Source organism: Pseudonaja textilis, chromosome 1, assembly GCF_049901715.1.
Source record: "Pseudonaja textilis isolate UNSWEBS1 chromosome 1, rPseTex1.2, whole genome shotgun sequence".
In the NCBI taxonomy this organism is placed as follows: Eukaryota; Metazoa; Chordata; class Lepidosauria; order Squamata; family Elapidae; genus Pseudonaja; species Pseudonaja textilis.
In genome coordinates, this window is record NC_141990.1 from 226,911,974 (window position 1) to 226,984,062 (window position 72,089).

At 37.9% G+C, this 72,089-nt stretch overlaps 1 protein-coding gene across 2 annotated transcripts; it reads left to right on the plus strand.

The window, feature by feature from the left end:
* Window positions 1-3,677: 3,677 nt before the first annotated feature.
* Window positions 3,678-50,512, plus strand: CD6 (CD6 molecule). 2 transcript variants are annotated; one of them, XM_087920813.1, is made up of 10 exons: window positions 3,678-3,793; window positions 21,032-21,100; window positions 25,485-25,793; window positions 34,596-34,673; window positions 37,906-38,040; window positions 39,181-39,288; window positions 44,796-44,891; window positions 46,271-46,378; window positions 48,929-49,068; window positions 49,645-50,512. In XM_087920813.1, the coding sequence occupies exons 1-9, from the start codon at window positions 3,739-3,741 to the stop codon at window positions 49,060-49,062; spliced, it is 1,092 nt and encodes a 363-aa protein (XP_087776939.1). In that variant the 5' UTR covers window positions 3,678-3,738; the 3' UTR covers window positions 49,063-49,068; window positions 49,645-50,512. The 2 variants fall into 2 exon arrangements, with proteins under 2 accessions (XP_087776939.1, XP_087776938.1); XM_087920812.1 differs by having other exon boundaries at window positions 48,929-49,042.
* The last annotated feature ends 21,577 nt before the right edge of the window (window positions 50,513-72,089 follow it).

The window sequence follows — 72,089 nt, forward strand, 5'->3', positions numbered from 1 at the left end:
TACGAAATCTATACACCTGCATAGCCTAGAACCAAATTAATGATAGCTGCACCAGTAATGGATAATTTGGCAATGAAACCATCCTATGCTACTTTAGAGCCAACCATGTGCCAATATTGTACCTACATCTGTTTCATGAGGACAGAAGTCAAGCATGTTTACAAAACAGTATGGATTGGACAATAGCAATTAACTGCTGCAGTGTGATTCAAGATACACTGGACATGCACCAGTGTTAGGCTATGTTAGTCTGAATTCTGTATTCTCCAGACTGTAACTTCCAAAACTCCCAGTCAACAAACCCATTGGTCACACTGGGAGGACAATTTCCGAGTGTAATGTATATAGAATTCCGAGATCAATGTATATAGAGGTCAACAGAATGGGAAAGATTGGGAAATGCCAAAGAAAAAGTTGATCCATTTCTTTGCATTCCACAGTAGTTTATTAAATACTTCGAAAAGGTTTTTTTCCTCTCTAAATGAAACTTTTTCCACACACAGTATGAAGACAGGATAACTAAGGCAACAGATCTTTGAGTTCAAAAATGGGCAACCAGCAGGAAGGAATGCAGACAAACAGGTAGACAAAATATTAAATCAGTTGTGTAAATGCCTAATAGACAATTGCCCTGACTGAGCTAATAAACCACAATTAGAAGCTTCATAGAAGATGGGTGGAGTTAAAGAATTCACTAGCCAGTGTACTGACTGGGGAATTCTGGAGTTGAAATCCAAATACCTTAAAGTTGCCAAGTTTGAAAAACACTTCTTTACAGGTTCAGATTTTGGAGCCATTTCTCACCAGCCAAACTTAGCAAAACTCAATTACTGCTGGCCTACTTATCTGTTGTTTGAAATCTTGTTTCTACTTTATGTCATCTGGGACAGGCTAAATCAAATGTGTGCTGTCCGCCAAGGCAGTACAGATCTTTGAAAAATATATTTTGTTTCTTGTAAGGCTTGAGCAAAAGTGCCTTTTTGAAGCAAAACTAAAAAGCAAAGTCCCACTTCTAAACTGCAAAAGGGAGTGGGTGGGGTGCTCTGCTAAATATTCATTTAGTACACGTCTAGCACATGAACCAAAAACACAAGCTCCTGAGATTGAAACAAACCACTCTTCAAAACAGACCACCTTTGGTCTTGTTAAATGGGTGCGGGTGAGGAAGGAGCAGGACTCAGGAGTGCAAAGAAACTCTTTATTTTTAAGCCGGAATCAAAAAGCAAACAAACGTGGTAGGCGCCAGCTTTTTATAGCCAGTGCTGTCCAATACTTCAGCCATTGATGGGATTCAAATCTTCCCACCAGCGGCTGAACCACTGAGTTGAGTCTGACATCAGACTCCACTTTGCATATCACATAACACATGTAAATACAGCGTCATGCATATTTAACAGCTCTGCCTTGAACTTTGTCAAGGCTAATCACTGCCTGTCCACAAGGATTTTACCATACTGTGTGGTTGAATTGTTGAGCAAGTCAAAATTCTTCACTGAAATAAGTTCTGGCCAACACAATCTGGGAGGGGTGGATATATTGAAGGCAGGGATTGGCTGAAGCACAACCAGTGTCACATACTTCTCACCTTTCTTCATATGTAAGATGTAGCCTTTGTGTCAAAATTACTTGGGCATGAGAATCTACCAATTAAAATCTGCTCTGGTACCATGAATTTAACTCCCTCAACAGATTGCAAAGAGGCAGAATTACCATGTTTATTTTTTTCCATCATGGTTCTATGATGAATAGGAAGAAAAAAGTGTCTATTTGTAGTACATAAACCAATGGAATTACACAATTTAAATCATATTTAAAAATTATTTATTATTAAATTTATATGCACCCATTTACTATCCCATACAACTGTGGGCAGTCTAGAATGAGAGAAAATTGGTGTCAAGAAACCAGAAGGTAATACTGGGGGTTTCAGGCCATTTTGATGATGTAAATCTGTTTTTAAGAAAGCTTTTAGACATATCTGGGGGAAGTAATTCTTTTTTTTTAAATAATAGCTGTGGGGATATATATGAAAATGGTATAGGATTTATTTGTTTGTTTATTTATTTTTCCAGTGTATAATATGACTACCTGTCTCATTTAGTAAGCTCAGGTAGAATTAAATAAAGACAATAAAAACACTATAAAAAATAAAATACAGGCAGGTGAGAAACAACAATCCAAATCACTAGCACAACAGAAAAGTGGGATGTAGGCAATATATATGACTTGCATATTTTGCCATATGAGTTTCCCTTTGGATATGACAATAGCAATCAAAAAAGTAGAACTGCATAAGAACAACAGATCCAATTATCAGCATCTGTCCTGAGATTAAAGCCCATCTGTTATCATCCAATAATGATAAATTAAGTGCAATCAGAAATTCCTGAGGTCCATTCATTGCAACTCAGCGATGCATTTTTCATATTGAGCTCTGCTACAACCTTCCCTGTTTCAATCAAGCCCATTGTGTTTTCTCTCCATTGCCCTTATCGTTCCTGCACTGCAAACATATGGAGGTTTTGCAGAGGGAACACTTTCAGCCAGCAGAGCCAGATACTATAATGGCATTCCATGCGCTTCTGAAAACAAGCTGGGAGGAAGGAAGGCTGTTCCTCCCACATATGGGTGCATGAGTGATAATCTGGCACTGGGGCACCCTAGAGAGAAAACATTGAACGGCACGGAGACAACATAATTTTTCATAATTTACCACTGCTTTCTTCTGGCCATTCTCCAACGAACAGGTGTGTTAAGGAACAAGTGGATAGAACATGTAGAGGATTCAACCTGTCAACATGACATCTGAGTCTTTCCCCATCTTTTTCTGTAGTACTGACAAAAGTCCATTGGAGGGCAGCATTTCAAAACTTCCTGGGATTCAAAGCTTCCTGGGGCTAGAGGCCAATGTTAAAATTAAAACTATATGGTGACATCTTTTACCCGCACCTTGTGTTTTCTCATTTCTTTGGCTTAGAAACAGTAAATTAAAAGCTAGTGCATGGACAGTCCAGTAGAAATGATATTACAGAAAAAGGAAATCATTAAGGAGGTAGGATTGAGCTGAATTGAAGGATCTTAAGAAATTGCCCAAAGACATTTCACCTTGGCTTCAAGTGCCCATCTTTTTCAATTAGCGACTGAATGGTTTCTCATTGAGTTTTATGGCAGGAAATGAGGGGATATCAAACCAAAGAGACTATGAACCCAAAGATTAAAAAGATAGAAACAATGGCTGGTTCAAAAACAATGCATGGAATTGTATAATTTCACAATTGACATCAACAATCTTCATTAAAATTCAACCCATCAAAAGGAAAGGGAATAAGTTTATTGCAGAGGAAAAGCAACAGCTAAATGGCGTGTTTCTGAGAAAAAGAAGCAAGATAAAACTATCAAGCCTCTGTATCTCATCGCTTCTCCTGGAGGAAGTCCTAATGCTTGCTTTGTAGCATCTTGATCACCGGTATCATTTGATAAGAGTTTCATTTTGTTCCCCCCTCCACTCCTCTGAATACTCTTTCCTCATTCTGCTGTATTTTTCAGCTTCCTTGAGCTGCCACTCAGTTTAGGACCATATTGACAGTTTCTCGATGAGTGAAACCACAAGTGAGTGAGGGATGTTGCTATATGGAAATTAGTTACAACGTCAGGAGAATGAAACACAAAGCTTGCTGGGGGAATTTTTTTTTTTGCCCAACTCTGAAGATCTTTGTTTTTAATATACACTCAAGAGAAATGGATCTGGTGGAGGTGCTCGTTATGGCCCTTTTCCTAATGGCGGTCAGAAAAGGTACCTCTTCATACTTGCTTATTTCTGCATCTTCATTCCTCTCCAACTTTCTGTTTTTTTTTTCCTTCAGCTTTTTCTAAATAGCTTGCCTTTAGAAGTTGTGGGCTCATCATCACTGGAGACTCTCAAAAAGGAGACTGGACAACCATTTGCCTGAAATGGTATATGGTCTCCTACCCGACCAGCGGGGGCTGGACTAGGAAACTTCCAAGCTTCCTTCCAATTCAATTATCTGTTTTATGTTCTCAAGGACCTTTAGATGAGGCCTCAGCTCAAAGTCAGTATGTCTTTTTATTAATTATTGAAACCTTCTCCTTCCTTTTGGCCTTGCCTTTTGCGATGAAGTTGTAATTGTTGATATGAAGCCTAGGGCTGCTGCTTCTCCATTCTCTTTGTTCTGCTCAAGACAGAAGAAATCAGATGTGACCCCTGCATAGATTGCACGGAAGGGTTCGCGATTAACCCCACACCAAAAGGGATAGGAAGAGAAATGATCTTCATTCATTTCTTCTGCAGTTCTTCAATGGCCCTCAAATTGCTACAGAAGTGAAACGGAAAATGCAATGGAGTAACCGTTAGATGGAAGTCTCCTACCCAGCCCCTAATCATCAATATTATTTCACTGCTCAGATTCCAAACATCACAAGACAAATGTTCTCACTAAGAAGAAAAGGTCCCTGTTAGGGAAAGTGGAAGAAGGAGCAGGCTACATTCTTTGAAAAGTTAATATGTAAAGAGGAGTCACGTAGAGCCCATTTATCACAAATGCAGATTGCAGGGAATTCTGAAGAAGCTGCTTAACAATATAAAATAAGCTAAACGGTTTTGGCAAGAATGTATCTAATCCAGTGCCACAGCCAACAAACCACCGCTGGAAAGTGCACAAGCAGAGGATTCCAGCAAAGATTCTTTTCCTCCTCTCCTATCACTATGCTCTCAATTTCCTCCTGGCTAGGAATCAATAATCCCTGCCAGTTTAGCTTTAGCAGCTTCTCTGTTAATATCTGCTGTTAGGTTTATTCACTACTATGTGTTTGCTTAATCCTCCTTTACGAATTATTTAATTATTTCAGAGATAGTAAATTCCTTAAGGGGCTATTTACTTTTGTCCTGAATCTACTGCCAGCTAATTTTGACAGGTGATTCTTAAATGATAATGGTAAAATCAAACATTCAGTTAATTTTATAATCTTCCACCATCTCTCCTCCACTCCCATAGCCATCATTTTTTCAAAACACTAAAAATATTGTATAATCAAAAAAAGTTGCTCTAAGCACTGAATCTCAATTATTTCATTATCATCCTTTTCTGAATACAAAGAAACATATTCGTTCTTTTGCACCGGCCTGTTCCAGATTTTACTTTCCTGATAGTTCAGGATAAAGAGGGAGAGGGAGAGGGGGAGGTGGGAGAGAGATGGGGGGAGATCTGACAGGAATGAAATTAGGAATATCATTTTGGGGGCATTTTGCTTCCCTTCACTGTTGTCATTTTAATCTTTGCAGCTGGGAAGGATCCTTGTAGATAGGTTCATCTGATATAATTTTCAGAATTTCAATGTATTAGCTATTTTCTACAATGCGTGCTTACCCCTTACTGGTAAAATAGCATTGGTCCAAATAAGATCATTGGAGGACTTCAAAATTTGTGTTCATTGTAAGAATTCTATTTTGTCTCTCCTCTTTGCTTTTTGTACTTTAATAGATACCAATTCATAATGCAAAAAGTTACTTTATCCGTATGTTGCTGAATCACAACTCCCAACAGCTCCAGTTCCCATGGATAATGAAAGTGGGATGTTGGGAGTTACAGTTTGGTGGGAGCTTGAAGGCCTCAGATTTCCTATATTATGCTGTAATTGCACATCCCTTTTGCATTCCTTTTTTTATTATTTGATTCACAAGGTAGAAGAAGAAACTATTTGACTGAGTTTAGGCTGTCAGTGTAGCATGAATTTAAGAATACTGTCCATCTCTAACATGTGCACCAAATGATAAGTAGCAATAGGGACATTTCACTACGTGCAACCTTTTTAAGAAGCTACTTCCCCTGTACTATATACACAACACTTAAGGACAATAATTGCTAAATGAAATAATAAATTAAGTAAATTAAATAATAACTTATGGACAATAAGAGGGGAAATAAACAGAATTCTTACAAAGATTCTGAGGTCCTTCAAGAATCTGTTTTGGAACTAGTGCTAGTATCTGGAATAGCATTTGATAACTGGTACAAGGTCAGTCTTAAAGTGTTGAATGAAGTTCTCTTTGACCATAGGTTTACATGATCATATTCTTCTTAAACTGATCTTTGGCCTAAGTGTTAATCATTTATTTGGGTGGGGTTTTTTTGCTTCCTTTGGAGGTAGAACTGCATTTTATTAGATTGAGCTATTAAAGTTTCTTGTTAGTCTCTTTGGAGGCCTAATGAAACATTACAAATATACATTCAGAGCAACTAAGTCATGCTTTCCCACTTTCTTTGTAGCTGCCTATAGGAAACAGAGATTTTAAAGATCTAAATCCAGATGTCCATCATGCTGGTAAAATAAAGGAAGCAGTCCAGAACAAAAGGTGTGATTTTGGCAGCTTTGTGTTACACCTTTCAACTGCTCTTTAAAAACTAAAGTTGTGTATCTCGCACAAGAATGAGATTTTATTACCTCCTTCTGAGCACATAACTTGAAAACATATTTTTGAGGAGGATATAATTCTGTAATGAGGAAAACTGCGATCCGTCTTTAATTCGCTGAGGGCGATAAGTAAGGTCTTTGCATTTTACAAATTGCTGCTACTTTCATTACTGACCAAATTAGATATTGTCACATTTTATTACCCTTTTTTGGCCTTTTAGTGTACAGCTGATATCTTTTAAAAGTGAACCAACCAGCAAATGAAGAATCTTGATAATTGATGTATTTGGGGATGAAATGGCATTTTTTATCTTTTGCACTCTCCTGCTCCTCAAGCAAAAGGAAGCCTGTCTTTCTTTTCCCATTTATAAAATGGAGGAAATTGCCCACTGGTTCCAGCCCCTCCAAATAATGGGTGAAGGTGGGATAATTCCATCAGAGACTTGTAGTGCACGCACAAAGTTTCAGACTGATGTAACCTCTTTCCCCATGTTAACTTTTATTTCTGTAACTAGCTATGCAGGTACAAAACTAAGTATCACTTATAGTTTGGTCCTGTTGAACTTTGTTTTACGGTACCAGATTTGTTTTTCTTAGTTAATTGTTATTAGAAGACAGTACACCTGATCACCTTATCCCACCAGCCATGTATGCTTCACAACTGCTCTGTAATCCACCAAATCCTACTAAGCTTCCATAATAATTTTTTGATAATAATCCAACCAACATTCTGAAACATTATAATCAATATTTTTCAATTTTAGCAAAGTGAATGTTACTTATAGATTGTGTTCAGGATCCATTCTGAATAGCAAGATTTCATGGTACCGGTTCCTGCTACCCTTAATATTAGTGCCTCTCTTTTCTGAACATCTGAACAAATCAATCCTCTCTTTGAACCATCTTCTGTTTCTTTCAGATAAGACTAAAGAGATATCGGGAAGGATTTTAATGATTATTTGTGGGTTTGAATCTTGATCATGGAGCTACAGTGAAAGTAATTTACCTTTCAGGCCATCAAAATATTGTTTTGCATAACAATAGATATGTATTCCTTTCAGGTTTTCTATCTTATATTTATAAGTCATTTGATTGGTAAAGCTCTGCATTATGAGCTCAAGATTAGACCAGAAGTTTTGCAATTCTAGTATGTTCTGTGGAAATCTCACTCTTCTAAACCAGTGTTTGTCAACCTTGGCAGCTTTAAGATGGGTGAACTTCAGTTCCCAGAATACCCCAACCAGCTATACTCTGGCTGGGGAATTCTGCGAGTTGACATCCACTTATTTTAAAATAGCCAAGGTTGTAAAATGCCATTCTAAACTTGAATAAAATATTCCAGCTAGGAGGGGCTGTGAGAAAATATTGATGTTCCCAGAAATGGTGCCATCTGGTTAATCTGATCTGGCTGATCCAATAAAAGAGATTATCAGAGCAGTGGAATACTCTAATTAATGCTAAGAATTTATCATGACAGAAGCAGCTCGCAAACAATTATAGTCACGGTTAAGGCCATATTGAGTCAAGTGTTACTTTCTGATTGCAACTGTTTTTTGGAGCACAAGATAGGTAAATGTTACGATTTAATCTAAATGTGACTATGTATTTGCCCTAGTTGAGGCATGCAGGCATTATCTATTGGAATAAGCTTTTGAACTGAGAGCTGAAGTAATTAATTCAGACCATATGTTGCAGGATAACAATTGCCATCAGCATGGAATTTTAAAAAATTAAATTAATTTTTAATTAATGCTTAAGAACCGTGGAGATTCAGTATTATGCTAAGTCTGCACACTGACCAAAAATCTAGTTTTATATAAGAAATAAAATTCATATTAGCAAGTTGTGAATGAAAAAAATCAACTGAGCTAAACTTAGTAGAGACAGAAAAACAAGAGACAGAGATATTTACTCAAAGAATACTTAAAATTTATATCACTGTGATCTGTTAAAAATGTTTGTTTATGGAATTTTTATGCCACCCATCTTCCATACAAAGTGATTCTGAGCGGAGGGATTTATGTAACAATCCGCCAAAGTAATGAGCTTTATTTGCTTTAGGGTATGGCAAGAAATAAATATACATTCATTTTTAATAATTAAATTATTAAATACTGCTTTACTAAGATGCACACCAGAGGTGGTATTCAGCAGGTTCTGACCAGTTCTGGAGAACCGGTAGCAGAAATTTTGAGTAGTTCAGAGAACCAACAAATACCATCTCTGACTGGAGATTTTCAGTATCCTTCCCCTGCCATGCCCACCAAGCCATGCCCACAGAACCGATAGTAAAAAAAATTGAATCCCACCACTGATGCACACTTCTGTAGACATTCCAAAGGACGTGGATGAGGCACTCAGTGCCATAGAGTTGCCAAAGATCTTAACAAATACAAAAATATTTCCAAGTTAAGATAAACTTGGCGGTTACGATCAATGGATCATTAATAGTTTGTCGTGTCTGTTGGCATACTCAATGGAAATAGGAGATTTGTCCATTTCAATTGCCTAAAAAATCCAATTAATTAATTAATCAATAAGCTGCCTGACTCTCAATGATTTGGGCTTTTTTCAAATGGTTAAAAACATTTAAAAGCAAGGAACAATAATAAAAAAAACCCATGAAAGGATCACCAAGCAAAGGAACAGAAATGGCAAAAAAACGGCCACATGGTTTGAGGCCCAGCAAAGTTAAGTGCTGCCTCAAGAATTCTGTCAATATGCCAATGCCTTGTGGCAGCAACAACTGTATGTATTACGGCAGGCAACACCAAAAACTTCAAGCCAAGTCTTCATGCCCTTGTCTAATGGCCTATTTACTTTAGAGCTAAAAAAAAAAGCACATTTCACTGGAAAAAGCAAATTCTTTGTTGCCTGTTATGGAATCTAATGAAATCCAATACTGGCATGTGTAAATCTCCTGCTAACTTAACTCATTTAAACTAGAGAGTGATTGTGTGCAAATAATTATATTGTCATCCCCTAGGTTTCTGTTTGAAGAATGAATGGCCTGTAAGAATACAAACATCAGTCGTCCATGCTCATAAAATCCTTGACATTTATACAATTGGAACAAATATAAAGGATGATTTAAACATTGTAAAGATTCAATTTCCTATGCAGTTTTGCAAGTGCCCTGGTACAGATCAGTAGCAGCAGGCTTTAACAATCTCATAGAAACTTCCTCTAACCAAATAAGTCAATGACATTTATCTTCTTTGCAACTTCTTCCGTCTTAGCTTTACAATGGCTTTTACATACTTAATTCATAAGAGAAGCAATGAAAACAAGCAAGTCAGGGATTTTTTTCTATCTGATTTAAAAATATATATTTTGATTATGCGCCATGTCAAATTTTGGACTGATGTCAAGGCACCATTATACCCAAAGAAATAAAAGCAAACTGATTGATTCAGTTGTCCTATTGCTAAAAAAACCCTTACTTAGAATGGGATATAAGGTTCAAAAGGTCATTCAAACATATTTAATCACAATAATAATACTAATATAAAGAGTTGGGTTGGGTGCACACATGATTCTGCCAGATACCAGGATATTTTAAATCCTAAAACAAACCTGTTCATTTGAGAATTGTGATTTAATTGAATTTCATGTCTGCCCAATGAAATTTCCTTCAAGAAATAGGCCCCTTGACAGGAAAAAAAATAGGAGTTTTAATTTGCTTGGAGTTTTTTTATATAAATATAAAACAAAATTAGAGATTGGGTGGATGGGTGGGATTCTGATAATAGGAAAAAAATGTTTGATGCTGATAACAATTTAAATCTTATACTGCTGTTATACATTTAGAATTAAAGCGCTTAAAAGAAATTTGCTCTCATTTCAGTCCATAAAGTTTTCCACAGAATTTATTTACCATTACTTGATATTAATCTATTCTAAGTCAACATTCATGCGAGGGCTTGAAGCAATATAGTTTTCCAGTCTCATGCTTTGGATGCTCTGATTGTGTGCCATTTTCTTTCTTTCACTAAAACTCATGCAAATTTTTCCCCACCAGCAATCTATTCTGGAACCAATTTAGGAGATGCGATTAATAATTCATTGCATTTCTGAGGAATAAATTTTGATGTAATATAGCGGTAACTGAGAAAATAGACTTCAGAACAACATTAATTTGAATTACAGTAGTGATTTCAACCCAGGAATTAAACATAGTTTCCTTCTTTACAAGCTCTTTACAATTATCAAGAAGGGTCAAATTATTCACAGAAAATAAAACTGCACACCAATAGTGCCTACTGTCCCTGTCCTATTGTTTCTTTTTATTTTTCTTATAAGTATCTATCTCATGTATTCAAAACTATGTTTATTCTTATACCTGTATCTTGTAAGCGACTGACAAATCAAATAAATACTAAAAATACTAAATATTCTTATTCATGAGTATTTCAGTAGAATGGCTTTCAATAGAAATTAAAGTATCACTTAATTAGATTTGTGTGCTGAGATGAAAGGTCAAATGTCAATAATGTAAGATTTTTGCTACAGTAATCTGCTTTCTATCTTGGTTGATTATGACTGTCGGGAAAATTTCTGGTTATTGTGAAAAATATTGAGATGGACTCTGCAACACATATAAAAGCAGATGAAGTTCAATTGTACCATTGTCACTATCATCATGTTTTTTACAATATCCCGATGATACTCCTGAGCTGTGTAAATTTACGTACAAGAGTATTCCTGGCAAATCTGTGAGAATTTTTAGTAACTTTTTATTGGATCAGGTCACACAGCAAATACCAAGATAACTTCTGCAAGATATTTCACTGAATCAGTGGAACATGTTTTGTATGAACATAAAATAAATGACGTTTTACTTTGTAGTAATGGAAAATCTAGTTTATAGGATGCCACTATAGGGCATTGCATGCCAAACATCTAGACACAGAGACAGTTTTTCCCCCATGCCATTGCCCTGCTAAACACCTAACTGCACCAGCACTGTCTTATGCCTAAAGATATCGAACCATGTAATAGTGCTGTATTACTATTCTTCTTCTCATAACTCCTATTATTTGCTCCTATTGGTATCTGATCACTTTGTTGGTTGTATCTTCTGGTTTATGATTGTATTTTATGATTTATGATTCATTACTTTCTTGCTTGTATGTATATTGGAGAATTTATACACTGGAGATAAATTCCTTGCATGTCCACACTTGACCACACTCTATTCTATTCTATTCTATTCTATTCTATTCTATTCTATTCTATTCTATTCTATTCTATTCTATTCCATTCCATTCCATTCCATTCCATTCCATTCCATTCCATTTTCTATTCTATTTAAGGGCACTCAACTTAGATAGAAAGGTGATAAATTAAGTATTTTGGAATTAGTGTGCAATTCTAATTGTTTGCTTGTTTGCGAGATTTGAGATTTCTTTTCTCCCCTTCCCGCCTGATGTTCACGAGAAATAGCAAAGCATAAGCTGCAGCGAAATGTATTTTGGCTTTTGATAGTTGCTGAAGTCTGGAACTAAAAGTTGGTCAGGGTGGGACATGAAAGTTGACTAAACAAAAAAAATAGTAGCAATTAACCGTCCTAAAACTATTAATGAATTTCAGTCACATTTGTTACATGGCATTAAGTATATAATGAATATATTTTATAATTTCCTTCTATGATATGGCAAATTGTCTTTCCATACTCATTTTTAGAGGGACTCTACTTGTTTTGAAAGTCATTCTATAGCTTTGTGTCTATATATGTTATATAATAGTCTGGATGCTAAATAGTGGGAAACTGGCCTTCCAATTGATGCTGCACATTCCTATATTTATACCCATCTTTATAAATAATATTGCTGTGTTATATAGTTATATATTATATGTATTATGCTGTAAAATTGTATATAATTCTATAGACTATAATTCCTGGCCATGCTGGATGCAGTGAGTGGGTATTGCAGCCTAGAAAGCCACAGATTTTCCAAATCTGTGATTACATTTTTGCTGGGATCAGAACCAAGGCTTTATCTCAACATTAGACAACCTGTGACCCATGGGGTCATTTTTTCAGAGGTATTTCCTTACAGAGAAACAAAATGATTATGGGCGAGGAAAAAAGCAGTGGAAGCAGGAGTGACTTCCAACTTCCTGCTGGCTCCCCCATCAATTTTTCTTCTATTAAGCTGGCAAGGAGTGTTGGAAATGTCATTCACATGACCGCAGTTGATCACGGCAGCATGGTAACATGGCAACATGGAAACACCAAAGTGCCCAAACTTTGACAAATTTCAATTGAACCGGAGTCAGAGGGCCCAGATTTTGGTTGCATGATTTAAGTTAGCCCATTTGAGGTTTGTTCAAAACTTGTTGCCCTGTGATGCAGCATTTTGCCCAATTGAAGGTTACAAACAAACAGACATAACAGTTTTAGAAGTATGTAGATATGTTCAGCAACTTAACAGGCATCAGCTACAGTGTCAACTTCAGTGGTTTATTCCAATAGTAGATGAGTTCCATTGACTAATTTTTATCTATTTATTTTTACATCACAGAATTTTTTTTAAAAAAATGCTCTATAAATGATTTTTTAAAAAGATTTTGAGGCAATTCAAAGATTCTTCAATATTTTCTGCATGTACAACTGTTTTTTCCCCAAAATTCATTTGGCAATCTGTGCAGTTTAGATTTAGAAATCAGACCACTTTATTAAATTGCAAATTGAGAGCAAATTATTTACAAAATTTGAAATTGATTAGATCATTTCCCATATCCTTATTAACGATTTCTATCATGTTATAGTTGCATTATATGAGCCTTATACAGTCACATCCCAATGCCTAGATGAAAACAGTGTTACAGGCCTAGGAAATCATAAATTTGCTACTACAGAAATTGGACTGGATTTGATCAAAGTTTGAATATCAAATAAACTCAATCGCAGGACAAGGGAAAATAGGGCAGCTGAGGCTCAGAACCAAGGTTCCAGAATGCATTAATATTGTTCCCATTTCTCCATGAAAAGCATGGACAGAAAGAGGATTGGACTGAAATGGCTATGTTAGCTTTATTGAGTCTGCAAATTTATTAGTGCTCTCCACTGACATAGCTTGGAGAATATCTTGGTTTACGGCAGGTTTCCCAAACTGATGTGTACCTCTCTTGGGGAGATTCAGGCAGATGAAGGATGAAGTATTTTTTAATTGTACATTGTTACAATAAATCCAGTTTTCCCAAAAATCCCTAAATCCAGTTTTCATTTCCTTGATTTGTGACTTCAATTGAGCCCAAACTTTCTACTGCTAAGTAAGACATTTGTTAAGTGAATTTTGCCCTATTTTACAATTTTGTTGCCACAGTTGTTCAGTGAATCACACAGTTGTTAAGTGAATCTGGCTTTCCCATTGACTTTGCTTGTCAGAAGGTTGCAAACCGTCAAAAATATGAGTCAGCTGTCAAGTGTCCAAATTTTCATCACATGACCACGGGGATGATGCGACAGTCTAAATGTTAAAAAATGGTCATAGGATGCTTTTATAATTGCCATTATAATTTTGAACAATCCCTAAATGAACTGTTGTAAGTTGAGGACTACCTGTATTAATTTCAAGTGAGTATTATGGTGACAGAGAAAACAAATGCTTTGCTTTTTATTTTTTATGACTTATTAAAAAATAAAGCTTCACAGTATTGTTTTCATTGTTCATATTGGTTTTTCAATTTTTAGGCAAGGTACGTACATTAAGATTACACTAAAGAGTGGTGTGATGGTAAAAAGTTTAGGAACCTCTCTGCTCTGTTCCAGAAGTAGTTCTAGTTTCACACTGTTTCTTAGCAATGACATTTATCTGTACTTAGCAATGGAGCTAATGAATTTGGCCTGAGCCATGGATTTGTAGGGCCCACAACTATTTTGGGGCCAGTGGTTAATTTAGACCAAGCCTTTTGTGGTACAACACCTAAAATAATGGGCCTGAAGGTATATGGAGAACAAACCACTAGAAAAATGGATTTGATGCCACCTGCATTTCCATTTAATTAAAATTAAATATTGTTCTGATAAAGAAAGCCAGTTTGGTCTAGTGGTAAAAGTACCAGCTGCAAACCAAGGCATTGGGAGTTCTAATCCCACCTTAGGTCATTCTCTCTCTCAGCCTACAACATCAGGTTTGGGTGGCAAGCTCTTTGGTCAATCCATGTTGCAACTAATGAATCAACAGTTGATCAAAAAAAAAAAGAAGGAAAAACGCTGTCATTTTCATTTGCAGAAAAATATTAGGAAGAAAAAAAACTTTTAAAAAGAATTACTTTCCTGCTATATATTTGTAGCCTTATGGGTATCTGGGGGGCAGAGAGAGGACAAATGGGCATTACAACATTGAGATATAAATTCTGCCCTCTTTGTACTTGCATTGAGATCTAACAAGCAGCTATTTATCTATCTATCTATCTATCTATCTGTCTGTCTGTCTATCTATCTATCTATCTATCTATCTATCTATCTATCTATCTATCTATCTATCAAATTATTGGCCTGCCCATTTCATAATAAGTGAGTCTGAATGGCATGCAACCATCTGGTAAAACAGTAAATACACAAGACAATCATTAGATAAAACCATTGTCTAATAATTATGAAAAGGAATTAAAAATTATAAAACCAAAACCATGTAGCCAGCCAGAGCCACTTGGGCGGCTATATAAATGTAACAAACAAATAAATAAAAATAAAACAAGAAAAGAGAATAATAGATGACGGCATGTCAATAATAAGGGAGTCACCTCGCAAATTCATCCCTCCCTTGGGCTTCCCAGCCCTGCTGGCATCACCAGGTCTTAAGGGACCTTTGGAAGTTCAGGAGTGATGAAGCCAAGTTTTATTTCTGGTGAAAGAAGATGCCACAATAGGGGGACCACCACAACAGAAACGGCCTGCCAAGTTGGGATGGAGCTAGCATTGGGCACAACGCATATTTTATTGTTTGGAAAAAAAACCCTCTGATTTTAATAGACTCATTATTTTCCATTTCTACTATATCACGTTGTAAAGAGTACTATGGGAACAATCTTTGGAAAATTTAAGAGCTGTAAGAGTTTTAATAGCTGGAGTCTTTAGCAGAGCTTGGAGGACAATTACAGTTCTGTCACTTCAAGATGGAAAACGTTTGTCTATTTGTCTCTGTGAAATTTTAGCACTAAGAAAATCTGAGTTATGCCGTTGATAGAACATTTTATTATTATTATTTTAAAGAGTTTCATTTTTTTCTTTCATGCGCATTATTTTACAATACGTTGTTCATGCTGTTTCCTGAACAATTGCTAAATCCTATGATATGCATCATAAACATTTTGCCGATTACTTATAGTTCTTTTCTGCTTTTCTCAACTCCATTGACCAGTGGCCCTCAGACTGTAGTCCATGGACCTTGGGGGGTTGGATTGTGATATCATCACAGGGGGATCCACGATGGCTTGAAGGAAAGCTATGATTTAAATCTTGAGCTAAGGCTTGGTGGTCCATGGCCATGGTTCATGGCCACAAAGGTTATTTAAAGTGGTGGGGGTGTCTGTGGTGAAGAAAAGGTAGAGAACCACTGGCATAGACCAATACATCCTCCTCCAAGTTGTCCTTGCAAACTGACTCCAGTCATTCTGGATTGTTGGTGATGGTCCAGCAACATTTCAAGGGCCACAGATTTCCTTCTGGAAGTGTAAATCCAAAGAAGGCTGCAGTATTACTTGGCCCCAGAAAGCTATGTGTGCATTACTTGCCACATCTCTCTGGAAGCTAAGATGACATGGAGCTGCTGTGGGAGGAGAACCATGTCCATTGCTGGTGGCAAAAATCAGGAGAGTCTGGTAGTACTTTCTCTGAATTTTTATTTTAGTACTTTTAATAAATTTTTTTAGCAATTTTTATTAAAAAGCATAAGCTTTTGTGAGCTGCAGCTTATGCCTTTTAATGAAATTTATTTGTTGGGAAATTTATTAGTTGCTGCTAGACTACTACTGACTGAGCCCTGCTGCACTTCCAGAGAAAATATTCTGTTTTAAGTTTTTTTCAAAGAGAAACATGTATTGCCATCAATCTAAGTTAAAAGAAATATCAGAGGAGAAGATGCCCATTTTCAAGAATCTGTGGTAGTATTGACCAAAAAAGGGGGGGAACGTCATTTGCTTTCTCCTTTCCAGGAGAACTTGTGACTCACTTGATTTTCCAGTCAAAGAAATGTGGGATGGTGTTACTTTCAACACGAAGATGATGAGGTTTAGTAGACTGTCTTAAGTTGATGGGGTCCCCCACTATTTGATTTTTTTACAAGCTTTCAGCTGCCTTTTAAAGCAGAGGTCCCCAACCCCTGGTCCATGGCCGGGTGTCGGGCCACAGCCCATTCAGAACCAGGCCACAGAAGTAGTGGGCGAGTGTGTATGCAGACAAAACTGCATTTGTGAAAGCAGTGTGCATGCACAAAACCATACCCTCTTCCCCACCCCTCTGCTGCCACCACCTCCACTGGTCTACCCAGCCGGAAAGATTGGGGGATGCTGTTTTAAAGGATGGAAGCCAACCAGGTGAAAAAATAAACACAAACACTTTTTCATTTACCAGTTTAATTAGTTGTCTTCTAAGTAACTGTTAATATAAAGTAAGTCACTGTAAACTTATTAAATGAAATATGTAGTGTTTCTTTAGTCCAGAGGAAAGATTACAGAGAAACTGTTTAATGTACTAAGGTGGTAATGTGCTTTAGATCAGTAAATGTTTAATTAGTTTTTAAATAATTGTTAATATAAGCTTTTATAATTGTAAGATTAAATACAACATATGTGTTGTTAGATCTAAAATGTAAAAGAAATGAAAGATTACAAAGAAACTGTACTTAGCATACTAACATGGTGATTTGCTTCAGATCAATAAATTCAAAAAATTTCCTTCTGTATTATAGATGCTGTACTAACATGAAATGTTTTTTCTAATTCTGAGAGCAAAATTAACCTTAGGTTTATATCACACCTTTACAAAAAAGGACATTTGTAATGTTCCTGCTTTCTATTCTTCCTACAACAATACTCCTGTGAGGTGAGCTGGTGTCAAAGAGAGACTCTCTGGCACGAGAAAGCAGGACGCAGGATAGAGTTCAAAAATAGCTACAAGTTTATTCCCATGCAGCCTATACAAAAATCTGATCTACTAATGGTCAAGGCAAATTGGTGGCAGATAAGCGTCAATGGACTTCAAGGGGGGCTGGACTTAGGTACCTTTAGGGGACGTAGGGACTGCAGACTGATGATGCATTTGATCTTGTCCTCAGGCCCATGTCTTACAGAGCCTGTTCCAGACAGGAGGAAAGATCAAGCAGGGATCAGTCTGGAATTGCTATTTGCAAGAAGGCAAGAACTGCCCTCTCTTGAATGTTTTTGAACTTTATCTAGTTTTTCTCAGAGGCAAATTGCCAGCGTGAAAAGATTGCAGTGAAATAGACATTGAACAATAAAGTAGTTAATTTATACTCTATATGTGTGGATCTGGTTATTTGTATGTGATGGTTGGGCTGGGAGAGAGTGACTGGACCAAAGTCACCCAGCTGGCTTTCATGCCTAAGGCAGAACTAGAATTCACAGTCTTCTGATTTCTAGGCCAGCACCTTCAACACTACACCAAACTGGTTTTAGTTCTCTCCCAATCACACTGGACTGGAATCATGCAGGGAAGGTGACAAAAAAAATTCTAAAAGAACCATGGATAAGTATTACTTATTTTTTTAAAAAATGGAAAGCCACCACTCTATGAATTTCAGTTGTCCAACTTAATTATAGTAAGAATGTTGAAACCTTCTTGAGTTTCATTTTATCCCTGCTCTAAATAGCGGACGACTTGGCCTCCTCTTTTGAGTGAGCTGACCTATTTCAATCTGATTTTGCAATGGTCAGATTTGCTCTCACTTTCCCTGACAACCTCAGAACTAATTTTCATAAAACCTACTTTCCACAATGCATGCATATTTGCATACTCTGTAGAAATGCCATTCAAGTCATATCAGTCATTTAAATTAATTTCAGATCATGCATATACTTAGTTTGAGTTCAGATGCTAACTGCAAAAAATTCTGAATGATCTCCCACTGGGACCTGCTTTGTTGTTAATAAAGAGCGATAGCATCTGAATAGTAAAGAGGGTGGGGGGGATTGGTACAGGAAAATAGAAGCTAAAACCTGCCATGATTTACCTGAAATAAGAAGAGAAAAAACTCCAATTGTTCCTCAAGGGCAGACTCCCCTTTAGCACTAATAATATTAAACAGCCTACCTTGGATGATTTTTTTCCTGGGCCTTCTCTTGGAATTTAATGGAAGTGTGGGAAGCCAGGGAGGATGTAAAATCACTAGGGAAAATATATAAATTTCCATCAACTTTATGGCCAGCATTTAAATGCAGAATTACAAGCATATTCCACCTCTGGTTTTGCCGTAAAAGCAAAAAAAAAAAAAAATGGGCAAAGATACATAGGTGGCTAGAAAAGATGATAGGGAAACATAGATTTTAAACCTGAGTTGTTTTTATTAGGTATAATATCAGGAAAAAATTGATAAGAAAAGAATGTATGTAATATTACATGTCTTAACAGCAGCGAGGATTATTCACACAATATTGGAAACATAAAGATATACTGCGAGATGAAGAGATAGTCAGGAAGATACTAGATTGCACAGAATGGATAGATTGACATTGAAAACTAAACAGAAAGAAGATATAGAATATTATCAAACATGGAATCTATTTTACCAATGGTTGGAAAAACAGGTGGAGATTAAGAATGTAGATTTGTATTGTTAAGCACATTAAATACCCAGACATTAAGCACTAAGAAATGTATTTAACAGAAATCAATTTAAAAAAGAATATTCCACCTCTGGGAAAGTCCTCCTCTCCTTTGAAAGAGATGTCTATCTAAAGCAAATTCTCTTTCTTTGCTGATAGAAAAAAATAGAGAATAATTGCTTTGCCAAGCACCCAGTTGGATGGTGCATTTTCTACCCATCCATCTTTCATTAGCTGATTTATCCATGTTGTCTGGAGATTATAAGTATCTGCCTGCCTGCCTGCCTGCCTGCCTGTCTGTCTGTCTGTCCGTCCGTCCGTCCGTCCGTCCGTGTATCTAATCTAATCTAATCTATCATCTATCCAGCCATCTCAAAAATGCATCTCTGAATGATGTACACCTAGTCAACATAAACAGATACAGTATTCTATTTGCAGAGTGCCATTGATAATGGACTGAATGGAACAGGGGTATCAAATGGCAGAGAATAGCCAATATACTCTAAAAATAATTTCATTAAGCTCTGCTTGGTAGAGCTCTGATAATTTAATAGGTCTTATTGGGGCACTGCTTGGAGTCACAAGGTCAGTTGATGTGGTCATTTTTAAAGAGGTTCCACTCTGAACCATTTGCAGGAAAAAACGACCTAATGATGAATACATTTATTCTGGAGTAAGGTTGCAGGAATTATTGACTAAATCAAATGCAGTATTTAATTATTTAGTACTCTCTCATAATAGATTAGCACTTCATTTTCAAAATATCTCTGGTTCTGAGCAGCAGGCAAACTAGAATAAAAATCAGAAATAGAAAATATTTAAAATAAATATGAACTTCTACTGCAGTTTCATTTTTAAAATGAGCACTATTTCATGTAAATAGATGATGATGATGATGATGATGATGATGATGATGATGATGATGATGATGATATTCATGTCTAACTCTTGGCAATTCTCTGGGCCAAGTCTCTCCACATCTTCCGATCTTTATTATTTCTTTGAGTTGTTCTGTGCTCTGGTTGGTGTCTGCTTTGATGGTGTTCAGCCCCCATGTTCTTTGACGGCCTGGTTTTCTTTTACTGCTAACTCTTCCAAACATAATTGCTTTCTCCAGTGAATTCCCCTGCTTTGCATGGACCAAAGAAAATGAGACACAGTTTCCTGATTTTCCTTCTCGTGACATGATGAACCAGAATTTAATTTGAAACAGGTTAAAATATTTCTTGGGGAAAAAAGCGACAAGAATTGTTACCATTTTAATTGCTACCTTTTATACATTATTATGTTGTTTTGTAGTTTTTATTATTTATTTGTTAAATTAATATGCCATCCACCTCACTCTAGAAAGTATCTCTATTAAATGCTTAATATTTGTGCTTTATTTAGTTATTTCTTAATTAAATAATTACTATATTTATATTTAATATGTTTATTATGCCACCCATTTCCCTGTTCAGAAACATAATTGCTAGCTTCTCAAATGTTTGGATCCCGATTGAATGCTAGAGGAATTGAAAGCTTTTATGCATATAAGACCAATTTGATCCCTATTGAACAAATAGTACTGGCTACTAGGAAAAGCCTTCAAAATATTCCAACTGTAAGATTAGGGTTCTTTTTAAAAAGGAGTTTATTACTCAAAATGTACTAAATACTATTTCTCAAATTTGAACAAGTCCTAAATTAGATACAGCAGCTTTCTTACAGATTATTGATGGTTGTTCTATCATTTTAGGTTAAGGATGGAAGTGGTTTACTGTGGTGACATATTGGTGATATTTCATTTTAAATTCTGTTTTAATTTCAGCCCAGCCTAAGCCAAGTGAACCTCCTGCTCTTAGTAATACCAGCAGCAGCAGCACAACTGTAGAACCAGGTAAAAACATGGGAGGGAAAACTTTATTTGGAAAGAACCTTTTTAAACCTATGGTGTGTTTTGCTATAAAGATGATAGGACCTGTCAGGCTCTGGTTCAGAATATTTTTCTTCTTGTTTTCCTCCTCTAAACCTAGATGCGTCTTATGGAGCAAAAAATACAGCAAGTTGTTACTAAGTTAACAACTGCAGTGGTTCAGTTAACAACTATGGAAAGAAAAATCATAAAATGGGACAAAACTCACATAACAACATCTCGCTTAGCAACAGAATTTGGGGGCTCAGTTGTAGTCATAAGTCGAGGGTTACCTGTAACATCATTCTCCAGGTTGATAGGCATATATGCAAGCTTTGTGCAATACTACTACCAGTAGTTGCTCAGCCATTCCATAAGCAAATCATTTATGAATTATAATATATTTCAAATTACACTACTCTATATCTGCATATTTACCATTTTTCAACTTCTCCACAGCATTTATGACCTACATTTCCTTAATTTATTGTTATGGCTTTTCTGTACTAAAACCTTAAAGCTGTTCTGTTTCTATTCATAAGATGACGGGAAATGAAGCAGGCTTAAGAAACACCTTTCTGAATTTTTTCTGTTTTGGCCAAGATGATAGCCTGATACACTTTCCCTGGATTTACCATGAGCCCTGATTGATGGACCTCCCTGTATTTTTTCCATCTTTGTCAGGGAAACAAGTTTGAATCACTTTCATTTCTGTAGGGGATTCCTTGAAAATACATCATTTCTTTTAAGTGAACCTTCTCCATTGATTCTCCCTTATAGCTGACTTTTTTCCATCAGTATCTCTCCAATGGGAAAAGAGGAAAACTCTACAGTTCTATTATTTTTTCTTATCACTAGAGTCAGAAGGGAAAAGTAGCAGAACATTTTCCAGTTGGAGGAGGAGGAGGAGGAGGAGGAGGAAGAGGAAGAGAAGGAAAAACTTCTCTTTCACTGTTCCATTACTGAACTTATCAAAGACAAAGCAACCCATTTCACTTTCTCATTGGTGAACTTGTAAAAATAATATGGCCATGGATGGCAGTGATTGGAAATTGCTCCTGTCACTATACTCAACAACCAAACGGAATGGAGATGTTTGTCTCCGCTAATAGAAAAATGTGTGGACTGACACAAGTTTAAAACACTACTTAGGTGGTGTAGCAGGAAATGGTGTGCAGAGGTTGCCTTTCTGGTGGACCTGGCGTTGGAGAAAGGAAACAACATCACACAGTCCTTTCCTTGAGGAATGGCCAGTGGACTAGGCTCATGCCAAGGCAAGCTAGTAGTGTAGACTAATGTGTCTATAATTCACATTCAAATCTTTAAAAGACTCCTTCTGGCATTGTTTTAGTTCAGCTTCATCCCAAATCCTTTATCACTTCATTTTCAATTCTATTCTCTCTACTGGCTGTTCCTTGCTTATTCTTCTCCACTTCCAAAAGAACTTCTTATTCACTCTGCATTTTCTCTGCTTCTTTTTCTCTTAAATTCCAAGTTTTAATGTCCCATGCGCCACTGTCATTCCTAGAGGAATAAATTTCTTCAGGGGCACAGAATGAGCTGTATGGTTCTCCCAGGCATCTCCTTCGTCTGACTGCTTTATTCTGATCGTTGATGGAAGATAGACTCTTCAGAACAATAGCATTCCAAAATATGATGATGTATCATTGATTTAGAAGTTTGCCTGGCCCTGTCATTGCTTTCCAAAACCCATGTCATAGAGATCAGATGGGGACGGGCTGACCAATTTTTGCTACATCCGTCCCATCTCTTCCTGATTGCCAAGGAATCTAATCTGTTTTCCTGTTTGAAAAATGAACTGCCGAATGAGAAATTATGCTGGTGTTTTCCAGGAATGCAACCCCTATTTTCAGTTGTGCAGTAGCAATCAGTGTGTACCTGGGAATCTGCTGGACAAAAATAGTTAAGTGCCCCACTGGGATTCTTCCCAGGCAGAGGCGTCTACCTCAGCAGTGGTATTTGAGGTCACCTGTGCTCCATGCACACTCACCTCAGTGACATTTTTTATCAAAGAGGCAGGAAGCTGTGTGGGTGGTAGTTTGTGTTTACCCAACCTCACCGATAAGAGGACTGGGGCGGGGAGGGAGGGAGGGAGAGTGGTTTTTATTTCTTTTTTAGTGACCTTTTTGGGGACCCATTGGGTGGTGCTGGGGATTTCTACCACAACCTAAGCTGGTGTGGTCCTTGGCAGATTCCATTTTGGGATAGAAGTAGTCCTTGACTTATGACCACAATTGAGCCAAAGTTTCCATTGCTAAGGAGACATTTGTTAAGTGAGTTTTGCCCCATTTTATGACCTTTCTTGCCATAGTTGTTAAGTGAATCACTCAGTAGTTAATTTAGTAACACAGTTGTTAACTGATACTGGTTTCCCTATTGGCTTTCATCAGAAGGTCACAAAAGGCGATCACATGAGCCCAGGACATTGCAACCAGTTGCCAAGTGTCTCAATTCTGATTAGGTGGTCATGTGGATGTGGCAATGGTTGTGTGAAAAATGGTCATGTCACTTTTTTTCAATGCCATTATTTACTTTGAACAATCACAACAGAAGTGTTGTAAGTCGAGGACTACCTGTATTGTGGACTCGCTAATAGTTAATCCACCTGAGAGCATTCATTTTATCAACCCAACTGAAGAATGTGTATTTGTGATACAAGGGCGGTGAATCATAATATACAGTTCTCTCATATGCCTCTTCTCCATAGTAGTTTCATACCTGCTTAGCTATTAAAAGCTCTGGTAGAAAGCAAAATTGTTCGTTGCTTGCTGCTTTATGCTCAAGTGCCATCTAAAGTAAGGGAAAGCATTTTTTAAGCATTTAAACAACTTCTTTCGAAATGGAGGAGGTATGCTTCTGTATATTGCTCTTAACTGGAAGAGGGGACAAAAGCCCTCTCAAATCCTCAAGACATTTTGCCATCCTCTGCGCCTCATTATCATGAAAATGTCTCTCAGCTAAAATTCAGGTTGGAGTGATTTCCCGACAATTGGATTCTGATGTTTTCAGAACATATTTCAGATGGATCCCCTAGTGCGGTTAAAACAATTGATTTCTTTGTACTTGAGATGGCTGACACAATCAGCACAGAATGAATTGGATGATGATACCTGAAAGAGAAACAATGGGCTATAGCATTTCACATTCTCCACACCCTCTGATCTTTAAAAAAAAAAGAGAGAGCAGTGTTTTTCCACCTTGGCAACTTTTTAAGATGTGTCACCTATGCTGGCTGTGGAATTCTGGGTCTTAAAGTCCACACTTCTTAAAGTTGCCAAGGTTGGGAAACACTGCAATAGAGTCAACTTTAAATAAGCTTTTTTCTAATGGGTAGGTTTTTTTTTTATCAGCAGGAACTTTGATACATGACAAAGCTATCAAAAAGTCAACTGCTTATCATCTGATACTCACTTTACCATCACTTCATTCTGCTGTTATGTGCAGACACTGATGAATGAATATTAAACTTCTGTTGCTGGGAGGGATAAATGTAGTGCCATACTATTACTGCTGGGATGGCCAGTAAAACTTCATGGCATAAATGGAACTATCGCTATCAAGTAATTGCCTGCAAATAGGAAATTAGAAAAGGAAAATATCTTATGGATAATTCATCGTACATTGAATGGTTATAAGATAGTATGAAGTGGAATACAGATAAACTACTGTCTTCTTTCTATAGTCATTTAGAGCTTTCTTCCACTTGTACATAACTATGGCATAAATATACCCTTGCAACATGTTCTTGTTGCGATAGAGCCTCCAACTTGTCCCCAGCCCATGCGAGGGACATACGTAAACTCTCCTTAGCTGTATTGTTACTAACATTGTGTTTTCCTTCCTTATTCCTACACCATCAAGAATGTATGAAATATGTTAGGCTTTGTGCCCTATTGCCTCAGTGGGAAGGCAAATGACTGACAGTGACATGAAACAAAAGTGGTATAGGCAGAACAGAGATCAATAACGGTGGCAGCAAATGTCATGCCTGTGTTGTTCTCCACTGGCTCAAGAATTATTCGTTTCAAATAGCAGTTGGCAAAAAGTCCATGGACTCTGTTCTTAGGCATTTATCCATTTATTTCAGAAATCCTCAAAGTATTACATGTTTCACACCAGTTTGAAATGGTTCCAGGTGAAACTTTCATCATGCAGTTATCATGTTTCATACACGTATTTCTAACTATCCCACAGCTCTTCCATCCTTCCCCATCTCCAAAAATTTGTCAAAAAAAAAAAATCATAATAGCTACACTATGTTTTTTGATTGACATTGTCAAGACTTACATTGCAATTCAAGATGCACGACTTCTGATTGTCTTTAATATCTCAACTTCTTATCTTGCAGAAATTAAAAAATTACGTCTGATGGATGGAGGAAGCAACTGTTCAGGCAGAGTCGAGTTGGAAGTCATGGGTATCTGGGGCACAGTATGTGGTGACAAATGGGACCTGGATGATGCTGAAGTTGTGTGTCAGCAACTTGGTTGTGGTTCAGCCGCTGAGGCTCTCAGTGGCTCTCATTCCCAAAATGGGACAAGACCCGTCCATATGAATGAAGTGAAATGCTTGGGGAACGAATTGTATCTATGGGACTGTCTATCCAAGAAGAGCCATAATTGTGGACACAAAAAAGATGCCGGTGTGATTTGTTTAGGTTTGTGAATGGAACTTAACTAAATTTCCGTTGTTTGTGTTCATGTTTAATTAATGTTCATTGGGGTTGAGGCCTAGATATGGGACCCAGATAGCACCGATAGCTTATGTTGGTGACCTATGGCAGGACAGGATAGGAGAAGTGTAACCCTCCCCACCCTCTGTGCAACATCCAATGCCAGAGGTCATAGTATCCCTTTGGATTGCCTATGGGGGGGATAAGTGTGGGGGGACTAGGGTTGGGATTCTACCGGTTCAGCCCTGTTCTATAGAATCGGTAGCTCTGAAGAGCAGCTGACACCGAACAGTTCTCTCTGAAGGTCTTTTCTTCGGTTGGGCCCACCCACCCGCCTGGGCTCTAAGGCTGTCCTTTATTTTTACCTTAGTTGCTTTGTGCAGCACAGCTGAGTGCCACGTGTCAGCAGGAGATGGTGATTGCTTGCAGGAGATGTATTTTTGCAAGTACTGCACATGCACATGCAGTGCGCTCTCACTGAATTGGTTGTTAAGCTGGTAGGATCTCACCCCTGGGAGGGACACTGTTATACATGGATTCTTTTCTTCCCTGAGCATACTTGCACTCATGCTGTGGTTCTCAACCATTTCTTCACCACAGACCCCCTTTAAATACCTTTTACAGCCAAGGATCATAATCATGCACCACAAAGACGTAACTCAAAATTTAAATCATAATGTTTCTTGAAGCCTTTGTGGCCCCTAAGGGTCCATAGGCCACAGGCTGAGAACCACTGCACTTGTGGATGGATGAGAGTGAAATGTAGAGGCTCTGTATTGTAGGTTCCTGAGGGCTCTACCTTCATGTCCAAATTATTTAACAACTACATGAAAATGACATGGAAGACCATCCCTTGGCATTGAATGTGGTACCATCAATATATAGGTGACATTCTGGAGGCTTTTAGTATCTGGATGGCATGTAATCAAACTCAGATTTAATCCCCAAGACACTACTGATTTGGAAGCCATCTTATAATGTAAATAACTTTGTCTTTAGTTTGGGGCACAATTGTGCTCCTATGCAGAGTTAGTTCCCAGTCATGGCTCCCCTCTTTAAGGGCAAATGAAGGCCATGTCCAGGTGGGCTTGTACACAGCTGTGCCTTATGCATAAGTTGGGATATTTTCTGAATCAAGAGGCTCTATCGTTAGTGATGTCCTTATCACTTCATGTTTGGATAACTGCAATTAATTGCACATGAAATCGCCCTTGAAGATCATCTAGAAACTTTAGTTGGCCCAAATGCATCAACCCAGGTTGTAAGCAGTTTGACTCATTGCATCTACATAATAGCTTTACAGGAGCTGCCCTAATTATCAACATGCTATTGGCTACAATTTAAGCTGCTAGCTATCTTTTTTTTTAATTTTATTTGAGTTTTCACAAAACAAAAAATACAAATAAAACATCTTTTTTGAAAGTAGCGTAATCCCGGGTTACATTTCTTCGTACAGACACAAATTCAATTTCCTGTTCATTTTTTATGTTCTATTCCATATCTTATTACTGTTTTACATTTTCTGTATATCTTCTCCCCTCTTTTAATTTTCTCAATTTTATTTTAATTATCTCATCTCAATTCAAATCATTATATTTATATTTTTTATCTGTCCTGTTTCAATTATCTATTATTTTTTCTCATTAAACAAAGTTTCTCCTGAAGTTACTGATTGGAGTATGACGCCTTTATATCTTTTAAGTTTATCCATTTAACTCTTATTTAGGCTTCAATATATACCCTAAAGTTATAACATTCAATATAATACATAACTTCCATTCGGATTCTGCTTGGTACATTCTTAAAATACACACTATATTCTTTAAAAAATTTTTTTAATAAATATATGTAATTAAAACAACACATTCCATTTCAATTCAATTCTATCATTAATGTTAATATTAAAATCTTAACTTCTTTAATATTACTTTTCAATTAAATATCATATTTCTATGGGAACAATTATAAGCTTTCCATAATTAATTAATTCCCCCCTTCATTATATTTTATAAAACATTAACCAATTAAAATGTTCCCATCCCTTCAAAATTCAATTTTCTCATTTATTTTATTTCACTTATTTTACTAACAAACACTTCACTAAATTAGACTAACTATTTTATCCCTCATTTTAATCATACATTGTTTCCAATTTTCTAAAGTTATTTCTATTACTAATATAACAATACAATCTTATGTACCTTTACAGAATCCCTTTTTCAGTTAAAATTTCACCCATTATCTCTAAATAGGTCCTGTTTCTCTATACCTTGTTCCGGTCCTTTGTAACTTCTTTTCCTTTCCTTCTTCCCCCTCCTCTTCTCTTTCCCCTTTTTACCCCCTTGTCTTTCTACCTCTATTTCTCTCTTCTGTATTCCCCTCTTCTGTTGCTTTCCAGTATTATACTTATTTTTTGAATTATTTTTCTTTTCTTTGGTTGTTTTTTTAAGTCTTAAATTCTCCATTCTCTTTCCCCCCCTTTCCTTTTTCTTCCCCACATAGAATTACTTGTTCATTAAAGATGGCTTTTTCTTTGTCCCAGCCTTCTTGTTTTACAAACGTTTCTTGTTGTTTCTCATAGTTCCAAATCTCCATTTCTAAGAATTGAAAAAATGAAGCCAAAAGAACCTCTCCCTTCTTGTGCATCTTCTTTATACTTTTTAAGTTCCATTTTCAATTCATCCAGAAGTGGTGCCATTGTATAAATTTTTAAACAACCACCCGATTAATTTTAGTCATTCAAATGCAATAACCAAAAATCCAAAGATCACCAAGTAATCCAAATACACGCAAGCTGTTTCTTTTTGCTTTTTTTTCACTTTCTCTTCCTGGGGTTCTACTGTTTAGTTGCAGAGTTTCAGTTAAAATGTATCTTTTAGAATCTTGTTGAAGTTTTACTGTAGATTCTTTTTAATTCCAGGCAGTCTCCTCCCTCTTTCCAGATCCTGCCCTTATTATTCTTTTTCTCTCCCTTCCTACTTATGAAAAAAAAAAATTAGTGTCCAGAAATCTTTATTATCCCTTTGACATTTTATTTTATTTTCAGCTTAATTGCCTGTTGATGTCAAAGCGGATTTTTCCGATTTCTTATTTAAGTCTCTTAGTTGTCAGTATAGGGAAAGGGAGAGAAGGAAAAAAACCCAAATCTTTCCCTTTTCACTTTCCTTTGCTGCTTCCGACTCTTCTTTGGGAGTGATGTTATTTTTTTGTAAATTTAGATTCCAAGGTACCTTAGTTGTTACTTTTGCAATTTAACCCGGTCAGCCAAAACTTTCACTTCTTATCTTCCTCCTGCACATTCTTTTCTGGTCGAGTTCTTCTTTGTGGTGGCCATTTCTGAGCACCGCTGCAACCGCCTTCAGGAAAGGGAGTAATGGCCAGCTGAGGAGGAGAGATGCGGCTCTCCTCAACCCTGCTGGTGGTCTCCCCCCTCTTCACCATCTCTATGGGGTGGCTTAGCCCCGAAACCAGCCGGCTCGGGGCACTCCAGCGGCAAGCCCAGACTGAAACTGCGCATGATTGCAGATTTCTGTCTGTTGCCAAAGGAACTCAAACCAGAAGCCCCACTGCTAGCTATCATTTTTAAAGCCTTTCATGGATCAGAATCTGTGTATTTGTGAGACTGCATGCATTATACAGAATCTGCCTGTCTCATGAATTCCAAAAGGGAGGATGTAGGTTCCTAAGCCAAGGTAAATCCAGGACTATCTCTGCACTACTTTATCAATAAGCCACCATGTGCTGATGTCATCTTAGGCCATAGCTAAAATCACTTTGTCTGAAGATACAAAGGTCTCACTCTCAATAGAGATGGGTCCTCAAAGGAGCCTCACACTTACTTCTTCAAAGATTCAAATATTATAGAAGGCCTGAAGAGGAATGGTAGTGGTTTTGAATTAAAAGTGAGTGAAGCTCTATGGAGAGTCAAAAGGATGCTTTGCAGGAAACAGAGGAGATTCTTTGCCATGACAACCAGGAGATAAATATTGATATCAATTCTTCACTAAAGCATCTTCAGAAAATAGGAGATAATAATAATAATAATAATAATAATAATAATAATAATAATAATAATAATAATAATAATAATAATAGGAGAAGGTGAGATAATGGTATCATTTAGTGTTACAGCACTCTACATCCATAGACCCAGAACTAGCAAAACAAAAAAAAATCCATGGCAGCAATACTACACAATGTATCCAATCTAACTAAATATACTAAGATTGAAAAACTCAGAATCATGGATCTCATCAACTTTTGACTCACTAGCTATTTTCAATTTGATAGACAACTACAGCAATAAATTAGTGGGTCACCTTTGGGCTTACACCCTCAAGACTCATAGCAGACAGGGTAATGTAGAATTTAGAAACTATAGCATTCCCACACATACAACCCAAAGTATGGATCCAGTATGTAGATGACACCTTTGTTGTAATAAAAAAGGAACAATTAGAGAAGACACCTAAAACAATCAGCGTGGTCTTCAAAGGATTAAATTCACAAGGGAAGAAGAAAACAACACATTCCCTTCCTGGATGTCCTCATCAGCACAGGAAATGGCAGCAAATTAGAAACAGATCTCTATCAAAAATTTACCCACACTAACCAAGTGCTTCACTATCAAAGTAACAATGCAACCTCCTGCAAGGGGAGCTGTGTAAGAACTTTATTCAAATCATTTGAATACAAATGCACTGGAGCAACCCAGACCACCAGCAAAAGGAAACAGACCATCACTACACTTTCCAACAAAATGGATACCCACACAACTTTATCAAAAAATGCCTGGCCACTCAACCCATTTCAACACAGTCAATGCAAGCTATAAAAAGGCTAACATTGTCATATGTCAAAAAAATCTCAGGAGCAAGTAACTAAAGCCTCCAAAATATCTTAAGTAAATCAAAAGTTCCAGTAGCCCAAGAATAAAAAACAGGAGTCATCTATAATAAAGAGTCAAAGGACAAACAGACATTAAATAAGACAGGCAGGCAAAAGACTAGCAGATTGTGTCCATGAACACCAACTAGCAGTCAGAAGATTATTTAAATTAGATTTATAGCTACTTTAATTAAAAATTAGAGGAAGATTTGTGTCAGGTTTAATACGAATTATTACAAAATGGTTTTGTGAATTTGTCTTATTCATTGGGGAAAAATAGTGGATTGTCCAATGAAGAAAAATCCTCATTTTCTGAAGTAGTGCTGAATACATTTTATTATCTGGAAGTTTCCACTAATGCTTAGGCAAAATCTTCAGTTTCCTTTGTAATGCTTTTAATCTTGCTTTCTAAAACAATAGAAGATACATCTGATCTGCCCTCTGCTTAATTTAACACTTCAGATTTCAAATTAGCTTTTGTATTGGGGGTTTTATTTTTATAAGCCACCCAAAGTCCGTAGGAACAAGCTCAGTGGCCATATAAATTTTCTAAATAAACAAATACTTAGACTATCATGTCTAGATCATGTCTTCTTTCAGTATACTCTTCTAAAGACTAAAAATATATTAGTCATTGGGCCATAACTTGTAAAACTCAGTTTCCAGATTCTTCAAATCCTTATTAAAATGTAACATTAAAACTGGACTTGGTGATATGCCTTCAGCCTGACCAGTGTAGAATAGAAGTAAATAATTAGTTCTTAAGACCTTGTACTCTGTGCTTCTTTTAACACAGCCAAATACCACATTACCATTTTAAGCAGCAATATTTCACCACAAATCTTTGTCTAGAGCAAAAGATGGTACCTCCTCCTCTCAGAATAAAATTGCTTCTGAAGCCATAACTGCCTTATTTTATTAACTTTGACTTTAAACCTGTTTCTCTCCATCAAGGCCAAAATAGCCTCCAGACACAGGTCAAGACTTTTATTGCATCACCCACACATTCTGAAGTACAAATGTAACACTGAGTATCATCTGCATAGTGATGATATCTATGAGGTAAATCATGACAGAAAAAAAGACTCCATGAATGACTGGAACTAGACTTTATTGAGATAAGTTATAGCAACAGAATCTTGAAACCCTGACTGAGTTTTTCTCTCCCTCCCTTTTATACTAGTGAATTAGTGAGTAGTCAGTCTCAGTTTCTTTCTCACACTTTCTCTGTTTCTCAGGCAACATGTTGTTGCAACCATCATCTCAGCTTAGTTTCTCCAAGATCATCTCTATGGTCTCTGCAATACCTTACTTTAAATACTTGAACAAATTTTCCAGTGTGTTTATGTTACATAAGATAGGAGAGAGCCTGTGGCATCTCATTACTAGCCCATTACAAGGTAAACCAGGGCATGAAAGTAACACCACAGGAAGACTAGAACTGTGCGTTATCAAGATAGGCTATAGTAACAAAATCTTGAGAGTCTGATTGTGTTTTTTCTCCCCTTCCGCTTATACTCTAGTGAATCAGGGAATTTTAAGCCTCTTCTAAATACTCTCTCCCTTCCCAGAACATAAAGAATGCTTCTGTTTGTTTGTTTTTTTGTTTATTGATGGCTGCTGAATATTTGCTTCAAGGTCATCTCTCCAGGTCTCTACCCCCATATAGAAGAGCTCTACAGCTTATCTAGTCCCCCCCCACCTCAACTGACCATACAGAGGAATACTATAGGGTCACTCTCCCCCTTTTAAAACATCATCATCAGTAACCTACAAGAGTAGCAATGCGGGTTCAGTCCCCAACTTTCCATGCTCGGGTTTTAACCCTGACTGAAAAGGACTGTGTTCAACTTGTGAGCCACAAGGAAAATTAAATTCTTTTTACATTTATTGTATCCTAGCTGGCCTTACAGTTCTGATATTTTACTATTCAAGTTGTTAGAACTTTACATTTCTCTCTTGAATTTCATCTGAATAGCTTTGGGTCCAGGGTTCCATTTGTCAGAATTGTTTTGAATTCTGCCCTTGATTCTGCATTTTGTACTGTTAGTCACTTAGTTCTGTGTCATCTGCAAATTTGATAAATGTTCCCAGGTTGCTTTGTTTAAAGTCCAAATATAACACAAAACCTAAGACAGATCGTTGGCATTCTACTTGTGTTGATACAAGCTGATATTTATTGAGTGATACAAGCTGAGCCATGTATTGAGTTTTTGGGGATAATGGCAATTCAATCAACCGTGTCTCTTGCTAACAATAATATTGTCCATCCTGCACTTAAGATATCTTTTCACACAATACATGCATTGTTCTGTGCATTAGTTTTGTGTCCCTGTGGCATCATTCCTGTTCAGTTGCTGAGCTGATTAGTGCTGAGTATTAGCATTAGTGTCGAGTATTTGAAATCTGAATGTCTTTGAAAGGAGGGTCCCCAGCCAGGAATCTGATTTGCTTTTTTGGCCACATTACAGCTCTGTAGAACTTATATAGACCAACCTTTCCTTGCTTACAGAGCTACATCCACACACCACTACTTGGCACTTAGGCTGCAGCCATGCTAGCAGTTCTTTCAAGAGGAAAGGTGGCTTGACAGTTCTTAAGCCTTCAGGGGAGCTGCCAGGATTTTTTGACAGACAGTCAGACAAATGAAATGTGAAGTAATAGGGATGTAGGAGTATAGGCAAATGATTTTCTTTACCTATAATGTGAAATGGGGTGGGTTGTTTTTTTGGGGGGGGTGGGGTTGGCCACTGCAGGACCAGTGAGTATCCTATCCATGCACATACTTGCTCTTTGTTTCCACACTTCAGGTCAGCAGAATTAAAGACACAGGGAAACAGTGGGTGTGTGGCTGTGCTCTTATAAACCTGAAAAGGAAAGGAAAAGAGAAGAGAAGAACAAAAAAGCAGGGAAGATTAATAGAAGTAGATAGGTAAAATAAAGGCAAACGGCAAGGATTAAATTAAAAGACAGAGGCATCAATGCCATCTCTTCTGTCTGCTTACATATCAGTGCTGCATGATGGTAATTATGATTTTTTTTTTTTGCTACAGCATATAATTCATACAATGAGGCTGTTTGGTTTTTCTGGCAAGGGCACATGAGAGGCCACTTGGCAACTGTCTTGCCATCACCATCTGCAAATGTCCTAATTTGCAAATGTGTGACAGGTTAGCCAAAGTAGCTTGTTTGGAAAGTGAGAAACCTGCTATCATATTAGCTATTGTGGTCTGTAGGAGGTTTCAGCTGGCTTTGATTGGAAAGGTTGTTTTGCTCCAACTCTCTGATGTGTTTCATTCCTTTATTGATTCTGGTCTATTGATCCATACAACAATGCTCATGGTGCAAAACCCATACATGCTCTGTGATTCTGAGGCTCTGGAGTTAAGGTTTGCTTTCCCCAGGAGAATTCTGTTTCTTCTTGGAGCACACAATTATTTTAGAATATATAGTCTGGGAAAGCTAAGACTCAGCATATCCTTATTTGTTTAAATTTGAAACTGGTTGGTGAAGATGATGGAACTTGTGGAACTTAATTTCTTTGATTATAGAGAGTAAACTGTGTCTAAATTCACTTATGATTTGTGGTTCAGTGATTAAAAAACAAACCTGTATAATAAAAAAGAGTGAACTTTCTTTTGTAATCAAGGCATAAGAGATAACTATGTAATTTGTGCTTATATTAGCTGCAAAGGAAATCAGAAAATTCTTTTTTCTATTTCTTTCTATTCTTTCTTTCTGCATTTTGACTTTTTTCCGCTTGTCTGCCTTTACCTGTTATTAGTTTGTGTTAGTTTTTATGCTCATTGTAAAAATTTCAATAAAAATCTGACACTGATTCACTTCTTCAGTGTTCATTGGTTTTATTTTTTATTTTTTTGTATCATTTTATAATTTCAGGCTCACTGGCTATCCAGACGCCTACAGATACAACAGAAAGAGAAACTTTGACTTCAGTCTCCCATTTACCCAGTATAAGTAAGTAGAATCTCTTTAAAGTACTTCAACTGCACACAGTGCAGTTGCTTAAATAAAGTCATTGTAGATTGCCTGCTTATGAAGAGCTTGCTACATGCAAATTCACTTTGAGCAGTGCTTTTTCTTTCTTTCTCAACTATATCTTTTATCTTAGTCCCAATTCATCTTAGTGGTATAAAAGCCAGAAGCAAAATTCCAAACTGACTGACATTTGGTACTAGATTGAACTGGTGCTTCATAAGGTTTGCATTAGAATGATCCCTAGAATCATAAATGCATTTCTACAACTCCCCGAATTAATATACAGGTTGTCCTTGACTTTCAACAGTTCATTTAGTGACCATTCGAAGTTACAACAGCACTGAAAAAGGTGATTTATGACTGTTTGTCACACAACCATTGCAGCATCCTCATGGTCATGTGATGAAAATTCAGATGCTTAGCATCTAAATTCATCTTTATGAAGGTTGCAGGGTCCCAGGGTCATGGGATCAGCTTTGGCAATCTTCTGACAAGCAAAGTCAATAGGGGAATCCAGATTCTCTTAACAACCATATTACTAACTTAACAAATACAATGATTCACTTAACGATTGTGTCAAGAAAATTCGTAAAATGGGGCAAAACTCACTTAACAAATGTTTCACTTAGCAACATAAATTTTAGGCTCGGTTATGGTCATAACTTGAGGACTGCCAGTATTCATTTAATTGCTGAAGATTAAACAAGAAATAAATATACCACTTTGGTTTTAATAATTAACATTATTTAATAATCAATAATTATAACTAAAAATGTTGACCTCCCACTCTATCTGTGCAAATCTAATTGTGACCCTGGCTGCCACTAAATGAGCAGCATTGAATATAAGGGTCCTGGAAAGGGAAGGGACAACTGAAAAATATGTTCTGCCCAAGGAAGAAATAAATAAATATGGGGAAAAAAGGAAAGGGAAACAAGAGAAGAGCTCAATCTGGAGCTTCAGTACTGGGGAAAGCTAAAATTTGGTTTGTTTATTACCTGTAAAATGTATTGGCCACTCATCTTACCCAGGGTAACTCTGGGTGGCTGATTGTATAGTTCATATCCTGATATGAAGGCAGCAGCTGAATATCTGGCTAAAGGTATTTAGCAATATATTAATGCAATAAGTGAATAAGGAGAAATTGTTCAGCCTATGTTCTCTATGATACTTTTTCTACCAGATAGTTTTCATTAATCCATGTCCAAACAAGCATAATATTAGATAAAAATAAAAATGAACAATTTTTGAGGAACAAAAAGCAAACTTACAGTATGTTTTTATATTGCCCAACAGTGTAGGAGAACTTGACCTTTTGATCTTGTATTATCCTCCCAAGTAGTGTTTCAGTTGTAATAGACACCTTTCTAAACCAAGATAAACTGAGAAATGAGTGGGGTAAACAACTTGTGTCTCTTTGGCTGTTGTGGTTTGGCTTGCCTGTTTCCAGCTGTTGAAAGTGTTTTCAGCATGGTTTGCAGGAAAAGCCTATGGTGGCCCATGCATGGGAACAACTTCATATAAATGCTACTGTTTAACATACTTGCATCAGATATCGGAATGCAGATGTGTCACGGGTGCATATGATTTCATTGTGTGTCTACCATGTTAGTCTCATCATGGCTTTCTGTGGGTGCTGCAGGTAGAAATACTTGTATTGTTCTATTGTGAAATTGTCTGGTCTTATTGATGCAATCTTTCAGGACATCCTGATAAAATCAATGTTCTTTAATAATCCTCGGGTTTTTCTATAGTGTTCCACATTATTTTTCAGATAAAAGCTACTGCTACTTTTTGACTAGACTTCTGTCAAAGCATCTCCCTTACTCAACCCCATTCTTAGTCTATGTCTTCAAGGTGATGTTGGTACTTACAGATCAGGTTTGTGTGCTTAGCTGGGTATGTTATTATAATAAAAGCAGTACCATAACGTTTTATGGGCATCTTTTTTGACACTGTACTAGAGATCTCTTCTGAATTTTCTGTTCCCTGGATTCTCATTTAATCTGATGTTACAGAAATTGTTTTTCAGATTTTCTTTTTAAATAAAGAAAATATTTGGAGAAATTCTCATGAGTGAAAAGTAAGAGTCGTATATTTTAGATATGAGATGAAAGGGAGTAATCATTTTATTATATTAAATAGAAAATAGAGTAAAAGAGATCCAGTTTGGTCTAGTGATTAAGGCACCAGGCTAGAAAATGAGAGACCATGAGTTCAAGTCCCACCTTAACCATGAAAGCCAGCTGGGTGATCTTCCGCCGGTCACTCTCTTTCAGCCCAATTCACCTCACAGGGTTGCTGTGAAAAAAAAATAGGAGAAGAAAAATGTGTTGCATATGTTTGCTGCCTTAAATCATTTGTAAAAATAATAAAGGTGAGGTACAAAGAAACAAACAAAAATATTTACCCTGTGTCTTTTCCAAAACCTCAAGGCTGATTACCTACAGATTCTGCCCTCATTTTTCTCTGCAGTAAAATCACCCTATGCAGTTGGTTTTGCAGGCAGTGGATGGCTCAGCTTCCCCATATATTTCCCAGAAAGTTTCCATAGCTAAGAGTGGACTTAAATTTTACTTCCTCAGTCTCAATTCTGACACCTGGTAGTCCCTATCTTCCCATGCTCCAGCTAACTTGCAAAGGAAAATATATGAGAGTATTCCCACTACTATTTTCAGATCAGGACAGCTCTGATAGAGAAGGTTTGCATTGAAAGACACAATCACCTCAGCATCCTTGGATAACTTGCAAGCTCCAAAATATCACCTAAAGGCCTTTTAAATACCTTTTAAAGCATCCTGGGATTGAAGTAGAAAAATAAAAACTTATTTTTGGAAGAGAGGTTTGGACTCTCCCTCACATATATACAGTAGGTAGTCCTCGACTTACAAAAAATCATTTAGTGACCATTTGAAGTTACAACAGCACTGAAAAAAGTGACTTATGACCATTTATCACACTTATGATGGTTGCAGCATCCCCATGGTCATGTGATTTATGTCCTTCTGACAAGCAAAGTCAACGGGGAAGCTAGATTCACTTAACAACTACATTACAAATGTAACAACTGCAGTGATTCACTAAACAAATGTGGCAAGAAATGTGGCAACATAAATTCTGGATTCAGTTGTGGTTGTAAGTCAAGGACATGGCTTCAGAAAGCAGCTTTCTTCTTCCATTTTCTCATTTCTATCAATGTTTCCATTTGCAGCTTTAACAACTCCTGAAGAACTGAAAGCAACATCACCAGATCGGAAACTGCGGATCACCTGCATCATTCTGGGTTTTCTCCTTTTTCTGAGCATTGTGATTATTATCCTTCTGCTGAAAAGACAGAAGAAAAATGGTACTTTTCATGTCCTGGGGATCACAAGTGCTGGGGGACGGGGGGGAGAAGTGACTTAGAAGGAATATTTTGTTTATTCATTTGTTCATTCGTCATATTTATATAGTTGCACATCTCGCAAAATTTAATTCTGGATGTCTTACAATTAACAAAATACCTATAGAACAGTAATCTAAAAATAAACCAAGTAAAAATATTAATATTATGATTAAAAAGCAAGGAGAGAACAACATATTAAAAGTTTCAGAACTATGGTGGGATGGGATTTTTAATGTGTCTTATTTAGAGGGCATTGCACTGGAGTAAACTGTGATTTGAAATATAAGCCAATTCCCTTTTTGCTGAAATGAAGTAATTGTGAAGGCTTTCTGCAAAGAATTCCTACAGCTAGCAAGCAACAGCATAAGCTCCGTGCTGTTATAGGTGTGCCATTTCTGAAAACCTCCATTAGGCTAGAACGGAAATTTCAATCTGCTAAAAGAATGTGCATATTTATATAGCTGCACATCTCGCAAAATATAACTAATTAGCCAAGAGGCTGAGAGAGCCTTTCTACAGATCTACTTAATGCAGCCACTAGTTCTCAGGGTCCTTTATATTATCCTGTTTATGATACCTGCATGGTCGGATTTATTTGTATTGGAATATAGAGATAAAAGAAGTGGGTTTTTTTTAATGCAATACTGCTTAAGATTGTGCAACACTTTGAATTTAATTGCCAAAAGATGCATTAGAGCTTATGGGAGTGTGAATGCACCCATGCAGACCACCTTAAAGCAGCCAAGTGACATAGCTCTAATATTCCAAGAAGGGCTGCGGCTTCTTCAACATGTTGCAAACAGTCAAGTGCTCCATTCCTGCTCTAAAGCTCCAGATGGAAATCAAAGTCAAAGTGCTGTTTAGCTGTAATCACCTTCAACCTACTAGTGTCTGGCATGTTGTCATGTGCTTTTCAACTGAAGTAGGCAGATGCGTAGCTAGTGAAGTAGCAAGTGGAATACATAGATCTGTGACAGATGTATATAACGAATAAGATCTTACTACAGACGTGTCCTCTGAAAGCAAGAAAACCTATGGGTAAAAGAAGAGATTGGGGGGCCTTTTCCCAGTGATCTTATATAGTGAGCTTTTGATTTGCAGATTGTGTTATTTCTTCTGCTCCGGTATCTGTCCCCGTCCTGATGAATCACACGGTACAGAAATTAACCACTGGAGGAGATGTCTCCCTCAGCCTCCCCAAAACAGAAGGTATTAAAAGCTCTTGCCTGCCTGAACCCGTTCTCTTATCTTTACTATCTTTCTTCTCACTTTTTTCCTTTTGTTTGCTCCTGGACAATTAATTTTTTTCCAGCTCTGATCAATTAGGCTAGAATTTCATCAGACTTGGTTGTCCATAGTGGGCTGTAGGACACCAGCAGGCAAACTAGCCAACAAACAACTTTTGAGGTTCTCAGGGGAAAATCTGTCCTTTTAAGTTACCAGTAGTATTTGTCTGGGTAGAAAGTCTTCACTGTTCAGCTCTATCCCCAATTCTCAGCCAAATGCTGAAAATGTGCATGTTAAATTCAAAGAATGCTTAACAGTCCTTTCTGTTAGAGTACTTTATGCATGTTTGGGAATTTTTTTTTTGCATCAGATCAATTTTTATTTTAGTTATTAAATATGTATGCTGCCCATCTCCCTTCACAAGGTGCCACTGGGTAGCTTGCACATTATAAAGAAAGTAAAAATAATTAAAATATTAAAACATTAAAATTACACTGATTCAAATATTATTAAAATCAGTATTTGTTGTTTGTTTGAAGCATTGATATGGCTGCCTAACGTAGACAACATGATTCTGGAGACCAAATACAAAAACATAAGAATCAATAAATATAAAAGAACAAGGAACATTAAAAACTAACTAAAGCAAAAAAAAAAAAGCAATTAAAAGTAAAATATATTAAAAACCCTTTAGATTGGGAACTCTGTTCATTCTGATCCAAAAACCCAGAAAAAGAGGCATTGGTGAAAATGGGAGATATACAGAAAGGTACATATTTAATCTTAAAGATACACCCTTTTAATCATCTATTTTCAATGCTGTATTCAAGGAGACGTTTGTATAAATAGAGGAAATATATTAGGAATAGATTCATGAATACAACCAAAACAACTGAGATCAAATATAAATTCAATGTCATGTCAAAAAGATATTTACCCAACAGCAAATAAATTCATATAGGCAGGTTCTGGGAACTTTTCTTAATCAACCTCAATTACATAAATATTAACCCACAATTCCATTCGTTTATTTACAGGACTTATATGTTTACCTATCTCATACTGTGACTCTAGGAGGCTCACAACCATCTATAAAAACATGGCTAAACTGTTAAATAATGAATACTGTAGAGTTATATCATGCAGAATGAGATCCATTTTAAGGCAATAGCCTAGAAACTGGGAGACTGTGAGTTTTAGTGCTGCCCTAGGCACAAAGCCAACTGGGTCTCTCTTTCAGCCCTAGGAAGCAGGCAAAAGCAAACCTCCTCTGAAATCTTGCCAAGAAAATTGCAGGGATTTGTCCAGGCACTCACCAGGAACCAACACTATCTCAGAGGCACACATGCACAGCTGTGCATACGTATACACATAATGTAGAATGTATTTGAGGATATTCTTGTGAGTACAGCATTAGTACATGGACAGGTAATGGCCAAAATAATCTGCTGAAATTACTAGTGGACAAAAAAAATGAACAAGAAATGTTCATGAAAATGTGTGTTTTGTATCCACTGAGTTTCACTTGGATTCAGTTGGATTAAATGTTAATATGCCACAAGTCTCCTTTTATTTCAACATATTAGCAGAGATAATATCACACTTAGATGACAAGCTGGTTGGTCAATTCTTGTCATAATCAATGAACCAACGTTTGGCTGATCTAAAAAATCTACACCTGGCATCTTCAGGAAAAATGCTAAGAAATAAAAAAAAAAACCAGGAGAGATAATACCTCTGGAATATCAAATGTATATTTGCGTTGCCCTGACACGTCCGCCTATGACAGTGCATAATACTGAGGAAAAGAAAAAAGAAGCCTTGCCCTTTAAGGAATAGGCAAAGTTCTTTCCTTTTGTGGATTCAAATTTCCTGGCTGGGAGAAATGCAAAATGATTTGGTCAGCTGCGTTGAAAGTCAGAATCAGTTTATTAATAGGAAGGCAGGTAAAAAGAAATCTCACAGCATTCCTAGGATTAATCTAATAAGTGGGTAAGAAAACCCCTTTCTTATACTTTTTCAGGTCCTTTGATTTGGAAGTGAAGTCTTTGATTTGTTTGTGTTGAATTCCTGTCTCTTTTCCTGGGATCTTGGTTTTATGGTCCTGATCCTTTGCAGTTGCTTGTTTGCTATCATGGTTCCTTCCTGCCATGCCTTTTGGTTTGCTTTTCACAAGTTTTTTTTTATAGCTTGCCATCTATTTGATTTCTATGGGAAAGGATCTTAACTACTTTGTAGGGTTTTTTCTCTGTATCTCATGCCTGTAATTTTCTCCTTCCTTTGTTGTGAAAAGTAAGCTGGCTCTAGCTATTTTAACAGCCCTACTTGACAAAGGGTGGGAGCTATTTTCCTAGAAGAGGAGGAATCGTAACTTCCAACAATATAATAATAAACAAAAAGTGTTAAATGACAACCCTTGATGTGAATTTAAACAGCAGCTAACAGAACAATAACAGTATATAGCATATATAGCATATATAGCATATATAGCATATATAGCATATATAGATATATAGTATATATATATATATATAGTTTATAATATATATATATATATATATATATATATATATATATATATATATATATATATATATATATTTGTTTTCTGAGGTTCTAGGTATTTGTATGTGGATCTTTGGTTGTTCGGGTTTTCTCCTGCGTAAGATTCAAAGTATCTAGGCAACGTTTCGATGAAGTCTCATTCATCATCTTCAGGCTTCTGTCTCCGGCTCTGTGCTTCTCAGAGTAATGGAGATTGCAGCTGCTTCCTCCTTTTAACTGCCAGTGGGGGTGGGACTTGATTGGGTGGGGGCTTGGCTGTGTTCTGATTGGGTGGGGTGTGTTCTCATTGGTAAGGGGTTTGGCTGTGTTCTGATTGGTTGGGGGGTTAGCCGTGTTCTGATTGGTTGGAGGCGTGTTCTGTTCAGGTGGGGGCTTGGTTGTGCTCAGGTTAGTCTTAGTTGCTGGGGGATTTGAGGCACTACAGACAAAATTAGCAAGATCCTCCAAAAACACAACATCAAAACAGCATTCTGCACAAACAGAAAAATATCCACCATCCTAAGAAACCCCAAAGACAAAATCGAATTAGAAAACTAAGGAGTATACGAAATCCCCTGCACTGCCTGCCCTACCACATACATTGGACAAACTAACAGAAGAATAAGTGCACGCATTGAAGAACATAAGAACTCAATCAAAAAAGAAGAAACGACCTCTTCCCTGGTCCAACACCTCAAAGCCACAGGACATGAAATTGATTTTAAAAATACCAGAACTATCGCCAAAACCGAACACTTCAACAGCAGAATAATCAGAGAAGCCATAGAGATAGAAAAACGCCCACACAGCATGAACAAACGAGATGACACCTCCCGCCTTCCAGCCATTTGGAAACCCGCCCTCATGAACAGATGAGTACCTAACATGAAAAAGGACACCGGACCCACACCCATGAGAGCCACACAAGATGCCACCACCACACTTCCATGTAGAAAACAGACTCCCACCCATTCAGAAAATGAGAAACGACCATGGACCAGAAGCTGCACTGCAGCTGCATCACTACCCACTTCAAACCCCTCTGAGCCATACATGAAGCAAACCGACACCCACTATGAAGATGCAGCAGGACCACGAACTAGAAGCCAAACAGCAAGATCACAACTCTCCAGCTCAAATCCCCAGCAACTAAGACTAACCTGAGCACAACCAAGCCCCCACCTGAACAGAACACGCCTCCAACCAATCAGAACACGGCTAACCCCCAACCAATCAGAACACAGCCAAACCCCTACCAATGAGAACACACCCCCACCCAATCAGAACACAGCCAAGCCCCCACCCAATCAAGTCCCACCCCCACTGGCAGTTAAAAGGAGGAAGCAGCTGCAATCTCCATTACTCTGAGAAGCACAGAGCCGGAGACAGAAGCCTGAAGATGATGAATGAGACTTCATCGAAACGTTGCCTAGATACTTTGAATCTTACGCGGAGAAAACCCGAACAACCAAAGATCCACATATATATATATATATATATTGTGTGTGTGTGTGTGTGTGTGTGTTCTTTTCGTGGGTATTTATATGTATGGTATTCAGCTTTGTTTGGGTATTTTCCCACGTCATTATAGTTGTGCTTTTAAAGTTGTAGCAACATTTCAGCAGAATCTCATCTGCCATCAGCAGGCTTCTGTATTGTGTTCGTCTGTGAGTCAGACTTTCACAGCCATTTCTGTTTCAAATTTTGTGCTAGCCTACTGCTGTGTTCAAATGGTTTTTTATCTTCATCCTGATTGGTTGGGAGTCTTGGTCTGTGTTTATTGGTCTTGGAGCTTGCTGTGTTCTGCTTGATTGGTGTTTCTAATATATTCTGTCTGTTTTGTAGCTTTTTTTGTCTTGATTGGCTGGCAACATTGTGTTCCTGTATTGGAGGCTTTTAGTGTGGCTTGGCTTTGAGTAAACAGATGGCTATCATTTATTAGGAAGCTAGGTTTCATCTGGGTGCCTGTTTGGGGTGTGTTTGAGCTAAAGGTATGGGGGGGTGGGGTCTGTTTGTGCCCAGGTGGCACAGCAGTAGGCTAGCACCAAATTTAAAACAGGAATGGCTGTGAAAGTCTGACTCACAGATGAACACAATACAGAAGCCTGATGATGGCAGATGAGATTCTGCTGAAACGTTGCTACAACTTTAAAAGCACAACTATAATGACATGGGAAAATACCCGAACAAAGCTAAATACCATACATGTAAGTACCCGCGAAAACTTAAGAAAACACACACACACACACACACACACACACACACATATATGCATATATAAAATCCCTTCTAGCCATCATAAAAATCATAAAAGTGCTTAATGCTAAAAAGAAAATCCTTGATAATCCAACTAGCTTTTTTCTCTTGAAATCCATGTTTCGCAATATTGATAAATCCCTTTAAATGAATTAGTTTTATGAGCACATCCAAGGGCCATCCATGATAATGTATGGTAATTACATGTAGTCCTTGACTTACAACAGTTCACTTAGTGGCTACTCAAAGTTACAATGGCACTGAAAAAAGTGCCTTATTTTTTCACACTGCAGCATCCCCATAGTCACATGCTCAAATTCAGACACTTGGCAACTAACTTATATTTACGACAGTTGCAAGGTCCTGGCCTCACATGATCAACTTTGCGGCCTTCTGACAAGCAAAGACAATGGGGAAGTCAGATTCACTTAACAACTTAACAACTGCAGTGATTCACTTAACAACTGTGCCAAGAAAGGTCATTAAATGGGGCCAAATTCACTTAAGAAATGTTTCACTTAGCAACATAAATTTTTGACTACCTGCATAATGAAGATTTGTTTTGAAATTGCGACTCCAGTCTTTTAAAGAGCCAGTCCTACACCATAGCAGAGTATTTTAGGTGCTGCCTTTTCTAAACTCTGCTGGTTTCCTCAGACAATTGTTTCTCTTCTCTCTTCCATAAACAGATGTGACCCCTTCAGCAGCCCATGAAGACTCTGATTCTGATTATGAAGACTATGATTTCAGCAAGAAGCCCCCTGTGCCTCTCTCTAATTTCTATAGTGAGCAACCCCCCTTGGCTATCTTTCTCCCCAGTTTATATGCACTTGAATGTTGTGTTATTCCAAAGACTGAGGCAGTCTGTAAGATCCTTTTTCTTCAAAACTCAGGGTCAACCTTCATTGTAGTTTCTATGATGAAAAAGAACCAAGGAAGGATTTCTATTAAAATTGTACCGAGCTATAGAAAGTATTTTTCCTTCAAACCTGGAGGTGTTCTTCCTGGGTTTAGGGGGGAAAAGGCCTTCTTTCCCAAGATAATTACTTCTTCCCCAGACCTTTATTTTAACCCCAATCTTGGGTACATACAGTCAGAGCAACACATGTAAAATGGCCTTATTTCCTGGCAATTATACAACTGTCTTTAAGACACATTTTAGACATCAGTCAATAACGATGCAGAAATTATACCTAAATATAATAATCAGACATCTCCATTCTGAGATGGCCTGCTATTCCCAGTACTAATTGTGAGCATTCTGTCTGATAAGCAATCCATTAACCAAACAGTAAGACTTGCTGCAGAAATGGCAGTGTTTCATTAGGTTCTGTTCTGTTGCATGGATCAAAAGTGTGCAGTTATTAAGGAAAATACCCAGCATGCCCTGCCTTCAACCATATAGAGTAACCAAAACTCTTAATGGAATAGGGGATTTGATGCCTATCCAGCATGATGAGCACCATAAACAGATCTTCTATTTTTATTTATAGATAGAGAAAGTGAAGGAGCATGACAAGACACTCCCTTCTGGCCAGCAGATCTCTTTGTTCATCTGCTGATATCAGACCCAGCCCAAAGTGACCTAGATTCTAGACTTAAGTCCAGTCAAATTCAGTTCTTTATTTATTCATTCACACCAAATAGACAGAATCTTGCCAGACTAAATCTATCCTACCCTAACACTAATGGATGTACCCTAGGAGAGTCTACGAAGGGACTATCCTAAATCTCTTCCTTTCTCTACAATCCCACTCCATGCTGTGTTGTCCCTTGTCTTTTCCCCCTTTTTGGAATGTGCTCCCGCCTTTCTGCAAAATTGTCACTTCATTGTAGTCCATCACAACATCACCCTTAGCAGACAAAATCCATTACATCTCAGCAGAAAAGAAAATTTCTGATGGAATGGCGATTCCTTGCAAATGCTGCAGATTGACAAGTGTTATCAGAAATCGGATATATTTAAAGATCTACAGCAGCCTGATGTTAAACAGGGTTTTAATTGTACAATCACAAGGCTTGAGCAATAGCTCATTTCCTGAAAGTGATATTATCTCCCAGCATTAAAACTTCTAAGGAAATAAGCAAGGGTGTGACGACCCAATTCTTCCCTCCCCGCAAGATCTATTTTTAAGAGTTTAATGGACTATTACTCTGTTTTCAGCTTCTTTTCACTACCAAGTAACTGGTGACCAAGTTTCACCACCTCACAACTTCCCCAAACTGACAATGCGCCAGGAGACCAAACATCCCAAGGATTATCGACAACAGGGTGAGAGCCGTTTTTTATCTTTTTGTACCATATCCAGTTCTTCCTCACTGTTACTATATCCAGATATCTTTCCACATTTTATACCCTCTGGGATAGATGAGGATCCATTGGTTGTTTTTAGCACTGGGGCAGTTTAGCTAGTTCCAAGATCCTGGATTATTTTTTATTATTCTTTTTCCTTCTCTGTTGTACGAAGTGTTTGGTAGGACAAAGTTTTTTCCAATCCATAGCACCTTGGGATGGAACAATGATTTCCATCCCTTGTATTCATCATTTCAAATTGGCAGAAGTGGTGGTGGTGGGAATCCTTATAGATTACCTTCTAATAGTATTTGAGAGTTTGAGAAGTGGAAACAATAGCTGTATAAAACTGTCCTTTAGCAGCTTGATTCGGATTCTGATATAACATTTGGGAGAACCTATGCTGTGGTGTTATTACTATCTTATACTGTTATCTATGTTTCCCAGTCTTTGCCATTCAGATACATTAAGAAACTGAAGCTCACCCAATTTCCCAGCTTTTAACTATATTATTGCCTGAAACTGCAGTCTACATAATCCAAACATGTATCTGAAAGACACAAAATTGGGAATGCCGATATGGGTTTCCCCATCTCCCACCTGCTGTCTAGCACATCATTTCCCAATAAAATTAGATCTCACATGCAATACTTAAAGGTATCAAGTGAGGTACTAATACCACTCTATAAAGCCTTAGTAAGACCACACCTACAGTACTGCATCCAGTTTTGGTCACTACATGATAAAAAAGATGTTGAGACTCTAGAAAGAGTACAGAGAAGAACAACCAGGATGATTAGGGGACTGGAAGCTAAAGCATATGAAGAACGGTTACAGGAACTGGGCTTGGCTAGTCTAGTAAAGAGAAGGACCAGGGGAGACATAGCGGTCTTCCAATATTTGAGGGGCTGCCACAGAGAGGAAGGGGTCAAGCTATTTTCTAAAGCACCAGTAGGCCAGACAAGGAATAATGGGTGGAAACTGAACAAGGAGAGATTTAACCAGGAAATAAGGAGAAACTTTCTGACAGTAGAACAGCTTGCCCTTGGAAGTTGTGGGAGCGCCATCAGGTGAGACCTTCAAGAAGAGATTGGACTGCCATTTGTCAGAAATGATGTAGGGTCTCCCACTTGGGCAAGGGGTTGGACTAGATGACCTATAAGATCCCTTCCAACTCTGATTATCTGTTAAGGTTTTAGGGGATTTTAGGGACAATTTTTTAAAAAAAGCTTCCAAAGATTGCTAAAGCCCCTGACTTCATTATTTTGGGTTTCAGGTTTGGGGTGGGGGAGGAAATGATTTTTCCATTTTAACTATGTATGAGTAATCTCAGCCAAGTAGGTACTAGTAAATCTTTTGTCAAGAGAAAGCATGTAAAGACAAATAACAAGCTATGCAGATGCTGGCTTTCCTTTTTTTATAGACAACTAGCAGAAATCCTTGTATGTGTACTATTGTTTCTCCACAATAGTAACATTTTTATGTCCCAGGAACAATAACCAGTCATTATTCTCTTGTCATTGAGCATACTCAGGCTTCATTCAGCTGATTTGCCCTGTCAAATAAAATCCTCATTTGATGCAATAAGTATTAGATATTAGATGCAACTATCAATAGATATTAATCATGGTGGTTATATATTGCATCAATATCTGAGGAAGTATACCTCTCAATGGAAATTCCCAAGAGGATGGCCATGACTAAAATAGCTGTTGTTGTTTTCCATTTCCTCTGTCACATTTTAGTCAATCATCTCTACATTCACTTCCCTATTTTTAAGACTATAAAAATGCAACTAAACTCTTGGAAGATGAATGTGCAAGAGACTGCTTGAAATTAGTGCCCTCCCAGTGTTTGGGACTTTAGCTGCCATATGGGATTGAAATTATGGAAAATGAAGTCCAATATATCAGGAGAAAACTAGTTTGGGACAAGGTGTAAAAAAACACAAATAAAATTAATTAATATTCATCCCTTCCACACACATTTATGGGCTATGCTTTATGGATATCACACTCCTGTATTCCCACATGACCATTATTTTTGGAGAAGCCTCTACAATAATAATAAACTTCTGGCTTAGTGCTCCAAATAAAGTACAGTATTGCATCATTTTCTAGGGAGTTTACTTATAAGAATTCCTTTTGTTTTTCTTGCCACATGGATCCTGAATTTTTCTCCTCCCTCCTGAAATCAAGGAACAGTGTCTCTTTGCTGCTCTTATTCTACTCTCTCAGATGTATCTGAGGAGCAGTTTTGTAGCATCTCCCACACAATGCTTATTGTTTTTCCTTGCTACCAAATAAATGGGCTCTAGTGAAGAATGTTGGTCAGATCACAGGTGGTGGTAGTTGTTGCAATCTCCTATTGTTGTTGCAATCTTCCACCAGCTGGAGGAACATTGGTCAAAATCATAGAGTACTTTAGCAGCCACTGGGCATTACTCATAGGACACAGCATGCGTGCTTCAGAAGGGCAGAAATTGTAGCTCTGTGATTCCATTCAAAGACTCGGGGTTTTCTCCAACAGATCTTACTGCTGAAGACAGTGATAGCACCTCTTCTGGAGATGCAGATTGGTATGAGAATATCCACAAACCGCAGCAACAGGTGGAGCAACAAGGAGAGGAACCCTCCTTTGCAGGTGAAGAATGGATGTCTTAAAAGCAGGTGCACAGCCTTTAATTAGTCAATTAGTGTGTTGTTAATAGAAGATATTGCAATGTAAAATACCATATATATGATGGTATTTTAGTTTGCAATATCTATCTAGATATCTCTCTACATGTACATGTACATCTCTATATCTATATATATCTACATCTATCTATATTTATCTATAACTATATATCTATATCTATCTATATCTATATCTATATATCTATAATCTGTTGTCATCCTCATGTAAGCATAGGTCCTTCATGTTGCAGTCGTCTGCTTGTGGCTATAGCCACAGCTGGGTGAAATATCCTTTAAAGCAGCTTTGCCCTCCTGTCTCCCTCCAGATGTGCTGGGGTTAGAATTCAAGGAATTCTAGTTCAATGGGAAAGGCTGTTCAGGAAGGGCTTGTCAGAGCATTCATCTCTCATAGCAATACTTTTCTCCCATTCATTCCAAAAGATTACTTGGCTATATAATTAGATCACCAGATTTCTCAGCTAATCTCCTAACCACCTTATTCTGCAATACTGCCTTTTGGTTCTTGGATCCTGAGCTGATTATTCTTCTCTCCTTTTTTTGCTTCAGGCTTAACAGTTTTTGCCAAACCTTGGTCAAACAGCTTGACTGGCTCTGGAAATGATTCATTAGATAGCAGTGAACATCATAACATGTGATCCTAAGGCCCTGGGCTGCTGAAAGGAGACAGCTTCATGCCTGGCCTCTCCTACAAAAATGGCTAAGGTTGGCAACAATATCCTGAGAACTGAGAGAGACCATTTCCCACATTTTCAGCCTTGAGGACTCAGCATTGAAGAAACAGACCAGAGGATCTCAGGATCTTCAGCAATTGCAAAGACGCATCAATGACCATTTCCCTCCCTGGTTCAATGAGAAATATGCCACCCTTATAAAGACACATATTTCTATCCTACCCTACCATGGGAGAACTCTGTGGGGGGTTAGGATTAGCACTGAATTCTGAATTTGATTCCCCTTATTTGATTTTGTTTTGTCACACAGTGAGGTGCCATCAAACCAAGATGCAATTTCAAAATACTAGCTAACACAAATGAGCAGAATGATCCAGCCACATCACCTTGTTAGGATGTTGCTGCCACCTTTTCAGGACCTCTCTTCCAGGAACCAAGAGGCCAGTTTTGTCTTTGAGGAAATTGTTAGCTTAAAGGCCTGAGGCTGCTTAGTGTTTTTTGGGAAGCAATGGGATTCTCTCATGGATGAAATTAGATGCCAATGCTGCTTCTCTCTCTTAAAAGATTCTAAAAGGACAGTGTAGGTTTTTAATATTGAAAGCCTAAGCTATGAAATGCTAAATGTATGGCAGAAACTGTCAAGCCATTCAAATTATGTGCATATGTGCATGAAAAATTGCACTGCCTTGTATTTACTATGTATGGGCTGTTATCTTCCCACATTTTCCAATTTTCTAATCACCCCCCCAAAAAAACCAAGAAGGGAAAGATTAAGGAAATCTATACTTAAGCACCTCATGGTGATCAATGAAGAAGGCCTAAGCCAGGGGTATCCAAACTTGGCAACTTTTAAGACTTGCAGACTTCAATTTCAACATAGCTAGGAATTCTGAGTGTTTGAAGTCCACAAGTCTTAAAGTTGCCAAGTTTGGATACCCCTGGCCTAGGATGTTTCCAAATCGAGTTTGTGCATCTGTGAGAGAGGCAGAGCAAGTGTATCACTAGGTTTCCCCATTTGTAAAAGGTAAGGGAGAGATCCAGACATCAACTCTCCTATATTTCCCCACCTCTTGTTCTACTAAGGAAGGAGACACAGGTTGTTTAGACCATCTCTTTTTATTGGTAACTCCTCTCAGCTTGGAAATGTCCTAAGTGACCCATCAAACAAGACTAGGGCGACCATGTATCATCTACAAAATCTAGAAAAACCACTATATGACAGCAAAGAGACCATTTTATGTTTCTTTGCTGCCATTTTAGTGTCATGGATTATTGCAGACAGAATGTAATTTGTCTGGCTTTAGCCTAGTATCTTATCTGCTGTGTAACCTTTGCAATTATGGCTTGGAAAGGATGGTTTATACTTTGATGTACTGCAAGAACTAGCCTACCTTGGTTAATTCAGTAAGCCGTATTTAGACCAATTACGACTTGGTATGCCATGCCAAAGTAATTATAGTATGGAAAACTTTCTTTTTGTTCTTGTGTACAGGAAATGGGTAGTGATGTTCAGCCCCTTCACAGCAAGATCACTGTTTTTCTCTGGAAAGCCTCTGAGATGTGTGTAACTCTGTGATTTAATGAGCTAGAAGTAGGACAAAACACTGTTCAAAAAGCATTTGTTTGAATGTCAAGTGTGAAGCCTCTCAAAACAGAGTAAGGTGCACAGTTGCTAGAACAGGAAGACTCTAACAATATAAGCATAATATATATACCAGTATATATATCTAAAGGAAACTGTATGTATTCTTATTACTCATTCTCGGAGTATAAGCAGCATTGCTGCATTTGTGTAATTATCTCACTAGAGAAAGAGAGAAAGCTTTGCCTTGGGTTTGGGCATCTTTTTTTTAATATCCTTTGCAGATTTTGCAAGTGGAGAAGACACTGTGACCTCAAATAGAATGTTGCAATATGATTGGCACCTGCGTTCATTCTATTTGCTTATCCCTAATTACATTTTTCCTGATCTCACCCTAGCTTTTTTTATTATGAAGCATCCTTTTTCTTCATTGGATTGATCTGAACCACACCTGCAATAAGATGCCTATGCATGTTGATTACGCACTATAAAGTTGGCATTGACTTTTAGCAACAACATAGGCAGATTTTTTTTTCATGCTGATCTGTCCCTAACCTGTTGCTTCAGATCTTCCACCAGTGTACCCATCCCCACTATAAAAAATCCATCCCCAATACTCAGGGGTGGCCTTCAAAATTTTTAGCAATGGCTTCTCTGCCTGGTTGCTGGGTGGGCATGGCCATGGTGAGCATGGCCTAGTCGGCCTCCTGCACCACCGTGGGGAGGGGGCGTTTTTGCCCTCCCCGGGCTCTGGAAGCTTTCCTTGAGCCTCTGAGAGGGCGAACACGGCCTCCCTGAGCTCGGGAGGCTCTCTGGAAGCCAGAAACAGGCCCATTTCCAGCTTTCCCAAACTTCCAGGAGGCCCATTTTTTGCCCTCCCCAAGCCTTCATGCATGCCATGCACTTATCTGCATCCAAAACGGGCTGCGTGGGGACTCCTGGGAGGGGGTGGGGCGGGGTGGGCAGGGCCAGCCAGGAGTGGGATTTGAAGATTCTCTCAACTGTGCAGAATCTTAGCTAGAGGATCTCCTGAACCCCTACAAACCCCCAGCAGCCCATCCCTGACAATACTTCTAGTCATTCCCTTCTTTTCTGTTCCACTTTTCTCAGTATTCCCAGCATCAAAGAACTGGGTTTCTGCATAAAGTGTCCAAAGTAGGATAATTTGAGCTTGGTCATTAGTGCCTTAAATGAGAACTACGGGCTGATTTGCTAAATGATCCAATTGTTGGTTTCCTTAGCTGTTCAGTGTTTTCAAGAATCAGTTTCAATACCTAGTTCAAAAGTGTCAATACTGTTTCTATTAAAATCTGGGCTATGCATTAGCATGGCAGTATTCTTTTCAGGATCAATTGCTCATAAACAGAATAAAGGACAGACAAACAGCATGATCTCCTACGGTAATAGTTCTGGTGCTTCTAGATAACTCCCTTGATGCCTAATAGCTCTATACACCAAATAACATTCAAATACATATACATACACACATACATATACTGGACAAAACAAAGTACTGGCATATTTATTTCCACCAATACCCTTTAGCATCCCAACATTCTGGCTGCTAAGTCAGTTTCTGGGCAAAGAGGTAGTTTAGGATTGGCGATCTCCTTCACTGAAGCCATTTTTTTGTCTAGACAAGTCTCTTATGGCAGCCATTTTGTGTGCCCATCCCCTGCATGCTGTCAAACTGCCCACCAGCCCAAAAACAGTTAGTCCGATCTGGGATGCATGAAGTGCTCTGATGTCTTCCTTGTGGTCTTCTTAGAAGCTTCTATGGGAAACGGAATAGTAGACTTGAGAAGCCTTTGATCTGACCTAGTCATCTTTTTCCTATTTTTTTCCCAATATAAATGATAAGGGATTGTAAATGATTGGCAGGAAGAGTTACTTCAAAGGAAAGGAATGTTCAGTAACACCAAAAGATTGAATGAAGACAGGGAGTGAATATTGAGTCAGTAGACATCTATATAGTTTTTCAATACCAACACCCAAAAGGGAGCTGAATATTTTACCACCCAGCAGAAGTGCTGTGGTCTCATACAGAATAATAATATGCACATCACCTCTCAACTGCAACTTATTTATATTGAGAGTCACCTTTTCCATCTACAGAGAGAGAAAGAATCTCTACCAGTTAAGCCCTTTGAGTTGATACCTAAAAAAAGATTTGTACAATTCAGAGGAAACCAATCCGAATGTTGTACAATAATTCAATGGAGAAAACTGAACAAAACAGTCTTTGGGGTCAAAACAGTTCTCCCCTGCCTGGAGTTTAACAATCCCCACAGAGGGAGTTAGAACGTGTTGGCAATTTAGGATTTTAGACATGGCTCTGGAATACCAATTTAGTGTACTTGGAACAACTCCACCTTGAATAAAATTCAGGGTCTATTTTGTTGGCTTCTTTGGTGTTTTGGATTTGGGAACAAAAGGTACCTTGATGAAGAAAACAAACCAATACTGGGGTGTGGAGATGATTGCATTAAAGAGTTTTAGAAAGATGCTTTGTTCATCTTCCCTTGTGTGCTCCAAAGCAACTGTAGAAAGTTAGCACCCACCCCTCTCCTAGAAGAATGAAATATTCTAGGAAATATTAAAAAGGCAGAATATTCTACCTCCTTGGATGAGAAAAGATGAAACATGCTCTTGGAAAGCAGCCCCCGCCTTTGTTAATAGCCCCATTAGATATTTTCGTGCCAGCTTATCTACAAGACAAAAGACCTTCAGCTCCAGGGTGATAGGATTGGCCCTCACTCAAGATCCAAACCAGGACAAAGCCATTAAGCTATAATAGGAATTGCCCAAAGCCCCTTCATTACATCACCCAGCAAGATCCAACCAAGCCTGGGACTCAAGAAAACCCACAAAGCTACCCCTGAATGACCGCATGGGAGTCTGACAACCAATCAGAATACATTTCTTTCACAGGACAGGAAGTAAGTTCAAAGCGCAAGAGAGGGTATAAATCTGTCTCTTACCCATGTGCTCAATTGCCCAGGACCTCAAACCATGTGGTCCTGTCCACCATTAAACCATCTTTCCAAACAGCTTCTATGTTTCCAGTGTCTTTCTCCCCACTTGGAACTGGACCCAGAGGGACATTTCTTCCAACACAACTTTTCCCAATTGTTTCCAAACTGCTGCACAGCCTACTGCACTAATCAATCTTTAAAAAGTTACAGCCAGAGACATGGACAGGAGCAAAGTATGTATAATGTGCATAATGCTGTGGAAAACTAGATAGGGGACATGATGCCTTTTTATATTGTTTTTATTGGTTGCTCTGGGCTGCCGAGGATTATCATGTGAAGTGGGCAGCCTTATTGGTTCTTTAAATAAATCAAATCAAATAAATTAAGAATGTCCTTTCTGCTGTGGACCTTGAGATAAATTAATTGATGGGAGACTCACCAGGCATAAAAGGAAGGGCTTCCTGTCATAATAAAACTATAGAATTTGTTTTCATAAGATCTATTTAAAAAGTAGTGCATACCAGACAAATGAACAAAAAAGACTATTAATAATTAAATAGTCTTAATGGCTGCATGTCCTTCCTCCTCCTTCCCAAGACATTCTGCAATTTCTCCGAACCTCTGTTGCTGTAGGGCATTCAACTGAGGTATTATTTGAGCATTATCTGCTTCTGATCTTCTACAGAAGGCACAGTAGGAAATACAAAGCTACAGTAAGTCGTGTCCACTTTGCCATATGCACTTATCCGACTTTGACTCGTGAGAATAACTTTGCTAGATTAGACAAGAGCCTGCTCAGACATAAACTAACAGGAAAACATGGAGTGGGTGTTCTTTCTGTTTGGTGAATGGTATGATACTGCCTCTGAATGTGAAGGAATTGAAATAGAAAATTGAAGCTTACAGTCATTGGTCACAGAATGGGGACTCTTGTTGCAGTATCTTAAAAACTTTTTTTAAATTTATAACATGCCTCCCCTCCCTCCAAAACCAGAGCATGAACTAGCCTCTATTAAAATTAAGCTAAAAGCTATAATTGTACAACTGCTATAAATTCAATATGCATATACAGAGATTTATAGCCACCAACATAATTACTACACTTAGGAAAGTATAAAATCTTAAATCAACGTGATACCCTACAAAAAATATCTAACAAAACTAAACTAAACTGAATTCTGAGATTTGGACCCATGCTAGAATTTATGGGGGATGTTCTTCTTTAGTAGAAAAAGAAGGAAAGAGAATGTGTGAAATTTCCAGAAGGGTGCTTTGATTTTGCAGTATTCTACCTAAAACATAAAAGGAACAGGGTGGCTCAGTGGCTAAGATGCTGAGCTTGTTGATCAGAAAGGTCGGCAGTTCGGCGGTTCGAATCCCTAGCACCATGTAACGGAGTGAGCTCCTGTTACTTGTGTCTGTCAACTTCTGTCAACCTAGCAGTTCAAAAGCATGTAAAAATGCAAGTAGAAAAATAGGGAACACTTTGATGGGAAGATAACAGCATTCCATGCACCTTTGGTGTTTAGTCATGCTGGCCACATGACCATGGAGACATCTTCGGACAGCACTGGCTCTTTGGCTTTGTAACGGAATGACCACTGCCCCCTAGAGCCAGAAAGGACTAGCATGTATGTGCGAGGGAACCTTTACCTTTATCTAAAACATGAAGTTGAAAAGGATTCCTGTCTTCTATATGCAACTCCTATACATATACAACTTATACATTTACAACTTATACATATACAACTCTTCTAACATTTCTCCTAACGTTTTATTACCACAAAGCAGTTTATGAAACGGGTGAAAGTTAAACAACTGCCTGCATCTTTCAGCTGAAGAAGGGTCAAAACAATTGGTCTTCAAAGGTCCTTCCTCCTATAAGCAGAGGCCCTGCAGCTCATTGCCATCTAGTGGTCAAGGCTACACAACTATTGAATTGGATGCTGATTTCACTGCAGCGTAACTTTGCTCTTTGGCCAACTCTGCATGTAGTTAAAGTTGATCTGCGGATGCCGCTGCTATTGCTGGGCCTATTTCACTAACCCCAAGTTGCACTGGAGGGTGGGAGGATAGATGACATGATTTGCTGTCAGGAGAATTGTGCTGACAATGAAGTTTGAGAAAATAACACCACAACCATTTCAGTCGGTTCAGCAGCTTTCACTATCTTTGCATACCTAGTTATTAAAAAGAGACACCACCCATGTCAGTGCAAATGCAAACTACTGCATGGGGAGATAGATGTAGATGGATGGATGGATGGATGGATGGATAGGGAGAAAGAGAGGTGTATATGCATATATATTTTTTCCTTTCTGTTACTTTATATTAATTTTTATAGACATTTGTGTGTGCATGTGTGTAAAATTTAATGTATATGGAAGACACATATGGAAGAAAAAACTAATATAAAATAAGAAAAAAGAAAGAAAAAGATCAACTAGAAAGCTAAAAGTACAAGAAAGGTAAAACAAAAATAGGAAAAAAAGATACAAAGATGTAGCTTCCAATCTTCTTTATAGCAATTGTAAGCACAATTATAAATTTGCTTCTTATTTTATGGTTACAACATAATCTCTCCTTTCTATAATCTATCCTGTCTAATTATCAAACCCATAAATCCTAAAAACAATTTAATGTATTCTGTAAAATGTGTAAGGTTTTACACTTAGAAAAACCAAATGTACAGTTACAGAGTAGGTTAAACTTGGCTCAACAGTAGTGACTACAAGACGGATGTTGGCGTCCTAATGGACAATCACTTAAATATAAGCCAGCAGTGTGCTGCAGCTGCCAAAAAATGTCAAAGGCAATCTTAGGTTGCATTAACAAAGGGATAGAATCAAGATCAGGAGAAGTGATACTACCAGTTTATAATGCCTTGGAATAAGACAAGACTTGGAATACTGCATCCAATTTTGGACATAATATAAAAAAAATGTTGACACTCTGGAAAGAGTGCAGAGAAGAGCAACAAAGATGAGTGTGAGAACTGAAGGTAATACATATGAAGAATAGTAGCAGGAATTGGTTATCTCTAGTGTAGTAAAAAGAAAAACTAGGAGTGGCATAATAGCAGTGTTCCAATATTTGAGAGGCTGCCACAAAGAAGAGTGGGGTCAATCTATTTTCCAAAGCACCAGAAGGCAAGACAATGGATAGAAACTAAGTAAAGAGGGAAGCAACCTAGAACTAAGGAGAAATTTCCCGACCGTTAGAACAATCAGCCAGTGGAAGAGTTTGCCTTCAGAAGTTGTGGATGCTCCAACACTGGAGACCTTTAAGAAAAGCCTGGACAACCATTTGTCTAAAATGGTATAGGGTCTCCTGCTTGAGCAGGGGGTTGGACTAGAAGACCTCCAAGGTCCCTTTCATCTGTTACTCTGTATGTAACAAGTTCTATTATCTTTAGCAACCATCCCTTCACTGTTATTGCCAAATCTTTCCATCGTTGTTCATACAATAATCTTACTATAGTTACAAGGTATAAGAACAAAGTTCCATGATTTTTTTTTTCAGCTGTTTATCCTTCAGTCCCAAAAGAAAAACCTGTGACCTAAATTGTATATTAAAATAGTCAGAAACAGAATTTTCTAGCTCTTTTTACATGTCCACCAAACATGATAAAATGTCCTTTCTTATTCACATTTCTAACATAAATTTGGAGAAAGCCCAGCTATAGCTGTCAAAGGTCATCTTTCCATCTATGACAATCAATGTGGCTTATTTTTCATTATGTTGCTCCAAATATTCCAAAATGTCCAATACATTTCTAATATTGTCTTTTAACTATCTTTTAGATTAAAATCCCACACTGATCCCCATGAATTCTTGCAAAATTATTTCAGTTTATCAGCTAGAATCATTGTGAACAACATATAGTTGTATTCAATAATGATGTTGGCTTACAATTTATTTTTAAAGTCAAATCTTGTCCACGTTTCAGTATTAGTCTCTTTCCAACCTCTCACATCTTTCTTCCCTGTAAGGTAGAATTCACTGTATTTTGTAAAGGTTGAAAAAGTTCATCCTCAAAATATTTATAATAAAAACCTGAAAATTCATCTGCTCCAGGCACCTCTCCTGGCTTAATCTTTTTTATAGCTTTGGAAACTTCCTTATTATTATAGGTCTGTTCATAATCTGTCTGTGTTTTTCTGTAATCTTCAATAAATTTTGTTTTTTGCCATTACTGATTTTGATACTCAGGAAGGAAATACAATATCCTGCCCCCCACAATGATTTATTGTGTCATGGTAGATATTATATAGAAACAATACCTCAAACCACAATATTTAGCCTTTAGAAGACTATTCTTTTCCAGCTAGTATATCCACTGTGATTGAAAATTCTAAAGTAGCAAAGAATAAGATATATTAGAAAGTTCTGATTTTTTTAAAAGTGCTTTTTCTTTTTTTAATTTGCTTGTGTGTTTTTAAAAAGTTTAGCACTTTGAGGGAAAGGGAAGGGTGAAAGAAAGGCAAAAAGAAAGGGGAAAAAGGGTTTCACACACACCCCAGTAAGGCCAAAGAATTTGAAAGAATACAATAAATTTTGTAAATAGAAATGGTGACAGTTCACAAAGATTACTAGGTGCAGATAGAAATGCATACTATTTCCATAGCAAGGAAGTTAAAGCAGGAATGGTTAAATTGAACATTTTATTTAAAGAGGAAAATATGTTTTTATTTGGATATAACTTCTGGAATTTGTGCTTGTGAAGAAAAAAAAAGAAACTTGATTTTGTTTTTGTTGATTAGAAAGAATTGGTGTTATAGAAATGGCTAGTTACCTATTAATATGTAAAAGCAAAAGATTGAGGTTGGAGTGTGTATTTATCTTGTACTGCATTAGGAAGAGTTGGAAGTCAATGCTCCTTTTTCTTTCTTTTTCTCTTCCTCCGTGTATTTCACACCCACTTTTCCCCACTCTCTTTCCTTCCCTTAATTTCCTATTTTTTCTTTTCTTTTCTTTGTATTTTATATAATAAAAGTAAAAAATGGGAGTGGGATTCTAAAGTAGCTATGTTGTGCATCAGTTTTAATAAGATAGTGTCTGCAGTCTGTAACATTTTTACTAATTGATGACACATCTTTCAATCATCCTTCCTAAGAGCGTTAAATGATTGCACCGGATTACAGCTTTAATAAATGAAAATATTTTTGCTGTACTGTTCTGATACTGAAAATTGCACATAAATACATTCCAACTCCCCTCATCATACGAGCTACAACAGCAGAATAACTATCCTATTTAATACAGCAAAGCACAAACTATCTCAACAGAATTTCATCTGAGGAGGAAAAAAACCCCACCCTTTTCATGCTTTGCAGAAACCGTTCACTCCTTTTCTTCAATGCCTGGCCACACAATGTTCTTTTGTCAGACTGCAAAGGTAGAAACTCCCATTCAGCCCAACAAGCTCCCCCCCACGATTCTGTTATGTGGGACAGAATATGGTGCTCTCTGCATTGATCTTAAATAGAATATCTTGCCTAGGATTCTTCTCAAAGTGCTACCCATCAATCCCTGAGCCAGCAAAAAACTCTATCAGCGAGATATGAGCTCTTCTCACTAGCAATCCCTATCCAGCCCCAAAACAATGCTGGCAAACAGTGCTTTACTTATTCACAGTGCAGGAATTTGCTAAGGATGGGAACTGGTTGATTCTCCCAGTTTTGTTTCCTCCCCAAAGTCATCTGCAACCAGCAGAAAATACTCATCACTCACTTCCCTTAATATGGATTGGAGAGGAGGCACATTTTGATAGATACCGGTAGCTGTTGTTTATCAAATTTAGCCATCTGTCAAACTTTGTACAAATGTTATTTATGGATGTAGTTAAAGGAAGCTTGGATGTTAGCTAATATCAACTGATGTTTGGGTGGGGTTATTTTGGACATGGGCTTAGATTTATTCCTGAAGAACTTATGTCATACTCAAAAGCCATCCAAAGAACAGCCAGCAAGACACAGAGAGTTCTGCTTGTGACCACACTGCTGATCAGCTCCTTGTAAATACATTTGTAGAGCTTGTTTTGAAAGACGCAAACTTTTGTCTTTCAAAAATAGAATGACTCCTGGGAGCAGGCTTAGAGAGCAGGGAGTAGGGACCATGTCCACACCTGTCTAAATAGCCAATAGATGCCCTGCTGATTTTATCCTCTAGGATTCACCTAACCATGTGAGCAACCTAACAGTCAATGAAATGTGCCTCATGATATTCATGACAAAAATTAAGACCATGTAAGAGGAAAAGAACTCCTTTAAAACCAGAACAGGTAAGAAGACTGCATAAAATATGTTACCAAGGCATGTCTGCACCATGTTAGATACAAATGAGGGAAGACTCTTAATCATAATGTAAGAGCTCTAGAATTACTGTGAATTAATACCAGCTCTGCACACATTGCAACTCATGGCCTACTTTATATAAGAAAATGAGGGATGGCATAAATTGCATAGATTCATTAGTCTTCCATTTCTGATGAGGTCTTTAGATAATTTATAACAAATGTCCCTCTCAGAATTCACAAGACAGAATATTATAATTATTACCTTGCGAGATAATAATTTTCAAGGTTATATTACATTTATTTAAGGAAACTCAATTGAATGTATGCACAATGCACATCCAAACCATCCCACTGGCTAGATTGTGAACCAGTGCCAAACTGTCTCAAAAAGTCAGTGAACTAGCAGTGCTAAGATTTGTTTGATCAGAGAGAGTGAGAAGACAGATGTTGCACATAGAGTAAAAATTGTTCTGTTAACACTCAGCAGCCTGCATACTAAGGGTGCTTAATCAAAGGACACAAGACTAAATCAAAACATTACTGGAGTACCAACTGCCTTATCTAGATTTTTTTCAAGCCTGCTGTACTCTTCTCAACACTATTTATGGATCAGTTGCTTCCTTGACATTGTAGTCCCCCATTTCACACATGTCTCTTAGATTCAATCTTTAAATCACTGACATCTATTGGACTGCGACATAGAAGGCATGCATGTTTATGCGAATGTGTGATCATTCACAACCATAGCATGAAAGGGCCAAAGGGAGGGGAGCAGAAAGTGGCTGCAAAGAAAGCAACATTGGTGCAAACCAGCTTTGGCAGAAAATTCCCCCTCTGCCACATCCTTCAGCTATTTATCACCTCTGATAGGTTCTCATAAGACAAAGAGAGAGGGAGGGAGGGAGGGAGAGAAATGTTGCAGCAAACCACAAAATGAAGGTTTTGTCTACAGGAAGAATTGAAATAGAAACAGTGAACACCTGTGGCCTAGAAATGCAAAGTACAGAAAAGAAGGATAGGAAGCGCCCATTCAAAAACTCAGCATGTAACCCACAATTGCCAGAAATAGGGTATGCTATTCTTATTGTTGGTTTTGTTATATTAAAAGGCTATTTTTATAGTACACTTTTGCTCCCTCCCTGCTTTTATACACATACACATAAACCAAATATATCTGTAACACTTGACCTAAATACTTCTGCCTCCCCTTCTATGTTTCTTCAAGGGATTACCTCATGACTTCTCATAGAAGAACAGGGTTTCCCAACTTTGGAAACTTTGACTGGACTTCAACTCCCAGAATCCCCCAGTTAGCATCTTGCACTATAGCTTTCATCATTCACAGTCAACAAGGCTCTTGCCTGATGGGGCAAAGAAGCCATAGCCCAAAGCATCTGGAGGATGTTGGCTTAAAGAAAGCTGGTTCAGTATTCATTATATCTTCCCATTGCTAACCTTGTGAACTTTTGGGGAATATTTGGTTTTCCTGCCTTTACTGATTCTCAGCACAGATACCTGATGAAGTGAGAGGGGTTTTCATACTGTGAACACTGGAGTCAAGCAACTGGTGGCCCTTGGGTTGTCACCAGCCTCGTCTGAATGACATAGAAATATAAAACCAGAAGGGACTATTTAGATCAGGAGTGTCAAACTCGCATGGTCATGGTGGTATCACATGATGTATTGGGACTTTTTTCTGCCTTTGCTAAACTGGGCATGGACGTGGCCAGTGCATGATGCATCCGGTCCACGGGCTGGGAGTTTGACAGTCCTGATTTAGATGATCAAGTCCAAACCCTTGGGTGACTTTGCAATAGTTTCTCTCTCTCACTTCACAGGGATGTTGTTGTGGGAAAAACAGAAGGTAGGAGCATTGTGTTGTACAAAATAAAATGTGTCCTTGTGGGTTTTACTCCACTAGTCATTGCCAATTATAGGGGGCAGTGCTAATCTCTGTTTCAAGACCATTGAGCCAGCACTGTCCGAAGATATTTCTGCAGTCATATGGGCAGCATGATTCACAGAGCGCTGTTACTTTCCCACCAAAGTGATACCTATTTATCTACTCACATTTGCATCCTTTCGAATTGCTAGGTTGGCAGGAGCTGGGATGAGAATAGGAGCTTGCCCCGTTGCATGGTGCTCAAACCTCAAACCTGGGCTGCCAGCTTTCCAGCCAACAAGCCCAGCATCTTAACCACTCAGCCAAGGCACCACTCTACAAAATAAAAAGCAGGATATAAATCCAGTAATAAATACATATAAGTAAATAAGCAAATTCTCAGTCTAATGATGAAATCTTTCTGTAAGCATCTGGTAATTCAAACTCCCCCTCTGTTGGAGGCTGCTGTGAGAGGAGTAAGGAAGCCTCTGAATCTGGACTGTTTGATTGACCCTGGTCACCAGCTGGCACACTTCCTCCTGCCAATTATCCATAAAGTACTGTTGCTGTCCAGAGAAAAAAAGCTGCCACCCATCTGTGACATGTAAAGAGGTACTTCAGATGCTCACTGAATATTGGCTCTGTGTGCCAAGTACAATTGTAAATGTAATTCTTATGACTGACAGATTGCCCTTTTTGGATTTTAAACTGCTTCTGAATTTCTTAAGAGAATTGGCACCTGGTATAAAGGAAACAGATGTTCCAATTGAGGAATGGAACAAGTTGCGTGGTTATTTGGATCCAGGCAAATGTCTTCCAGTTCTTTACACATAACAACTTGTCCTTAAGCATGATTTGTTCTGTTGAGGATTGATTTTAAAGTTGACAATCAACTAAAGATTATTAGTCACTTCAGATCTGTAAACTTCCATTTTCAACAGTATTATCCAAAGTTCTAAAAGAAAAAAGAAAGCTTTGGACCGCTTGTAGTATATTTTTGAAATAACATTTTATTAATTAGAAAGGAATTTTTTTTTTTAAAAAAACAACCTTCTTTCTCATCAAAATTTAAAATTATGGGTTTTGCTTTTAGTAAGTCAAACAACAGCAGTCCAAGATATAGAGCTATGTTGCCACAGACCAAGGAAAATGTTAAATAAAACTACTATTTTTGCAATGGAAATAGTGGAAATACCACTTTTGCATGATTAAAATGGTCACATATGGGGCTGTATCTTACACTGCATAATTTGTGCACCGAGATAATTTGTTCTGAAAATTCAAGTACTAAACAAAACAAAAAAATCTTAAGCCACTGTCCGTTTCACACAAACTTGGTGGACAGGTTCTCCTGAGCACAATCTGGATCAGTATTTTTCAAACTTGGCAAAGGTAAGACATGTGGACTTTAACTCCAGAATTTCCCAGTCATGACAAATTAACATTGCCAAGTCTGATAAATGCTGCTCTAAATCGAGATTATAAATCAATATGCATAGATATGACTCTCTGGGGATTCCAAATATACATTAAAACTTGTTCAAACATTGCTGTTGTGCAAATGAATAATGCAATGCTATTATAGCATGTGAGAATTGTTAGATCGGGTAGATCGGCCCCAATGAGAGACGCGCGACCAGTGTACTTCAAGCTCTTATTTTATTGTATAGTTCGGTATAGGACCTTGGAGCCGTGGCAGCCCTTCATATAGGGACTGCTCGCAGCTTGCCGGCCAATGACAGGGCTTTGAATCTCCCACGATCGGCTCGGCCAATCGCGGTTGATTCTTAGAAAGCCAATCACGGCCGTTCAGTAGACCAATCGGGAAATGGCCCGTATGGACCAATCAGATTTCATCTTTTGGAGTATGTTAATACAGAACAAGAATGACCTTGAGGAACAAGAGAAATAGGTGCTGCTTAGGAAATGTTCAGACAAGAAAGCGGGGAGCCCATAGTTAGTTAATGGTCAGAGAAAGAAACTTAGGAAAGACTGGCCATAATGGATCAGGCAGCAAGAGCTTTGCACTTGCAAGACTCTCTTAATGTAGCCTTACAATAAATAGATTTAGCTCATCTTGTTGTGCTTCTTGTCTGAAAATCCCTGGGAGGGCTGATGAATCTCCACATTGGGCCATCCTTTAATAGAATCTCTTTTTCCCTGTTGTCGGACCACTGGCTCTAAGAAAGAGAATTTCATACCATACAGGCAGCTGCAGGAGAGGATGAATCGTCTTCCTGTTGGCCTCGTCACTAAATAAGGTGCCACAGATTCTTCCCTACATTACCGCAGAAATTTTTAATCATTTGTGTGTATAATTTATTTCCATGTTTTTAGGTTTTGCTGTTTGCCCCTAAAGCAGCTGTGTGTATTTATCACACAGTCAAGTATCTACAGTGAAAAGACAGGGGAAAAAGTGACCACCACCCCATTCCTCCCCCTGGGAACAGGACTATCCTTGCAGTCCTGTCTGGAGAGAATTACAGAGAGATGCATGTTTCTGTCTTTTTGTCACCCTCCTCAGAGATCTCTGTCCTCAGACCCAGAAGCTACTTTTTAAGTGTAAAAGAAAATAATAATGGAACATAGGAAGTGATGAGAGGAAACCCAGAGAATTCAAAGAACCCAGAGATGACCACAGTGATGCTGGAGGACACAATTACCGTTTATTATTTCATTTATTTGCCTGATAGCAGATCTTTCTGCTCAGACAAGGGTGGAAGGCAGGTAACAAAATTTTACAGCCCTGTAATACAATACTATTTATAGTAAGATCAGTAATGCCATAATCATAGGCACCGTTACAAAGGTTCTAGTAGGCTATATGGCAGTGGTGGCTTACCTTTTTGGGCTCCTATGCCAAAAATTGTGTATGCGCTTGCACGCCTGCACTCGCATGGCAGCACCCAGAAGGTAATGTGGGCCCCCACACATGCACGCGTAATTCCCACACACCCACCCACCCCCTTACCTGCACTGTGCCTCACAGCTGGTTTTTGGCCAGTTGGAGGGTTTTCAGCCTCCCAAAGGCTTGAAGAAGGCTTCTGCAGGCTTTGCAGGCCGAAAACTAGCCCCGTTTTGTCACTTCTGGTATTTTCAGAAAAACAGGAAGTGATGAAACAGGGCTAGTTTTGGGCCTGCAAAGACTGCAGAAGACTTTCTCAAGCCTTTGGGAGGCCGAAAAAGGCCTCAAACCAACTGAAAATCAGCTGTGAGGCACACGCATGCCCAGTGAGGTAAGTTTGCCTGCAGCTCACGTGCCAGCACAAATGGCTCTGCATGCCACCTGTGGCACACGTGCCATAGGTTCACCATCATGGCTATACGGTGACACTGCCAGGCTTAATGGAGGCCTAGATGAGTTGACAGTTGGACATGCTCCTTAGCCTCCTTAGTATTCTTGCTTTCTCCCTCTTTCAGTCTTCGCCTTCCATCTCTCTTTTTATGTCTTCTGTCTCCTCTTTTTGCTTACCACTTTCTCCTGCCTTCCCCATGCACCTTCCTGTGCAGTAGCATCTTTTCCTTGTCTCTCTCTCTGCAGTAATTAGATGGACTCAGACACATTGCAAAGAAAAGCTTCAGTCATGTCTGGCATCTTAATTTCCTCAGAATACCCCCTAGGCTCATCAGGAGGAGGCTCATCAGGAGGAGGCTCATCTAGAGGCACTCTAGGCAAACGAAGACACCAGGAAAATTGCAAGAAGCTTGATCTCTTCTGTGTTGTTGTGGGTTTTTTAAAAAAACAACTACACTTTAAACAAATGCACATGGGGGCTGTACTTGAGGCTGAACAATAATCTGTACCCAATGATTTGACTGATGTTGCCGTGCAAAAGGATGCAAAAGTTTGCATTTCCAAATGACTTAGAAAAAGCTACTATGGTGGTGTTTCTCAATGTCAGCCATTTTAAGCTATGAGGACTTTAACTCCCAGAATTCCCTAGCCAGCATGCATCACTGGGGAAGTCCTTGTAGCTTAAAATTGCTGAGATTGAGAAACACTGTCCTATGGAAAATATTGGAGAGCCACTTCTAGCCATTAGAAACTATACCAAATAGTCTACTATCTTTGCCAGTGTAAATAATTTTAAAATATCTTAAATAAAATAATAAGGAACTAATCACACGACATAATATTCTCCTATATGCATTCCAATGTTTTTGAAGTGACTTGCCTCCGTCCAAGTCCTTCCGAGGTAATAGGTGTGGCTTCATCTTGGATGACAATAGGACAACCATCACATTTTTAATATGGGCCAGAAAAATCTTCAGAACATTTACAATTAAGACTCAATTTCACTATTATATAACCTTATATCTCAAGTTCATGTGCACCCTAGGGTTTTGTGTATGAGCTCCAGAGCTTCCCCAAGTGTTACTGCTGAACTATCTTTCTGCAGAAGCTCCAAAGAGGGATTTGGAAATGCAAATCAGCTTTCTGAACAGGTTTTGTATTAGCATTTTAAAGGGTATATTTATTTATTTAAGGATGTATAACTAACCAGAATACAGGGGTCTACCATCGCTTTCATAAATGAAAAGCAACATATTAATAAAAGCTCCACAATCATATCAAGTATAATACATAGTGAATTTAGCAAGTTTAAACACACATAAAACAAAATAGAAAATCAAAGAAATAGCTCAAGCTAGCATATCCATTTTTCATCTCTCAGTCTTTCCCTCTTGTTTCTGCTCTTCTCCCCTCCCCATTTATCCTCAATACAACCCTTTGAATTATGCAAAATTGATAAATAGTGTCACATTCGGATGAAGCTTTATTTGCCTGGCTCTGCATAGGATAAAATCACGTTTCTAAGCAATAAATCTCACTGGCACTACCTTTTAGAATAAAGCATACCTGGAAGTAGAATATTTTTAAATATGCAAAGCAGTCCCAAGCAGTAAACCCTCATGAGAATTATTGAAAAATATTTTATTGAAAATAGTGTAGAAGGAGAATTGTGTTAGTGCATGGTCACCAAACAAATTTCTAAAGGAGTTTGGTGCCACCATTTCTGACCTTTTTTTTTTTTTTGAATAAAAAATGCATTCAGGAACTGCAGGTCTCTTCAACAGATGCACAGAGCAATCAGACTGATATGGAATTTCAATGAGGATGGGGAAAGAATCACATAGATGTAGGTTTTGTGTGTGAGCCAGATTACAAGTACTGTTTCAATCAGCAATTATAAAGTGTTAAATACCCAATTGCCTGACATCTTTTGATGATGTATATGAGTTTTGCAATCTCTCACTCAGTGATGGAGTAAAAACCGATTTTCTCCTAAAACAGTCACTTTGAAGTCTGCTATTTAATGTTCTGCCAGTCTGATATGTCTTTTTGTTTCTTCTGAGTCCTGATGTCAAACTTGTGTCCATTAATTCTTTGCATAATTTTTGTCCCATTTGTCCTACATAAACTCTGGAGGGGCATTGCTGGCAGATGATGGAAGATTTAATATTCCCATTGAAGAAGTCCAAAGCACGAGACACAGAAAGAAAAATGCATCATGGCTCAAAAACACTTATTTGAGATTCCTAACTCAAACTGATTTTAAACTAGTTTGCCAGAGGGGTTTCTGCAATTAACAAATGTTGTTTATTAATTTGTCATCACATTTTAGTTTTAGCATAGCATCAATCCTTTCTCCCTTTATTTCTCAGGAGCTTTGAGAAAATCAATAAACATTCCACGTCTTGCCTATGGGCTGTGAATACGGAATGTTATCAGTTCTGACAATTTTCAGATTATAATGTAGGATAAACTAATGCACTTGTAGCATGTCTCCAATGTTCTGCTGATCTGACTAGTAAATCTCCATATAAACAGGACTGAAAGTGGAACGTGAATATTTATTTTCAAGTTTCCAAAGCAATCTTTTCACACAAATATTTGATCAAGCAGCTCAATAAAGCTGCCTCAAAAAGGATACCTCAGTTTTTTGTCCTGAAAATCTTGCTGTTTTTGTGTGCAGCTTTACACATGACAGAATTTATTAACTCTACATCCAGTCAGAATAAAGGACTGCTGGAATGAAGGAAATAAGGTTATGTCTGTATTGTCATTTCTCCTTAGCCCTCTTTTTTTTTAAACATTATACGCCACATTACCTAGTGGAAATAAAGGTGGCATGCCATACATCTAAGTCTACCCCAAAGCTTTAGATGGGACTTGATTAATCAGCTACTCCCAGAAAATGAAGAACCATTATTGATCATAGCATGGACTGCCAATTGATTATAGATCTATTTCATGCTCCTAGTTCTTCCCTGAAGTTGCTTTCTCTGTTTGGTATTACAAGTTCAAATAAATATGGGCCTTTTCCTCTCACTGCAGCTTTTTTCCTCTAGTTTTGGACAGGCTATTAAAACTCTTTTTGTTCTGCTTGCCCTTCAAATGTTTTTTTTTAATGTTTTGGTTCTGTTTTAAAGCATTTGTACTCCTGGCTCCATTTTTTCTATTTGTGAACTTTTAGAATTCTGCCCTGTTTTAAAACTTTATATTGTACATTACATTGGCCTTTGCTCTGATAAGGTCACTGCACAGTATGGTTTCAAATCAATATAGAAAGTTAATGTGCCCCCAATATCCAATCACGATAGGTAGGTGTGAGTCTGCAGAGTCTTAGCTAGCAACAAATCTGAGCATTGCAACGAAAGAAAGCTTGCATTTGTGCAAGGGGAAGTTCCCAGCAACATGGATCAAGTGTTCATTTTCTTCCTAGTTATAGGACTACCTCTGGGAGTATCTAAGCTCATCCTGGTGATTCGAATTGGACTGATGCATAATATAGTTGTGATTCAACTCATGGGAAAGTCCTAACTCCAGCTCAGTCCGTGGTATTTCTAAAAATACCAAGCCACTTCAATTTACCAGAAGTACAATTTACCAGAAGTACAAGATTTGGGATTTTGAAAGTCTATTGATAGCTGGAGTAGAAACAGAAGACTACATTTTTATGAATAAAGAACATAGATCTGGCTAGTATAGCAGATGAAATGTTAGTTGTGGATCACAGTTTAGCACATAGGTAAATTATGTGCTTATAATGAACCTAGGTGAGTTACACAGTCTCCATGTGTACTCTTAGCGGTTTGACAATTATAGTAATAAATAGGTAAATGCTGGATCTTCCTAGGAGCATTCCAACAGCTAATCTGATTGGATTACAGCTCTAAATATATTAAACTTGGCAGGATGCAGAAGCCACCAATCCCTCAAAGAACTCTTCTCAAAGCAAGGAGGGAAAACTAATGGGGGTTGAGGTAGAAGAGCATCAGAAGGACAGATAAAGCAAGTGTCATGAATGAGACTATGGTGAAATATAATGTTAGTGCAACTGGGAAGGGTTGCCCTTGTCTGAAAGGAAAAGGCTACTGTGCCCTATTAGATTACTCAACCCAGGTCCAAATTATGTGAGAACTGTCTGTTAGAAATGTTTTGGCACTGGATTTTCCCAGATGCCTAATGAGCATTAATGCTGGTGAACAGTCACTTCACACTCAGCTTTTAGATGTTTTAACATTTTTATTTATTTATTTATTTTGTCAAAAGCTTACAATACAATAGAAATACGAATCAACATAAGTTTAAATACAAGAAATAGGAACTAATAATTGGGGACAATAGGACAGGGACGGTAGGCACGATTGTGCGCTTATGCACGCCCCTTACAGACCTCTTAGGAATGGGGTGAGGTCAATAGAGGTTAGGTTGAGGGTAAAGGAGTGGGAGTTTGAGCAGGTGGCAACAGAATCAGGTAATGAGTGCATTGACCACTCTCTTGCTGAAATCGTACTTCCTGCAATCGAGTTTGGAGTGGTTTATATTAAGTTTATATCTGTTATGTGCTCTTGTGTTGTTGCGGTTAAAGCTGAAATATTCATTAACTGGTAAGACAATAATAATAAGATATAGGAGTGAGTTATAGAATTAGACTAGACATAGGTCGTCCTAGGGTAACCTTTCATTTAGTGACCATTCAAACTAAAACTGAGAAAAGTGACTTATGACCATTTTTCACACTTACAATTGTGTAGCATTCCCATCATCACATAATCAAAACTTGTATGTTTGGCAACTGGCATGTATTTATGATGGTTGCAAACTCCCGGAGGTCATGTGTTCACTTTTTGCAATCTTCTGACAAGCAAAGTCAATGGGGAAGCCAGATTCACTTAACCACATGTAACTTACTGAACAACTGCAGTGATTCACTTAACAACTGTGGCAAGCAAGTTTGTAAAATGGGACAAAACTCACTTAGCAATTATCTCACTTAGCAATGGAAGATTTGGGCTCAATTGTACCATAGTTGTAAGTCAAGGACTGCCTGTAAATAGTAGCACACAAAAAGCCATTTGTGTGATGACCCGGAGTGTACACAAATGTAACAAAATCCAAAACATAAATAAATGTCCTTTAATGCCTCCAACTTGGCCCCACTGTTCAAATAATTCTCAGCTAGAGATAAAACTTATTCAAAAATAGTTTTCAAAAGAAAGCAATACAGTCTGAACTTAATGAGCAGATAGTGGTGAAATAAAACCCAAAACAAACGACAATGAAGGAAATTCCACAACAATAAGTAATTACCAACTGCAAGGTGATAGATAACAAGGCACAGTCTGTTGGAAGGACGCCAACTAAGATAACTTCAGCCCAAAATAAAACATACTTTGCTTCTGGCAATGCTGTGTTGTAACTGTCTCTCTTATATATTATTCTCCCCAGCTGAAACCAATGAGGAGGATCATGGCTGCTTCCTCTCTCGTAATCCTAGTTGTTTCCTTCTCTGTTCCTCCCCTGCGTATCCTAGGATGAAGAGGGGATGGGCCTGGTTCTTCCTCTGACTGCCCAGCCGGCGGAGCCACATCTCCACTCCCTGTCAGCTGTTCCTCCTCTCCCTCAGAGTCCGACTCTAACAAGGGCATGACAATTTGTTTCCTTCTAAGCAATCTGAGGACTTGTGAAAAGTTCCCCTGAAATTTCTCATCGCTCAGAGGAGAGGCACAGAAAAAAAGGACCTCACCTGCTCAGTTTCATCTTTTCATTTAGTTAAAATAATGACCCCTTTTATCCTCATTCATCATCACACTAAAGACACAGAAAGTGGTGCCCTGCCATAGATGCAGGCTCAGTCTGCTGTTTACATTGTCTTGTCTTTCTCCAGCTGGCCACTTTGAGTCATGCCTTGTCACATTGATATGGAGATTGTAATTCCTGCAGTTGCAAATCTCCAGATAGAAATATTCCATTGTTTAAGGTGAATTACCCTGGGCAACTTTACAGAACAAAACAAGTGCAAGATAGAACCGTGTGTGTGTGTGTGTGTGTGTGTGTGTTGGTATATATTTTATTGATACATTTTTAATACAAATAAAAAAGAACAGTTTTAAAATGGCTTCCTAGTTTCATATTTTTTGTGCATCAGCCAACAAACTGTAAGGAAACAATTCACTAAACATTTTAGCAAGAAAGCCCAGGCAAAACAACAGACCTAAATCACTGGAATAAATCAGCAACAGTCCTAGGCTGCATTAACAGAGGGACAGAACAAGATCATATGAAGTATTAGTA

What these genes read in the sequence shown, in the direction of transcription:
- CD6 (XM_087920812.1), top strand. Translation starts at nt 3,739, where the DNA reads ATGGATCTGGTGGAGGTGCTCGTTATGGCCCTTTTCCTAATGGCGGTC. An exon ending in TGCCGGTGTGATTTGTTTAG is followed by an intron (nt 25,794 to 34,595) that starts GTTTGTGAATGG and finishes TTATAATTTCAG; the next exon opens with GCTCACTGGCTATCCAGACG. An exon ending in CAGCCTCCCCAAAACAGAAG is followed by an intron (nt 39,289 to 44,795) that starts GTATTAAAAGCT and finishes TTCCATAAACAG; the next exon opens with ATGTGACCCCTTCAGCAGCC.